The 72,089-nt window shown below is 39.8% G+C and overlaps 3 protein-coding genes across 7 annotated transcripts in view; 2 read left to right on the top strand and 1 right to left on the bottom strand.

The window, feature by feature from the left end:
- The window catches only part of LOC114561482 (NACHT, LRR and PYD domains-containing protein 12-like), a 96,409-nt gene extending 95,216 nt beyond the window's left edge, over window positions 1-1,193 (top strand). For both annotated transcript variants that reach the window (XM_028587526.1, XM_028587525.1), the window contains exon 17: window positions 105-1,193. In XM_028587526.1, coding sequence (XP_028443327.1) covers window positions 105-436 — 332 coding nt within the window. In that variant the 3' untranslated portion in view covers window positions 437-1,193. The remainder of the gene's footprint in view (window positions 1-104) is intronic.
- Window positions 1,194-19,439: 18,246 nt separating this feature from the next.
- On the bottom strand, window positions 19,440-47,981 carry LOC114561483 (NACHT, LRR and PYD domains-containing protein 14). 4 transcript variants are annotated; one of them, XM_028587530.1, is made up of 17 exons: window positions 47,878-47,981; window positions 41,456-41,572; window positions 40,777-40,874; window positions 38,294-40,178; window positions 29,336-29,509; window positions 28,200-28,373; window positions 26,025-26,198; window positions 24,837-25,010; window positions 24,084-24,130; window positions 23,687-23,811; window positions 23,147-23,202; window positions 22,294-22,511; window positions 21,401-21,666; window positions 20,956-21,072; window positions 20,695-20,836; window positions 19,905-19,945; window positions 19,440-19,850 (listed from the first exon to the last, which is right to left on the bottom strand). In XM_028587530.1, the coding sequence occupies exons 2-17, from the start codon at window positions 41,551-41,553 to the stop codon at window positions 19,560-19,562; spliced, it is 4,080 nt and encodes a 1,359-aa protein (XP_028443331.1). In that variant the 5' UTR covers window positions 41,554-41,572; window positions 47,878-47,981; the 3' UTR covers window positions 19,440-19,559. The 4 variants fall into 4 exon arrangements, with proteins under 4 accessions (XP_028443331.1, XP_028443328.1, XP_028443330.1 ...); XM_028587527.1 differs by having other exon boundaries at window positions 19,440-19,945; XM_028587529.1 differs by having other exon boundaries at window positions 19,440-19,945; window positions 41,456-41,597; window positions 47,878-47,946.
- A 16,270-nt stretch (window positions 47,982-64,251) lies between these two features.
- LOC114561487 (protein NLRC3-like) overlaps window positions 64,252-72,089 on the top strand; it is a 17,401-nt gene continuing 9,563 nt past the window's right edge. The window contains exons 1-3 of the mRNA XM_028587539.1: window positions 64,252-64,394; window positions 66,886-66,983; window positions 67,191-68,967. Of these exons, the coding sequence (XP_028443340.1) occupies window positions 64,267-64,394; window positions 66,886-66,983; window positions 67,191-68,967 (2,003 nt within the window). The 5' untranslated portion in view covers window positions 64,252-64,266. The remainder of the gene's footprint in view (window positions 64,395-66,885; window positions 66,984-67,190; window positions 68,968-72,089) is intronic.

Raw genomic sequence — 72,089 nt, 5'->3', positions numbered from 1 at the left:
CCATCACAAAACCGTCAAATATGAACTATAAATGTCTTTTGGTTTCTGGTTACTTCTTAAAGAACAACAAAAACTAACCGTATTTTCCCCTGGTTATCTTCCAGGTCCAACTGGGCCAAATCCACAGAGAAATGACCCAGCAGAGGACAGCTTCCCAGCAGAGGACAGTGATCCCCCAGAAGACAGGCTGTTGCTAGTTCGGAGACAGTTTGTAGAGCGAGTGTCTGATCCAGTTCTGAACCAGCTTCTGGATCAACTCCTTGAGCGTGGTGTTATAACTGATGGTGAAATGCAGTCAGTCAGAACAGGCCGAGCAGACAAAGCCCGAGACGTGATGGACACGGTGAGAAGAAAAGGAAGTTGGGCCAGCTCAGTTCTGATCTCTGCTCTCTGTGAGGTGGATCCAGTCCTTTCCAGAGAGCTGAGATTAATGTGAAGAACCAAACTGTGGAGAGTTGGGATGGATCTCTACAATCACTGACTGGTACACATTGTCTCTTTGAAATGAAAAGCTGTTAAAGTCTGTTTTTAATAAGTGGACTTTGACTCTGAAAGTGATTGAGTCCAGTAAAGAGCAGAGTGCTGTTCTTAGTTTCAGCCACTAGATGGAGACAGAACTTCACTGATGGACAAACAAGATGCAGAATCAGAACATCAGAAAACCAACTGAGAAAGATTTCTGAGTCAACATTGAGCTGTTGTTTAAAGAAATCCTGCTTGGTCATTGGTCACATCCTTTAAATCTCTTTGACCTTTGTACAGCCTCATGTCATCGTTACTTTAGAACAATAATCAAAAGAGAAAATAATTCTGCTGAATGCAGCGTGGCTTTTTTTAAGGCTGGAGGACTTTTGGCTCTGGACCAAAGTTTTCTCTTGGTGACAGAAATCTTCAGGGGGATTCAGAGAAGAGTGGCTGCTGGCACTCCTAAAAATTATGTTTTATAGTCGTAATATGAAATGTTTTTCTAAGCTTGGGCTGCTGTTGTTAACTTGCAATTTTAAAATGTAACCTCCTCCATTTGAAGCAGAGTGGAGAGTTAATATGTCGGCCTATTGACATATATTTGTAGAGGTGGACATTAACCTGACAATAAATATGGCACAGACAGTTTTTCTAAATCACACCCAGAGTCTCTTCTCTGCCTACACTACTGGTGTGAAGAATAATAAAGGTTGATATAATAAATAAGTTGTGAATTAATCTTTATTTGGCTTTAAATGGAGACACTGGCCCTCATTTATCAACCTAACGTAGAAACCAGCGCAGATATGAACGCAGAAATCATCTTACGACAGGCTTCACGTGGGATTCATGAAAAGTTCGTATCACACCAATCCGAGCGTAAGAATAGTCGTACATTGATAAATGCGGCGGCTGGAAACAATCGTCATTTAAATATCACGCCCCGATATATTCTGGGTTTTGAGGCATCGCCCCTACAATTTACGACATGGCGAGACGTAATCCGGCTGAGAAGCGGAACTTTTCCGAGGTGGAGATTGAAACCCTGATATCTCCGGTTCATTTGCACTAACGTGTGGACTATTTGGCAGCCTGAAAACTGGTATTAAAGGCTGTAGAAAGAATGCGGAATGAAAAGAGATCACTGATGTGGTCAACAGTGTTGCCGTAGTAAATCGGACTCCAGCTGAAGTTTATTTAATTTATACATCCTTGACACATTTTCTATAGTCCTAATAGTAATATACAGGCTTCTATTGCAATCTCTTAGGCCTACATGTAGGTGTACCTATAATTAAATAAACACACGGTAGCGGAGTTTATGCAGTGTCTTTTATTTTACTCGTGTTCGTCGGAACGAGGCAACAGCTGAGGGAGAGCGCGTGTCCTCCGCCCCCACCCCGTGCTGGAAAAACAAGCCAAAATAACTTGGTCAATGGCAGAAATAAATCATTCACTTGAAAGAGAAACAAAAACCTGAAGAATAAATAAAAATGTTGTGCATCGTCATGTTTCCTGTATTGAATATCATTGCCAAACATAACACTATAGGCTACCTTTTAAAAGTGAGGAATAATATCCTGTCTCCTTCATATAGCCCTCAGTTGGGGCTGTTCTGGACACTGCTCTCTGGGCATCGGGTCATCTGGCTCCATCGCTACATTTATTTTTACCGTGTCTTCCTGTGTGATGTTGTGCAGAACCCCCCAGGCTAAAACAATGTTGCAGACCGGCGCATAGAGGTCTTCTAAAAGAGCCAGATCTGCCATTACTGATACGTGATCAACTGATGACTTCTCCTTCTCCTGTTAAACTGATTATATGCTGCACCGCAAGTCCACACTGACTCGAAAACTTGCGTACACGAGTTCAGACCAGACGTGAGATTTGAACGCAGCCTACGCTCACGTATAAATTGATAAATGCCGAGCTTTGCGTAGGAATCGGCGTACGCCCGTCCTACGACTGTTTTAGGTCGTACGCACGTTTCATAAATGAGGGCCACTGTTCCTATAATTCACGGCAGGTCGTGTAATAGTCACGTTATTTTGATAGATAAATTTGCGTACAGGTTATGATTTTGACTTTTTTTTCGTGTATATGCAACAACTTTTGAACGTGTACAGGTGACGCTTTTCGAACCTGCTCTGGGGGACGCGACAACGGGGAAATGAAGCCACACGCCGGCCAAAACAACGGGACGGGCCGCCACTTGCGGGCTGCCACACGCGGGACGCGATCCCCGGTCTCCAGTATCCGGGGAGAAAGTCCTGTGTTTTGTGACCCATCCACCACCCCGGCCAACCTCGTTACGCGGACTTTCGCGTTATCAATATTACTCGCTACCATCAGCGTTCTGGGATCACGAAATATGCTTCCCATTAAAATGCATTGCTTTCAATTTCGTAATCGGCACACGAAAAAAAAGGCTTTTACGTAACCTGTCCACAACTTAATAGATTAAAATAACGTAACTTTATAACGACCTGCCGTGAGACCTGGTTGATAACTCATACCAAAAGTTTCACCGAATGTCTGATTTTAAACACTTTGTTGTTTGTCCAACAGGAAGGAAATGTTTAGCTATTTCATTTAAAAGAGTAAGAGTTGCATCCTCTGTGCCCCTGTGTGGCCTATAGGCAAATTGAAGGGGGTCAAGTTGATTCTCAGCAGAAGACATTAAATGGATGCTGACCACCCTCTCCATACACTTAGCTAAGAGTGGAGTGAGTGCCACTGGTCTAAAGTCTCCAAGGGCTGCAGCCTTCGAAACTTTAGGCACAGGTATTATTGTGGATTTCTTCCATGAATTTGGATAAACAAAAACTGTCACATTAAATCACTTCTTTTTTTTTTCTCATTTACAATATCTCTTACTAAAAGGCAGGTATATCCTGTCTCAAAACGATGCTGAAAAACTAGTCCATGCATTTGTTACTTCCAGGCTGGACTATTGTAATTCCCTACTGTCAGATTGCTCAAATAAGTCCCTTAAGACTCTCCAGCTGATCCAGAATGCTGCAGCACGTGTTCTCACAAGAACTAAGAGAAGAGATCATATTTCTCCTGTATTAGCTTCTCTGCACTGGCTTCCTGTTGAATCCAGGATTGAGTTTAAAATCCTTCTATTGACCTACAAAGCTCTAAATGGTCTAGCACCATCATATCTAGAAGAGCTCCTAATACCCTATTGTCCCACTAGAGCACTGCGCTCCCAGAATGCAGAGTTACTGGTGGTACCTAGAGTCTCTAAAAGTAGAATGGGAGCCAGAGTCTTCAGTTATCAGGCTCCTCTCCTATGGAACCAGCTCCCGATCTGGGTTCGGGGGGCAGAAACTTTAATCGCTTTCAAGAATGAACTTAAAACTCTTCTATTTGATAAAGCTTATAGTTAGGGAGTGAGGAGTTGCAGTGTTCACCTAACTGGCCCACCTGCTTCTCTTCATAATTGTTAGATTAATAATACATAACAAAGTAGAGGAAGACAGGCCAGCCAAGCCCGATCCGGTGGGGGTGAGCTCTAAGCCCGAAAAAGCTACCTCTCCTTATGACCTGTCTCTCTTAGTTACGCTGTTATAGTTCTAGACTGCCGGGGGACTTCCTTCCTTCCTCTGACACACTGAGCTGCTCTCTCCTCTCCCTTTCTATTACTTTTACTATTACTATTTGTGTGTATCCAGGCCCAGAAATGCTTGTTACTAATCCTAGCTTCTGGGGAGTTTACTCCCCGGAGTCCTTATGTTTTTTCCCCCAGCGTATTTCCTTGGAGAACGTTGGCACCAAGATCCTGGTTCCAGCTGTCGCCGTGGTCCTGCTGCACTCCCTGCTGAGCTCAGCGGTGCCCTGCAGTGTCATGCAGCTTCCTGCTGAACCCTGCAGCTTCCTGCTACATCCAGTCACTGTTCCATTATTAATGTGACTATTATCGCCACTGTTCATCACACCCCCAACCGGCCCGTCAGACACCTCCTACCAAGAGCCTGGGTCTGTCCCAGGTTTCTTCCCAAGAGGGAGTTTTTCCTCGCTACTGTCGCACTGCTTGCTCTTGAGGGAATTAATGTAATTGTTGGAATTGTTGGGGCTTTGTAAATTATAGAGTGTGGTCTAGACCTACTCTTTCTGTAAAGTGTCTCGAGGTAACTCTTGTTATGATTTGATACTATAAATAAAATTGAATTGAATTGAATTGAAAAACAATTCAGCAAAATTTGAAACAGCTGAGTAAGAACCCCTTTAAGCTGTTGAGAGCATACCTTTAACACCCTTCCTTGAAGGCCATCAGGCCGCGGAGTTTTATTTGGTCTAATTTTAGAGAGACACCTGGCTACTTCTTGTTCTGAAAGCTGTATATGTTCATAGCTACCAATCTGATCACAGGTAATACTACAGCCTATTTTTGGGTCTCTACAAATTTGTCACAATCTGTCACATTTCTACTTCCATTTCCATTTCTACAGTTCTACTTCCTGTCCTGTGTTTCCCCTGCTCTGTGATTGGCTGCCCCGCCCTGATGTGTTCCACCTGTTCATCATGTCACCTGTCTCTCATTACTACCCTCGTTACCTTGTGGATTTAGTCTCTGTGCTTTCTTTAGCTCTTGTCGGTTCATCGTCCTCCAGCTCTCGGTCCCTGAGTCTCTTCCTCCTTGTGCTTTTGTTTTCCCAGTCTTCAGTTTTTCAGGTTTTTGGATGTTGTGTTGGACTTTCCTTTTTCCTGCCTGCCTCGGGACACCTTTCGTTGTAAGCCTTTTTATTTGAATAAACCTTGTAAACCTGCTCCCTGCCTCCACACTCGGACCTTTTGGGTCGGAGACTGCTGGTCTTAGACCTGACAGACCCTGGTTTGGTTCCATGTGAGACTTTCACTGCACTTCTAATCTCTTTTAGAGACAACATCTCCCTAAATGTCTTATAAAGCTAACAACGGTGTCCGATTTCAAGTTAATGAATTTTTGTGAATTTCAGAGGAATTCTAAGAGGAGGCTAGCTAGCCCTCATTGATAGAGCTCCATCCAGCCGCAGGCTCTATCAATGAGACTCACGGACAAGCAGCGTTTATTTCCCCAATCGTTTGTTTAAATAACTCAACACATTATAATTACACACATTTTAAAATTAACTGGAACCTGTGGTAAGAGATTGCCGGCGTAACAAGCTCGCTGACCGCGCTCTCACTCACACACACCTGGCATTAGGAAGAGGGGAGCTGCAGGCCCTGGAGCTCTGTCAGAGCACCGGCGTTTAGTAGTCCATTATCCCAAAACGGTGACTTTGCGCGGGTATGGAGTGCTGTGGGCTGCCAGCCTTGACGGAGCTCCATCTACCTCACAGCAGGCGGGGGTCTGTGAAGGGAGGCAGGCCGTGCGGCGAGGCAGCAACACAGGCAGCACCGGCCTCTGAACTCCGACACACAGTCGGACAAAATTTGCAATTAGACATATATTTTTGTAAAACGGCCCATATTTGATCTCTACATTGTTGATTTCTCGCATAAGAAAGTCTCAGAAGTGAATTGATTGGTAAAATAGCAGATGAACAATGTATACAATTTCTGAGATCTGCCCGACCTAGAGTCTGAAGACTAACTGATCTCAGGTCAGTTGTGTAGCATATGCAAATGTTGGGGGGTGACAAACACAGACTAGAGCCAAATGAGGAGGAGCCCGGCTTGTTGAGATTCGCCCGTTTTCAGAGGCATTTTCAAATTGTGAGATTTGCAGAGAAAAGAGGTGTCAATGGGATTTAGAGGTTCTATGTATGTCCTAGTTACCCACTAAACTGTCATTATTCAACTATGACAAGGTAATCGGTTTTGCATTCTATCATCCCTTTAAGAGAGACTGATTATTTGTTAGGTCTTCCTGAAAGAATTTGCGCTGAGCTACATTTGTGAGAAGGAATCATTCACTCTAATGTACGGAAACATTTCTTGGAAACGAGTATCGGAGTAAAAATAAAAGTTAACAGAAATATAAATAAAGTACAGATACGTGAATACACCCACACAGTATTTCTATTTCTTACATTACAACACTGTAATGTTAGACAGCCAATCACAGATATTATTAGATCTTGGTAGAAGCATGCTGCGTGCTGACTGGCTTCCTCACTCTGATGAGATTTACTCCTTTAGGTTGTATAATTGGTATTGAATGATGAGGCATTTTTCGATACTTAAGGGGCGATTCGGTCGGTACATAAAAATGATTGAAATGGGTACAAAAGCTGCACGATATCAGAAAAATATCTAATTATGGTTATTTCTTTTAATACTTTTATTTTTAAATTTTTATATAACAGTTAACATGAATGAGAAGATACAACAAAGCTAAACTAATCATACGGATTGTGATTATTTTGACTGATGATGTGATTGTGATATGATCCACGATATCGGAGGGAATGATCATTTTTGTATCTTTAGTCTCATTTTCATTGAAAAATATTGATGTTAGGGTAATTTTTGGGAGGATCTGAACCAAACAAAATGTCTCTTCAGTCTGTAGGAGAGGATAGGACTCTGCAGCATCACAACACTTCATTCATAATGAAGTTCATGTGGATTTGTATTGTCCATATTATCATGATTTAAGATTGTAATTATTTAACAAAGTAGAAGTAAAAGAGACGAGGCAGGATATAGATCTGTTAGTTTGGTTATTGGAACAGAAAACGTTTTTATTTTCAGACTTTTTAGAACAAGCGTGGTCCAAAAGGAAGACTGCTTTGTATGGATGATTCTCTGTCTGGAAGTGACATTCCTCTGATTATATTATTATTTAGTGTGTCTGTGGTTGTGTTTTGTGTATGCAGTGTTTGGCTCTAGTTGGACAGTTTAGAGGTTGTACTGTTGTGGTACGTTTTATTTCTTCTTTGTTGTTTGCAAAGTGGAGAATGTTGTGTGTGTGGACATCGGACTGGAAGCTGTGGAATTCCCCTTTTTTTGGAGGTTTTTGCCACCTTGTCAAAATAATTCAGAATTACTGCTTTCTTTAATCCAATTTAATTGTATAATTTCATATAAATGAGGAGTTTTAAACATGATTTCCAAAAAGAAGTTAAAAACTAGAGGTGATAAGTTGGAATAAAGTTGGCTAAGAATGTGTGACACATGATTTAAACTTTGTAAACCGCAAAACCGGAAGAAAACAGGTGCATGGTCAATACGAGGGTTCACAAATATTCATTCATTGAATATGCAGAAAGTTAAAATGAAATGTGTGGATCCATGTGTTTAAAGCCTCAGTATTCAGGCTGTAGTTCAAAGTATGTAATGCAGATGTAATATAAATATGACTACAAGAGTCACCTGAAGTTCCAGACTGTAAATCATTTCAACATGACCTGGATTCTGTATTAGTGTTCTCATGTTGAGTCATGTGTGTAAAATTCACCCTGAAATCCATTTTAGGAGAGGAACAGATACTGACTACTATTAAATATAAAAAAAATAGCTGAAGACACTAATGAATGAAAAAATAAATACGTATATTAAAATAGAAAAAAAAATATTTGTTTTTAATAGAAAAACTTGATGACTAGACTCATTAAAGGAGAACCTCTGACCCTCAGACACAAAGTAAGACAACTGCTACTAACTCATTTTATGTATTTATTTATATGACTTCGGGTCCTATCTTGCACTCAGCGCAATTGCCTTTGTACACCGACGCATGTATCATTCCTATTTTACACCCGACGCACAGCGGACTTTTCCCTCCACAGACTCACGTCGGTAAATTAGGGAATGTATTTCTGCTCCCGGGGGCTGATCAGCGAAAAGAGGAGGCATGTTCCGGCGCAAACGTTATTGGTGCTATTTTGCAGTTTCAGAAAACAATTCCGCCACAGACCAGGAAAAACCTGGTCTAAAGTCAGTGGCGCTAGTCTAAAGTCAGTGGTGCTAGTCTAAAGTCAGTGGCGCTAGTCTAAAGTCAGTGGTGCTAGTCTAAAGTCAGTGGCGCTAGTCTAAAGTCAGTGGTGCTAGTCTAAAGTCAGTGGCGCTAGTCTAAAGTCAGTGGCGCTAGTCTAAAGTCAGTGGTGCTAGTCTAAAGTCAGTGGTCTAAAGTCAGTGGTACTAGTCTAAAGTCAGTGGCGCTAGTCTAAAGTCAGTGGCGCTAGTCTAAAGTCAGTGGCGCTAGTCTAAAGTCAGTGGTGCTAGTCTAAAGTCAGTGGCGCTAGTCTAAAGTCAGTGGCGCTAGTCTAAAGTCAGTGGCGCTAGTCTAAAGTCAGTGGCGCTAGTCTAAAGTCAGTGGCGCTAGTCTAAAGTCAGTGGTACTAGTCTAAAGTCAGTGGTACTAGTCTAAAGTCAGTGGTACTAGTCTAAAGTCAGTGGTGCTAGTCTAAAGTCAGTGGTACTAGTCTAAAGTCAGTGGTGCTAGTCTAAAGTCAGTGGTACTAGTCTAAAGTCAGTGGCGCTAGTCTAAAGTCAGTGGTCCTAGTCTAAAGTCAGTGGTCCTAGTCTAAAGTCAGTGGCGCTAGTCTAAAGTCAGTATAGCACGTTATTCAGATGCTATTTTAGGGGCGCATGCTTGGCCATAATGTAGCGTGTGCACAACGCGCATACACTTCTCTCATCTAAAGGGGAAGGGGTACAACAGGTGCAGGTGGTGTGTTTGGAGGCCCACGCTCCATGGCTGCAGTAATCCTCTCCAGACTTGAGGAGATGCGCCCGAGAGGAGCAGCAACATCGCCACCCGGCCAAGACGGCATTTATTACTTTGCCGAATCTCAGACAGCTCCCGCTGGCGTGCGCCAGGCTAATCCGCCGTTATAACAGCAATCCGCCATGGAACAGCCTGCTCTTAAAGGGGATGTGAGATGACGCTCTGATTGGTTATTTCCACGTTACGCCCAAACCACACCTAGCTACTTCAGACCAACCCATTTTAGATTTGCGTCGGGCGCAAGACTCATTTATCCCGCCGGTATCATAGCAACAGCGCCAGAGATCCGCCCACAAAGCTACTTGCGTTTTGCGTTTCATACTTGCGTTTTATATCGTTAAAATAGGGCCCTGAGACTCCATTTAGAGAGGACAGAAGAGAGCAGGAGGAGGAAACTGAAGGCTGAAGCAGGGTGAGTGTTAATCCAACATTTATTATTTGACTGTTAAAGTCTGAGTAAGTTTTCTCCCTGAGGACTGGAGAGGAAAGACATGTTAGAATGAACTCAACAGTTTGATGGTCGACACAAAGTCCTGATTGGCTGAATAATACACATTAAACCTGCTGTGTGTGCGTGCGTCTGTCTTGCCTGTGACCAGGGTTAAAAGATTAACTTTTTTGTCTGCCAACCAAAAGTAAATGATTACATTTTACCAGCCACTCAATAGATCACCTTTGTTTTTTTTTGGGCTGGCGAGTTAGTTTTTTCCAATTGCTAAACGACAGTGGGCACAACTGCAGCCATATGTGTAAAACTCAAACTCCAGTCTGCACTACCAAGAGTCACCTGAGCTAAACAGTTCACATCAGCTGCAAAACTCATTCAAAGCAACACAACTCTTAACACGTCTCAAAACAGGCTCAGTGCAGCCAAACACTATGAACAAGCCTCACTGAGATCACACACACACACACACAGTAAAAACACTAGCACCAAACACCAATACAGAAATTACAAACTTTAATTTAACTTTAATTTTTATTTAAGGAAAAGATATATTGTATAATATACCAATTTTTACATAAGGTAAACAAGAAGGAATGAACATCAGCAGTTTGCTTCAATATAGTGTTTTGTCTCTAGTAATTTATGGAATTACTGGGTAAAAAAACTAAAGGTCCATACGTAACAGTACCAGAGACTAGTGTGACTAATCCTGCCTCTCTCCAGCATCATGTGGCAAGTTTTCTTCATCACATTGGATGTCTTCATCATCTCAAAATACTAATGAATGTGGTGTTTCTATTGCTTTCACCGCCATTACTTTCTGAAAAACAGCGAGAACACAGTTTTACTATAGTAAAGATATAGTGTATAGCTGTGTACATAACCTCAGACATCTTACCTGGACATGTTGGTATCTCTGCTCTTTTACCGGTTTCTCTCAAACGGTACAGTGTAGAATTGTTTCATTCTTATTTGGTGTTTGTGTAAACAAAAAGTCTCTCTGAGCTTTCTCTGTATAAATACCGTATATGTTCACGTACTAGTCTAACATAAGACACCTGCTTAGGCTTTCAGCTAAAATTACAATCAGCAGTGTTTGATAGGCACCAGACTGGAATCTATTCTGTTTTGAATGTGTGGTTAACAGTTCTGACAGCAGTAAGTTAGCATTTGAACAAAGTGCTGTAAATCTACAGTGTTGTGGTTAAAGTCATGACATAAGTGTGTAGAGTTTAGTAAAATGTGTTCAAGCAATGAAAAACGAACTAGAGTCTGGTCTCCATGAACTGCTGCTGTAGACTGGAGTTAGAGTTTTGTACATGTGGCTTCAGTTGTGCCCACTGTCGTTTAGCAGTCAAAAAAAACTGTAAGCCCCCCTCATGTCTCAGTGTGAAGACACGTCACCCTCTGTGGTTTTAGACTCATGTAAAGTTTCCTTTTGATGATGAGTGTTGTCATGGTGATCTGAAGGCTACATCCTTCGTGGAGGTATCAGCCTATGCAGATGCTACTGAGAGGCTGTTGCTCTAATCTAGAAAAAAATAAAAAGTAGAAGCTAGTAAAAGTATTTTTCTCAAATGCTCTATGAACTGGAGCCTCATACATAAAATAGTAACTCCTTCACAATGAGTTTCACAGCACAAATGCTATATACTGGGCATTCATTATTGAAGGAAACATTAGTTTTAATAAGTTTTGAGTCTACACTAACACACACGCACAGACACACACACACAGACACAGACACACACAAACACAAACAAATACACACACATACACTCAAAGATATTGAGAGATGAAACTCTGGAAATGATAATGGAGATGCTCAAAGATGACTACTCAGATGATTTCAGATTATAGGCAGCTTTATTCAATATTGGACAAGATTCTCATGAGGGAGAGCGCCTAGCCATGCACCGCTGCACAGACCCAAGTGCTCTCTCCGAACTTTGGATCGACCTTACAGTCTTATAGATCCTGAAACTCACATCTGGAAATCCATGATATTATCCTAATACTGATAGGTCCCCCTACTCTAATAGACTCAAGCATCCTGTAGCCCCCTACAAAGGCCATTTGTTACTCAGTTACTCTAATTTGTTATTAACTTAAACATCTGAACCAGATACCACTATCGGACACATAGGGGCCTCTTTGCCTCCCTGTGACCTTCTCCCTCGATTGTAATAACACATTATAGAACATATGAAATATGAAAATACATTTGAGTACATGCAGGCTTGATTATTTCACCTATCAGATATACACACACACACACACACACACACACACACACATAAAACACACACACAGACACCCCCTTATCTCTGAATAAGGTGTATGTGAAGACACGTCAGCCTCTGTGGTTTTAGACTCCTGTGAAGTTTCCTCTGATGATGAGATAAAGAAGTCATGTTTGATAAAAGCAGAGAAAGAGAAGCTGTTGATGAGGGTTGTCATAGCAACCTGACGGCCACATCCTGGAAGTGGAAGTATCAGCCTACGCAGGGACGTCTACAGAGAGGCTGTTGCTCTAATCTGGAAACAAGGCAACAGAGTAGAATCTGAATGAAGTCATATCATCATATTTATGTTTATATGTGTATATATATGTATATGTGTGTGTATATATGTGTATGTATATATATATATATATATATATATATACACACACAGTATATATTAGTATAAGGTACAATATGACTACAGCTAATAAAAGTATTTTTTTCTCAAATGCTCTGTGAACTGGAGCCAATTACATAAAATATTAACTCATTCAGTGTCATCATAACGTGTGTAATGATCGGGAATGGTGTGCTATGACTTTTCTCAGAGATTTGCCGCGCAGTTTTCACAACATCTGCAAAAAACGGCGCAACAATTCCCATAGATTTTAATGGGAAATCTTTGGGAAATCGTAGCTCAAAATAACCCCTCTTTGTGGCGTTGCTGTATCGCCATACTTTAATGTAGAAAAATAAATAAAAGTTTAAACCGAAGACACGACTGGCCTTTATTGGGCTGAATTGCTCTCTCCCCTACAGTATACACTCTTCATACATCATGGTTGGTCAAAATGTAGGAAATGTTGTGCCGTTCTCAATACACTTGAGAGGTATAATTATCATTAAATGGACATGTTTGAGCCATTAAAGATACTGTCTCCCTCCTCTACTCCCTCACAGCGTAAATCACCATAGCAATAAGTTCTGACACACACATCTCCTATCAGGGAGACTCTTTACTGTAGGCCGTGTTGTCCTCTCTTTGCAAATATCTCTGATGATAATATTTTGAATTTTAAGTAAAGAACGAACTTCAAAGATATAATAATCATTAAATGGACAATTTGTACCTGTCAAACATACAATCTCCGTCTCCCTCCTCCACTCTTTCAGTGCGCAAATCACTTTAGCAATATGTACTGCCACAGGAGGAGGAGAAGAAAAGGAGAGGACAATAAGAGGTGAGGAAGAAAGGACGAGGAGAGGAGATGAAGAAAGGAGAAGTGTTATTTGTCAGCTAACATGATTTCATGATGGACTAACTGACCAACTGACTGACTCCTAACTGACTTCAGGCCTCAACACCAGCAGCTGCTTTCACAGAGACGAGGCTCTGATAGTCTAGACTAACTTCTATTGCTTAATATTTAATACTGTGAGAGATATCATGAAACCCTGCTGATCATCCAGTGCAAGAATGGTGTATGTTGTGCAAGAAATGTGAGGACAGTAGCTGTCCAATAAGGGCCGGTTTCTGTTCTCCTTCTGGTATTTCTTGCAGGATTTAATACAGGAGGCAGTGCGGAAGTTGGACACGGCTTCGCTTGGAAGCTCACTGTGACTTAAATAATGTTACTTTGAGTCTGAACATTTTATCCAAAACACACTAATCTAAAAATGGCAGAAGGGCTTTTTTTCAAAGCCTCAAAGAAGGTTGAATATTTAAAAAAATAATATTGTGATTTGAAAGTTGAATACTACCCTGAATGTATGAAAGCTGTGGAACATTTTAAAGTTTGAATAGTTTCTCAAAAATGTTGAATAACCAAACACAAACCCCTCCTCCTATAATGGAGACTCTTTACTGTAGAACATGTCAAACTGCAGATTTACTGTTAGCCAGTGTTACTGAGATGTGTACAAGTAGTAGGAACACTGTCTAGATTAAGATGTTAGGCCCCGTATGTACCTGATATCACACACACACACACACACACAGACAGACACACAGTCAGAAACACACTCAGACACACAGACACACAAACACACACACTCTCTCTCACACACACACACACAGACAGACACACAGTCAGAAACACACTCAGACACACACAGACACACAAACACACACACTCTCTCTCACACACACACACACAGACAGACACACAGTCAGAAACACACACAAACACACACACTCTCTCTCACACACACACACACAGACACACAAACACACACACTCTCTCTCACACACACACACAGACACACAAACACACACTCTCTCTCACACACACACACAGACACACAAACACACACACTCTCTCTCACACACACACACACAAAACACACACACAGAGACACACACACATCCAACTACACACACACACACACACACACACACACACACACTCACACACAAAATAAACACACACAGAGACACACACACACACCCAACTACACACAAAGAAATCCCCCCTCTCTCTTATCTCTGGATGTTTCCTCTCTAAATAATGTGTGTATGAAGTATCGTCAGCCTCTGATTTTAGAGCATGTAAAGGACACTGCTTACTGGATAGAGAGCTGATGCTGCAACGTTTCCTCTGATGATGAGATAAAGAAGTCATGTTTGTTAAAAAAATAAAAAGAGCAGCAGCTGATGAGTGTTGGTGTAGAGAGTATATGAGCTGAGTGGTGTCAGTGTTTGTCGACCTCGGAGCAGAATGGCTGCAGTCACAGAGCTCTCCTTCCTGCTGTTTGCTCTCATCAACTACATCCATGCTCAAGAACTGATCATCATCAGAGAGGAAGGAGACTCTCACACCTTCAAGCTCCCCGAGAACACCACCTCCTGCCTGATCTCCAGATGTGTTGGTGAGGAGAAGCTTGTCCTGTGGAACACCTCTGACCTCTGGTCCAACAGCTCCTCAGTACCTCAACACCTGAAACAACGACTTGTCAGCTCGGTGGAAACTTCTTCTTACACCATCCTCCACCTGACCCATTCAGACTCCGGCCGGTACCGAGAGGAGTGTTGGACTGAGGGCAACGTGACGCATGACAACAACTTCACTATTACTGTTTGTAGGTCAACAGATCGGAGAGTTATTGTAGCGAGACTTGGAGAAACAGTGGACCTGCCATGTAAGGGAGCAGCTGATAATCTGGATGTCCAGTGGCTCAAACAGGACTCTAGATATGAGCAAAAAACATGGAGCAGAGTTTTTGGGGACAATACGAGATCAGTGATGGACAATGTTAGAAGAAAATACCAAGTGGTGACAAACACATCAGCTCTTCGTATTTCCAACGTCACAGCAACAGACTTTACAGAGTACAGATGTCTGATGATAACACAGCAGTGGGTTAGAAGTCACACCGTAGAGTTGAGAGTACGACATGAGATGATCTACCACTCAGTGGGAGAGACTGCTGTGTTGCCGTGCACTATCGCTGACTCCACTGATGAACACCCCCCACGTTGGAGGAAGTATAATCTCAAAACAGACTCCTATACTGATCTAGAACTACAAAACCAGACGGTTCCTTTAGTAGACCAAAACTACTCGCTGGTGTTTTCATCTCTAATTTTAAATCACTCAGGTTGGTACTACTGTGAAGCCTCTATGAGAGAGCCAGAGTATCGGCTGGTTGTGTGCCCCAAATTTGGCCCCCCTGCTGTAGAGCTCTTCTCAGAGGGAGAAGAAGTCACTCTCAGATGCAGAGATTGGGAAGGGGTTAAGTGGCATGTTTGGTTTGTCAAGTCGCACCAAACAGAGGGAAAAATCTTTAATGTACAATCTGATCAGAGAATGAGCAGAGTGAGCTGGTACGATAATAATGGGAACCTGGTTATCTCTAATATCTCAGTGGGTGACGCAGGGGAGTACTGGTGTGTAGTTATTGACCGATATGATGATAATCGGTGTGAGTCAACCAGCAGAAGTGTGTTAGTGTACATGGAGCCCTTTGGGATTTACTCCACCTTCTTCAAAGTGCGATGCTCAGTGCTCAGTGTCCTGCTGCTGATGCTCTGTGCTGCTGTAGTCGCTGTGAACCTGAGGACACGGAGAGGAGCTCAGCTTTCACCTCACACACACACTTAATATGGATATATGATCATTTCATCATTGGCTTTAATACAGCCTGGTATACACTGGCTTTAATACAGCCTGGTATACACTGGCTTTAATACAGTCTGGTATACACTGGCTTTAATACAGCCTGGTATACACTGGCTTTAATACAGCCTGGTATACACTGGCTTTAATACAGCCTGGTATACACTGGCTTTAATACAGCCTGGTATACACTGGCTTTAATACAGTCTGGTATACACTGGCTTTAAAACAATGGATGGGACTCATTCATGTGGAGAAAACATTTAAACTAGAACACAAAAGACAGAGAGAAAGAAAAAAAAAAAAGACAGAAATTATGGGAAATAAGACATAAATACCCAATGATTATTATTATAATAATATAAAATAAGTTTGGAATGTTAAAAGTGAACCTTTGATCCTGACAGGGTGCAGATGTTCCCTTATCGTCTGTATTAGCATGTTATAATTATATATACATTATATATTAGATATTATACAGTATAGTATATACATTGAGTTAGTTGATCTTTTCTTGACTGTGTGTGTCTCTTTGTGTGTGTTTGTGTGTGTTTTATTTCATATCTAGATTTTGTGATGTTTTATATTATATGTGAAGGAATATGAATTGTCTTTAATGCAATTATAATAGTTGTATCTTGCAGTGTTGTCAGTGTTATAAACTTGTTATTATATCTTGGTCTATATCTATAATCTATCGTCTGTATAATAAACATTAATAAACAATAAAACTGTTTTGATTGTGATTTCTGATTATTATAAGCAACATATTTCTCGGTATGTAAAATGTTTCTTCTGTTAACTTTCAGTAAGTAAAGTTGATTTCTAGAGCACATTTAAACACACATTAATCTGACCAAAGTGGTGAATAAAAGAACATTAAAATGTAAATATCAAAACCCAAAAAGAAGATCCCAACACCAACAACAAACCCAGAATGATAGACATGATGAGACCAGATTGAGAGATTAGAGAGTTATAATGGGTCTTTATCCCAGATATAAAAACAGAAATGGAGGGAGCACATCTGATATGTGAAGGCAGCAGCTTCCACCGTCGTGGAGCAGCAGCTGAAAGGCTCTGTCCATATTTGGCAGTTTGCAGATGATCTGTATCTGTGTTTTATTATAAAGTTAATATAATAAAAGGTGTTCTACTTTGTCTCAGCTACAGCTCTGAGTCTCTCCCTCTGCTCCCGTTTACCTCACCACTGAGTCTCACTTCATGTCCCGCCCACAACACTATCTGGTTGGTAGATGTTAGACGATTAACAGCCAATCATCATTCACCATGACATGCAGCAGCCTCAAGCAGAAGCGTCTCCGGATTCAGTGGAGTTGGTCTCTCTCCGGGCCAGTCCCCCCAAATCTAGAGCGCTACTTTAATGAGTCACTTACAAAACTCTAAAGCAATTATTCCTAACCTAAACAGGCAGAAACAGACCATAATACGTTCAAGTTCAAGTGTACTGTCATGTGCATTTAAAAGTACAAAGTACAGAGAGAATGCAATGAAATGTGCTTTGCCCTGGCCATCTGTTCTCATAAAAACTATCAATATAATTTGAATAAAATATAATAAAATGACCTGAATATGTAGTACAATCTAATATGTGTAGCAAGATACACACTCTCTCACACACACACAATTACAAAATGTTATTGTCAGGTATCTTTGCCTCTGTGATGTTTTGCATAAAAACAGTAAGGAGACATGATATAAAATAGAAAATATATAAAAAATATGAAAATATACATCTGTTTTTAAAGTGTAGGAGCTATGTTTTGATTGCTTTCTGTCACCAAGAGAAAACTTTGGTCCAGAGCCAAAAGTACTCCAGCCTTAAAAAAAGTTTCTCTTTTGATTATTGTTCTAAAGTAACGATGACATGAGGCTGTACAAAGGTCAAAGAGATTTAAAGGATGTGACCAATGACCAAGCAGGATTTCTTTAAACAACAGCTCAATGTTGACTCAGAAATCTTTCTCAGTTGGTTTTCTGATGTTCTGATTCTGCATCTTGTTTGTCCATCAGTGAAGTTCTGTCTCCATCTAGTGGCTGAAACTAAGAACAGGACTCTGCTCTTTACTGGACTCAATCACTTAAAGGGCCCTATTTTAACGAACTGAAACGCAAGTATCAAACGTGAAACGCAAGTAGCTTTGTGGGCAGATCTCGGGCGCTGTTGCTATGATACCGGCGGGATAAATGACTCTTGCGCCCGACGCAAATCTAAAATGGGTTGGTCTGAAGTAGATAGGTGTGGTTTGGGCGTAACGTGAAACTAACCAATCAGAGCGTCATCTCACATTCACTTTAAGAGCAGGCGTTTGTTCCACGGCGGATTGCTGTTAGCCAGCAGGAGCTTTCCGGTATGCGGCAAAGAAATAAATGCCTGTCTTGACCGGGTGGCCCCGTATGTACAAGTACAAGTCTGGAGAGGATTGCTGCAGCCATGGAGCATGGGCCCTCCAATCCATCTCAATCGACCCGCTCCACCAGGAGTACATTGCGCATTGCCACTCCCGGACCAGATCCCACTGGAGTGTCCAATCCCGCCGTAGTTCAACATCACGTCTCCTTAAGTCCTCTAATATTTCCTCATTTATGTCATCAACACATCCATGATTCATGGAAATGTTGTGTAAAACACAACAAGCCACAAAGAATGCTGGGACTTTTTGAGGACTGTACTGTCAAGTTCCTCCTGACCTAATATTTTTCCTTGTATTCATGTATGGTTTGCAAAAATGGGAACTGCTGCGTGTGTAGATGAGAGAAGCAAAGTGTATTCGCGTTGTGCACACGCTACATTATGACCAAGCATGCGCCCCTAAAATAGCATCTGAATAACACGCTACTGACTTTAGACTAGCTCCACTGACTTTAGACTAGCTCCACTGACTTTAGACTAGTACCACTGACTTTAGACTAGTGCCACTGACTTTAGACTAGTACCACTGACTTTAGACTAGTACCACTGACTTTAGACTAGCACCACTGACTTTAGACTAGTACCACTGACTTTAGACTAGCTCCACTGACTTTAGACTAGCTCCACTGACTTTAGACTAGTACCACTGACTTTAGACTAGCACCACTGACTTTAGACTAGTACCACTGACTTTAGACTAGCTCCACTGACTTTAGACTAGCTCCACTGACTTTAGACTAGTACCACTGACTTTAGACTAGCTCCACTGACTTTAGACTAGCTCCACTGACTTTAGACTAGTACCACTGACTTTAGACTAGTACCACTGACTTTAGACTAGCTCCACTGACTTTAGACTAGTACCACTGACTTTAGACTAGTACCACTGACTTTAGACTAGTACCACTGACTTTAGACTAGCACCACTGACTTTAGACTAGTACCACTGACTTTAGACTAGCTCCACTGACTTTAGACTAGTACCACTGACTTTAGACTAGCGCCACTGACTTTAGACTAGCACCACTGACTTTAGACTAGTACCACTGACTTTAGACTAGTACCACTGACTTTAGACTAGCACCACTGACTTTAGACCAGGTTTTTATTATTAAAAACAGACTTTAACAGCTTTTCATTTCAAAGAGACAATGTGTACCAGTCAGTTATTGTAGAGATCCATCCCAACTCTCCACAGTTTGGTTCTTCACATTAATCTCAGCTCTCTGGAAAGGACTGGATCCACCTCACAGAGAGCAGAGATCAGAACTGAGCTGGCCCAACTTCCTTTTCTTCTCACCGTGTCCATCACGTCTCGGGCTTTGTCTGCTCGGCCTGTTCTGACTGACTGCATTTCACCATCAGTTATAACACCACGCTCAAGGAGTTGATCCAGAAGCTGGTTCAGAACAGGATCAGACACCCGGTCTACAAACTGTCTCCGAACTCGCTTCAGCCTGTCCTCTGCTGGGACGCTGTCCTCTGCTGGGACGCTGTCCTCTGCTGGGACGCTGTCCTCTGCTGGGACGCTGTCCTCTGCTGGGACGCTGTCCTCTGCTGGGACATTCCTCTGTGGATTTAGCCCAGTTGGACCTGGAAGATAACCAGGGAAAATACTTTGTCAGTTTGTGTTATCCTTTAAGACATAATTTGAATTCAAAAGACAGACATTTATATTTTATATTTCATATTTTTTTATGATGGCACCCCGTAGGTTTGTATCAATCTGTTGATATAGCGTTAGTTCAGATTAACTTAGTCTCGCATTGCCAGATCTTCCACCACAGCGCTGCGGAGGAAGGTCTGGCTAGTCCACACAGCAATCCTGGATGGGACAACAACGTGCTCTGGTTTATTGGCATTTCTTTAAACCAATCAGAATCGTTTTGGGCAGAGCTAAGGGACAGATGGAGCCACGGTGCCTCTACTAAATAGTCTCAGGAAGGAACTTGTTTTGGTGGAACATGTGTACGTTCAAAAGTAGTTTTAGTCATGCAACAGAAAACTCAGATTGGCCAGATAGTCTAGCTAGCTGTCTGGATTTACCCTGCAGAGATCTGAGGAGCAGTTAACCATAGTCCTCACAAATCAGCCGGAGTTTAAAATGCCAACACAGAGACAGAGGAAGGGGACGGACATCCGGCAGAATGTTTAATTTAAGATTAATTTATGTGATGCAAAACGTGATGTAGCTCCTATTGTTTCCTTTTATTTTATTATATGGGACATGAACCCCGGTCTCCTGGGTGAAAGTCCTGTTTTTTTGACTTTCTTACATCCAACCCCTCTTACCTGGGACAACCATCAGGTGGAGTGCTACTGCAGGAGGGTGAAGCCTTTACCTTTCAAAGACACATCACGTCTCCAGACTTCTGTCCTCTCTCGGTCCTGGACCATCAAAGTCACCTTCTTTGGGATCGTCTCCAGGAAAACTTCAAATGTTGGATGGTAATTTGGTCCATAGTCTGAGCTAAATGTTTCATGCTGAAACCCAGAAGCAACATGTCATGTTTCAACCTGTTACAGATATTTATCAGGCTGATTGTGAATATGTTTTCAACATGATAAGTCTGTGTATAACCAGTAGAAGTGATTCAACTCACCTCAGGCTGTATTTTAAAGCCATCAGGTTCACAGTGGACACTGTAACTTTGATCAATGCTGAGTTGACATTTGGAAGAGATCCTAATGTGTTTAGCACCGCTTTGTTTCTTTTCAACCTTCAATAACAGGACATTTTTATTAGTTTAGTTTCAGATAGTTATTATAGAGCATGTTTACAAAAAACTATATAGCTCATGTTTTTTCTTACATTTCTATTGGCATTGCAGTTGAAATTGAAAGAGGTCTTTCAAATTAAATACGTGACTTTCAATTTGCACCCATTTCACATCCTCCAACCAACTGAGTTTAGGCATATGATGAGCACAGATGACAGATAATGACAGATAGCTTTACCTCAACTTCAACTTTATTTGTGTCCCTGAAGCAAATATAAACACAATAACGACACATACATACATTAAAGGTATACACACAGTCATCTACCTCATCTAGAAGGACATTGCGGGGCAGCAGTAGAACATCTAGGACTCGAGGCTCCGTGTCTGGAGGTCGGAGGAACAGCAGAACTTGGGCCTCTATTGGCAGTAAGATGTTCACAAATCTTTTAACGAAATCCCAGATCAGGCCAAAGGCAGAGAGGTGAGGGACCTTCACCACCACATGAGTGTCTGTAATCTCCAGCGGCTCCAAGATGCTCATCCCATCATCAGTGATGTGGACGACAGACAACAGGCCATCAACAAGCAGCGCTGGGAAAGAAAAGACCTGTTAAACTTTTGTTTTATTGTTAAAAGGTTAATCAACCATTTATTTAGTTATAGTAGAGTTCAGAGACTTCAAATTAATCCATAGTCATTAACTCTGGAGCACCCCGAGGATTGGCAAGTTCGCCTCTATTCTATACAGCATGTCTTGGCAGCATGGTGGCCTAACGGATAGCACTGTGGCCTCACAGCAAGAAGGTTCTGGGTTCAAATGCAGGTCGTTCCGGGGCCTTTCTGTGTGGAATTTGCATGTTCTCTCCCATGTGGTTTCCTCCGGGTACTCCGGTTTCCCCCACCATCAAAAACATGTACTAGGTTCTCCAGTCAGTGTCTGGAGTTGGTCCCCGTGCGCTGTGATTGGTTGCCCACTACTCCCTTGAGGGATGGGTTAAATGCAGAGAATGAATTTCGCTACATGTATGTGTGTGTGACAATAAAGTACCTTACCTTATTATTTTTTATTTCCTGTTCCACATGTGATCTGTCTGGATGTGTGTGTTAAGTCTTGTGAAGGAACTCCACTACTCCTTTACTTTAAGTACTACACATGAATACACATCTTTGCAGTAGTATTAATTAATTATTTAACATTGAAAACAGTAATGTCTTTACCCTCCTTTGTTTCACAGTGTGGAAGGTGGAGCTGACAGACTGCTCCATCCTCTGAACACTTGATGTCAAACAGCGGCCCTGCAGCCTTCCTGCCACCTGATTGGAGGAGTCTCTCATCCCATTGGACAGTGTTGTACAGCAGCTCCGCCTCCTGAGTCGTAACAAACACCAGTCCAGTCAAAGCACACTGGAACACACCTGGACCAGGACACCTGAACCTGTTGAACACAGAAGGGCCAATCACAAACAAGCTTTCCCTCTGTGGGTCAAATTATGTTTTGAGTTAAACCGTACAGATGCTCTGCATTATTATTCATCTTGTACATCAAGTTTAACACGTATCAGTCTTCCTTCCTGTGCAGTCACAACCTGCGATCCACCTGACCGTCTGACAGACAGATCATTGATTCTTCAGCTGGTTGATCAGGTGTTGTGAACGTCTAACAAAAACCAGTGTGTCAGAATTCACCCAGGTTCTAAAATACGTTGGGAGCAACAGATTTGGGTCTAAAGTCAGGCTTAATCTGCCAGGCAACACAAACAAATAACAGATGTGATCACTGCATTGCTCAAAAAGTTGGGACCAAACTGACTTTCTGGACAAGAGAGTGAAGCAGCAGCTGAAGGAGTAAGAAGTGTATGAGCTTTAAAAGTAAAGTGAATGCACTGAAAGCAGTTGAAATGACAGGTGAAATGTGTGTGTGTGTGTGGTGAGGGGGGTTCTGGAGTACACTGATGCACTAAAAATAGATGAACTCAACTGAGAAGGCTGAACATTAGATTACAGTGTAACTGCTGAAAGGAGTTGACTCAGTTTAAGGTTGAAGTATTCTGCATTGTATGATTGGGTTACCTGTAGGAAGTCTTTCCAGACTCAGTCAGCAGCTCAGGTGTGAAATGTAACATTTCCTGAAATAATAAAAAGAAGAAAAAGAGTTTATTAGAAACTGCCCACCCAACTCTCACAGTTCTGTCTCGGTGACAGGATCCTCACTGCTTCACTTTCTACTCTATGTGCAATATTTACTCTGTATCCATCATGTCACGTTCTACTCTACATGCACTATTTACTCTGTATCCATCACTTCACTTTCTACTCTACGTGCATAATTTACTTTGTATCCATCACTTCACTTTCTCTCAGAATGACTGAATAATTATTAGTAAGTGAAATGATTCTGCACAAACTCTCACAGACTCTGTTTGACAGCAGCTAGTGGTTGCAGAGATGAGGAAAAAGAAATGAATTTGAATGAGTTCATGATGAAAAGGAAGAGAAGAGAGAGAGGAGAAGGTAGAAGTAAAGGAATATTAAACCCTGGAGGGGGTAAAACTGAGGAACCCCAGTCTGATCACTGACAAATTAATAAAAATGTTAAAGTGAAACACTGACCTTTGTATCAGGAGCCTCTCCACACACAAGCTGCTGCTGCTCCAACCTCTCTGGATCATCAGGAGACAGCTGGTCCTCTCTTCTGTCCTCAGACACATCAAGGTTTGTCTTTGACGGGGAAGGATCTGGGGGAGAGAAGAAGACACAGCAGATGTCAAACTCACTTTTGGAAATCCTAGTGACCCACATTAATAAACCTCTAACAGCAACGTCCTGTTCAAGGTGATCAGAGCCCTTTGTAGCCCTTTTTTAGTTTAAACAATACCATTTACACAGAAATGACAGATTCCAGACAGAGAAGAACAAAGCAACATATCTGCTGTGGTTACTGGGATAATCTTCCAGTTATGCTCCTGCTTTAACAGAGTTATTATGTTTCTTTGAGATATTTACTCACCTCCTTCATGTCTGTCAGGTGCAGCCCTGTATACTCTGTTATTCACCCTGAAAGGATCAACATGAATAAAGCAGTTATCTTATGAGGAGAGTTAAACTAAATCCTCATCAGATGAACCTTTAACACTCAATAAACTTCAACTGATTTTAACACTACAGTAGAAGTACTAATTTAGCAGAAAATTCTTTCTTTGCTTTTCTCTGCTCTGTGAAGTTAAGTTAGGTCGAAATCTGGCAGTTGTTAGCCATGATATGTGCCTTTGTAGCAGCCTGCAGTATTTCACTATTTTTAGACACCTTTACTAAAGACAGCATTACGTGACCTTGAATTTGGTCGGGGTACCTGTGCTTTTTCGGTAATTCCCACATACCTGACTTTGTAATTTTAGACGTGGGGGTAACGTTCTGGGATTTCATCTGCACATACACTGACTGATGGCTCGTAACAACAACAGGGGGGGGTGTGATTATCTACGCTGCACACTGGCTGGGACAGGGATTCCTGACCTGCACTTTCTGTCCATGATGACTCATAAAAACTACTCATACCACAGAAACGGTGTGATGAAAAATTGTAGTGGTTTTGAAACTGTGACTTTTTCATACATTGGTACACCTTAAAACTGGTAACTGGCCCTTATCTAGTCCAAAATTGTTAAAAACCGACAGGAAATACTGGATCTTTGCTTTCATAATAACTGTTTAGTTCAATACTGCTGATTCCAGCATGGACTGACTACAACCCTCTACTTACTCCAGAGTCTCCAGTCTACAGTGTGGACTCTTCACAAGATCATACAAAAGCTTCACGTCTGAAACCTGCAGCGTGTTGTATCTCAGGTCCAGCTGTTTCAGATGGGAGGGGTTGGACTTCAGAGCTGAGACCAGAGAAGCACAGCTGATTTCTGACAAACTGCAGAACTCCAATCTGAATAAAGAATAAATGATGAAAATGAAGATAAAAATGAAGATAAAAATCCATTTCTAATCCAATCAATAGAATATTGATCTTTTAAATAGCTGCATTTGGAAATATGCTTTGTTCTCACTGTGTTCATCTATATTATGGATTCTTTGTTTTCATTTCAATAATCTGATCAGAGATGAAGAAAGTTCAGAATGTAGAAGTTCATAAGATGGAGATTCCAGACACCTGAACCCAACAGGATGACATCTCTTTGTGACAGGACAACACATTCTCACTCCCATCACATTAGAAATCAACGCTTGGTCAGGTGCCTTTGGTGTTTGTTATTGATGCAAAAAGTCTCCTTTAGCGTCATATTTAGAGCTGCTTGACAGGGACCCTTGGCCTCACTATTTGAAGCTCTGGGTTGGGACATACGTTTAACTGACATGGGGCGCGAGAACGAGACAGGTTTAGCAAGAGATCATGGGTGACCAAGCGTCAATATTTTATGAGTTTGGAGTGACAACTGGTTGGACAGGAAGCCTCATACACATGTTGCTGTGTACAGTGTTGCTGGTCACAGATCAGACACGACTGAACATATTTTAAACACCTGCATTTGAAAATTTGCTTAACTATTTCTCTGTGGTCCTATATGGGAGTTTTAAAGTGTCTGTGACAGAGAGACTTCAGTTTATTAGGTATTTAGACCATGATTTTTTTAAAGCGTTAAAAACGTGACAAAAACTTTCAAAAGCAAAGGGAAAAGGTTGAAAAACATTGAGGAAAAGAGCACCAAATAAAAGGTTCAATTTGAATTTTGACCCCGAAGGACAACAAGTTCATGGCCGATGGGAAGACAAAACAAGGGTTAATAAACACAAGTCTTCTGGGACTGAAGACTAAATGTACTACAAGAAACATGAAAATATGAACAAAAGAACATTTACAACTTTATAGGTGTAAGTTATGTTTGTACAAAAATTAGTTTCAGTTGCTAATATATAATAGTAACAGAGCCAGTAAACTGACCTCAGAGTCTCCAGTCGACAATGTGGACTTTCCAGAAAACCACACAGCAGCTTCACTCCTGAATCCTGCAGCCCGTTGTCACTCAGGTCCAGCTCTCTCAGATGGGAGGGGTTGGACTTAAGAGCCGAGGCCAGAGAAGCACAGCTGATCTCTGACAAACTGCAGCGCACCAATCTGAATGAAGAATAAATGACGATGATAAAAATACATTTCTAATCCAATCAAAACTATATTGATCCTTTAAACAGCTGCATTTGGAAATATGCTTTGGTCTCTGTGTTCTCATCTTTATGTGTGAGTTTGTGTGTGCGTGTGTGTGTGTGTGTGTGTGTTTCTGTGTGTGTGTTTCTCTGTGTCTGTGTATGTCTGTGTGTGTGCTGTGAAGTATCAATATCAATGATCACACAATATTTGTGAAAACACTTTGAAATTAACAGAAACCAAAGAAATATTTCTACTTCAGCAAGTAAATTTTATCCAATTAAAACCAATATTAGTTCAGAGGATCTTATCTGTACAGATGTGACCATTTACCAACAATTCTAAACAGTCATTTACTTAAACAACTAACAGTGGACATTTGTTTACAGTTTGTTTAACAAACACAAGTCTTTTGTGACTGCAGACAAAATTCAATACAAGAAACATGAAAATATGAAGAAAAAACACATTTACAAATTCATGGATTAACTTGTCTTTGTACATAAATTAGGTTCAGTTGTTATTTAATCAGAGCTGAGACCAGAGAAGCACAGCTGATATCTGACAAACTGCAGTTCCACAATCTCAATAGAGCAAATGATGTAACCTTAGAAGACAATCCTCCTGTTTGAAATGATCCAAATCAATAATCTGAATAGATGAAGAAGGTTCAGAATGTAGAAGTTCAGACGATGGAGATTCCAAACACTTGAACCCAACAGGAAGACATCTCTTTGTGACAGGACAACACATTCTCACTCCCATCACGTCAGAAAGAATCGCTTGGTCCTGTGCCTTTGGCATTTGTTATTGATGCAAAAACTCTCCTTTAGCGTCATATTTAGACACGCTTGCCAGGAACCCTTGGTGTCACTATTTGAAGCTCTGGGTCGGGACGTACCTTTAACTGACATGCGGCACAAGAATGGGACAGTTAGGTTTAGGAAAAGATCATGGGTGACCAAACGTCAGTATTTTATGAATTGGGAGTGAGAACGGGTTGGACAGAAGCATCGTACACGTGTTAAAGTGACGCTGGTCACAGATCAGACACGACTAAACATACATTAAACACCTGCATTTGAAAATATGCTTCACTCTCTCTCTCTCTGTGGTCCTGCATGGGAATTTGTGTGTCTGTGACAGAGAGACTTCAGCTATTATACATCTATAAGTTCTGTCCAGTGTTTTAAAGGTTTTATATAAAAGACCTTCTTGAAAATACCTTGGACTTCTTGAAGATCTTTTAATTATTTATATATGAATGTCTCTCTCATGTCTCTCAGTTTGAGTTCAGACCAAATTTGTTCAAACTGTTCAGACTGACACACTTTAAAGTTGTGATTGGTGCAACAAATTGTCCAAAAATAACACCGATGCATGAATGTGCTTCACAGGTAAAATTAATAATTACTTTGATTTAACTTTGGGTGTTTTACTCAATTAAAGCATTTGATTTTTTTTATTTAAATGGTTATAAAACAGTATCCTGACTAAACTTTGACATAAACCATTTTGTGATCTGATCATCATCCTCTCATCTTAACTATTAGTCAAAATAATTCACAATTTCTGTTTTTTTCTAAACAAAGAAAATAATGTCACATAAATTAGGTATTTTAGAGCATGGCTTTTTTAAAAACCATTAAAAACGTGATAAAAACCTTCAAAAGCAAAGGAAAAAGGGCCAAAAACGTTGAGAAAAATAGCACAAAAAAAGGTTCATTTTGAATTTTGACCCCGAAGGACAAGTTCATGGTCGATGGGAAGACAACACAAGGGTTAATAAACACTAGTCTTCTTCTGGCACTGCAGACTAAATGTACTACAAGAAACATGAAAATATTAATAATATTTACAACTTCATAGATGTTATATTTATATAATTTATAAGTTATATTTGTGAATTAAAGTAGTTTTAGTTGTTAATTAAATATATTAGAACTTTAATAGTAACACAGTCAGTGAACTGACCTCAGAGTCTCCAGTCTACAGTGTGGACTCTCCAGAAAACCACACAGCAGCTTTACTCCCGAATCCTGCAGCTCGTTGTCACTCAGGTTCAGCTCTCTCAGATGGGAGGGGTTGACAATCAGAGCTGAGGCCAGAGAAGCACAGCTGGTCTCTGACAAACGGCAGCGCCCCAATCTGAATTAATTAATGAAAATGATAAAAATCCATTACTAATTCAATCAATACTATATTGAGCCTTTAAACAGCTGCATTTGGAAATATCCTTTGGTCTCACACACTTCATCTACATGAGTGTGTGTATGTTATGTATGTGTGTGTGTGTGTGTTCTGAGTGATATCAATGATCAGACATCTGAAATTAATAGAAAGCAAAGAAGTATTTCTACTTCAGCAAATACAATTTATCCATTTAAAACCAATATTAGTTCAGTGAGAGTAGAGTGTAGAGAGTAGAGTATCTTCTGTACACAGATGTGACCATTTACCAATAATTATAAGATCTTGTAATTAATTATATATAGATGTCTCTCTCATGTGTCTCAGTTTGACTGCAGACAAAATGTTTCAGACTGACACACAAACCCAGAAAAGAAGTGAACTGAAGAGAATTTAAAAGTTCTGTTATGGATTTAAATTTAGTAGATATTACAGCTGTCATTCTTCCCCTATAATAAAATTCAAATTTCATTTATTTTTATATTCAAATAATATTTGAATATTTAATGCTCAAACACAGCCTGTTATTAATATGTACTACACTACTCAGGCCTATGCATCGTCAATGCCACTATAAGCATGTGGTTGTTGTTACACATTCTGTCCAGTAGAGGGACTTCCAACATCAGCCTGGCCTTTAAGGAGACCTAAGTCATGGTGGAAACACAAGGATATAATTAGCTAGAGTTAGCGCTAACCTTGGTGAATACAAATTATAGAGAGAGGGGATAGCTAGCCTCCGTTTTGTTTGACAATACTTCAAACGTCAACAAGAACTGACATCACCCACACCTCACTTACAGCACCTTTAAGGCCTCACAATGCCTTGTGTTTCTCATTCCCACTACCCACTTAACATGTAAGTAGGTCAAGGCGAGAAGAGCGAGATAAGCACATGTGAGCACAATACATAAACTGACCTCAGAGTGTCTAGTCTACAGTTTGGGCTCTGCAGTCCAGCACACAGTTGCTCAATTCCTGAATCCAGCAGGTGTTTCCCCTTTAGGTCCAGCTCTCTCAGATGGGAGGGGTTGTTCTTCAGAGCTGAGACCACGACTTCACAGTCACTCTCAGTAAGGTAATAGCCAGAAAGTCTGTAATGACAGATAATAAAAACATTTAAAATATAATCAAATCTGACACTTTTATCCTAAAATGTGTGACATACACCAACAACACCATGACAAATTCTTTGTATGTGCAAAAACGTACTTGGCAATAAAGCCCTTTGTGATTCTGATTCTAAAAACAGGCTATCACATTTTGATCAAAAAGCACATTCACAGAGGTCTGATGTTTGATTCAGATATGTTGAGGTGAGAGGTCACAGGACCCCTTTAAAAATGCACATGCAATACAGACAGAGATCCATTCTAGATTTGTTTAATCGATACTGGATCGATCAAATGAAAAAAATACCTATTCCCTAACATTAATAATAACATTTAGAATGATATTTTTGTAAGTAGTGTTTCTCCTTTTTAAGCCACTTTTTATTTGCTCAAGCTTAACGGCCTCCTGTCATCCCGGGCCAAAGAAAAAAAAGGATTGGGGACAATGAAATTAAGACTTTGGCTTAATTTATAGCATAACTACAATATCATTTATTCTCTGAGCTTGAGGAAGATAAAATCCCACCACTCAAGTGAACCTGCTGAGCTCTCCTTCACTGGCAGAATGAACCTGGAGTTCGTCTCAGCAGCTGACTGTGTGATCAGCTGATGTCTCAGTAAATCAGTTTATAAATCAAACTTATCACTAATGCAGAAAAATCTTGTCAAAAGAAGCTTTTGTTGGAAACTACACAAGGTAAAGTTGTAGCTTTTATAAAAGGAGGATGGAGATGTTTTGTTGGCCTCCCCTCACATGCTCTCTCACATCAAACAATAATTATAGATATTAGGGCTGGGTATTACGGTAGCACTTTACATTACACCAAGGTAATGTAATGAGATGGTAATAGTGGGGTAACATTGTGATAATAAAGAGCTAATATATAGGTAATAACATGTACTTACCAAAGTAATAACTGGGTAATACATCACAGTAATAAGATGTAATACTTGGGTAATAAGGTGATTAGAAGACAGATGTAATAACATGTAATTACCAATGTAATAACTAGGAAAGGGTTGGATGATAACTATTTGACTGTGCCAGTTGCCCCCAGTGACCCGTGGAGCTGCGCCAAACCAGGACCTAAAGCATTACGTGGGGGGGCAAACATTGGTGAATATCGAGAGGTTTGATCCACGAGGTCTGCGGTACTCTGCCATTGCAAATGTATTGGTTAACAGTTCATCTCCATGCATATACAGACTGCCTTTAACAATTTTCTACAATAAACAAACTTCTTAACCCCCCTGACCACATGGGACAGCAGAAAGAAATGAGAGAGTGACTGAGAGGGTGGTGGGGGGGATGCAATTGTGGTGGTTGAGGAAGCAGGGGAGGTGGTCAGGTTGTAAATGGTGTCATAGGCACAAATTTATGTTTTCCTCCGTGGGTGCTCACAGGAAGAGAAGAGAAGAAGAAGTAGTCAAGAGTTGTTTGCATTTGAGAACCTTAGGAAATAGACAGCGGCTGACACGAACACACACACCTATTGACTCGATAATTGAGCCGTAAAGTAGGCTTTCAACTCAGGACAGCGCCACTTCTCACACATACAGATAGGATTGGAGATGAAAAGATTAACTGGCACGTAACCATAAACAGCTTCGTGGGAAATTAAGAATCAATGACACCAACATAACCAATCACACTATGACAGACTCTCCACTTTTAATTGCACGGTATCGGTGCCTATGAATGGTGTTGATTTTTGATTGAAAAAGTGGGAGAGAAGAGATACATTTGTCCACTCTGAAGGTTGTATAAACTTTCTCTGGTGGGTTAAAAAGATTGTTTATTGTAGAAAACCAGGGGAGAAATGCGCATACTTTAACATAGCAAAATTCTTTGCATAACTTTTGGTCAGGTCTATCAGGAGATGCTATCTACAAGGTTTTGTGCAGATCGGTCTCACGGCCTAGGACGAGTTCAAAAAAGTTGGTTTTGCACATTGCGTGATATTGCGAAATTAGCAGAAATGGGCATAGCCTATATCACATGATTCAGTTGGATCCAGAGAACACGTCCATGTAAGAATTTCTAATGTGCGTGTAACGTGGGAGTTAAAGACAAAAAAAACATAATAGCGCCACCTAGTGGTCCACATGTGTAAGTTTTGGTAGGTGTGGTCCATGGCCCATTGTCCATCTGCCCTGTAAGTTTAAAGTTGTTCACATTATTGTAAGTGGTAAATTTAGACATGGGTCCCATAGGCCACGCCCACTTTGACCCCTCAGTACCCCACTCTAGGGTTGGCCTCAGGATTGCCCCTAGATGGTACCCATCAAATTTTGTATAAATCGGAGGAGCCGTTCATGAGATATAAACTTTTTGTACTTGTAGCGCCCCTTAGTGACCAATTTTTGTAAGACACGTGGGGGACCTCCAGACAGTCATGGCAAAGAAGAATCTAAAGTTTGGCGTTGATCGCTTTCATTTTGGCAGATATATGGCAAAGTTGGTGTTTTCATAGATAGCTACACAAATGTTATATAGTTATATGCGAAATTTTTATTGTATAAAAAAAATCCTTTTACAAATTTTTGTCAGGTCAATCTGGAGATGGTACGGGCCAAGTTTTGTGCAGATCGGTCTCACCGTCTAGGAAGAGTTCGAAAAAGTATGTTTTTGATAAATCGCGATTTTTCACGCATAAAAGTCCACGTAATATAGCTCATATTAGACTGACAGTATGCTTCAGTAAGCTAGTTTGCCACTATTATCTTGGGTTGCGCTACATTTAAGTATATTTTAGTTTATTTAGATAAACAATGCTTAATCGTTTATTTAAGTTTAAACTTAAACTTAACCCTAAACATAACCATTGCCGTGCTGCCCAAAATGCGCAGTTGGGGGCAAAAAAACACCAAACTCCATAAACAATATAGGTTATACTAAGTACACTGTATAACAATACATTACGTTTTCCCTTTATTGCAGCTTACATGTTAGCTACTATATATACTACTGCATTACAGTGATGTCTAATTAGGGGTCCAAGCCCGAGTCTGCAAGAACCGGCGGTAGCAATAGCTACGCCGTTCGCACAGCAGGGCTGTGGAACCCTATTGTTTTTCTACTGATTATCTTCTTCTTCTTCTTCACCTAAAACTCCGACTACAGCCTAAACCGTACATAGTTGGGGGTTGCCATTTTCAGGACTGGTCTGAAACTCCACAAGGACCTCAGGCGCAAAAATTCACCCACTTCCACCACTAGGTGGCGCTATAGCAGAAAAAAACGCGTTTTGGCCTATAACTCCCACACCGTACTTCCGACAGTCAAAATCCATAAATCTACGCGTTCACTGGATCCAACTGAATCACGTGATATAGGCCCCGCCCATTTCCGCCTAGACTTTTATGCGTGAAAAATCGCAATTTATCAAAAACCTACTTTTTTGAACTCCTCCTAGACCGTGCTATTGGACAGTAGCATCTCCAACTGACCTGACAAGAAGTTATAAAAGGAATTTTTGTACGATAAGAATTGCGCATATAACGCACAAACTAATTTGTGTAGCTAACTATGAAAACACCAACTTTTCCATATCTCAGCCAAAATAAATGCTATCAACGCCAAACTTTAGATTATTCTTTGCTATGACCCTCTGGACGTCCCACATGCGTTTACGAAAATTGGTCACTAGGGGGCGCTACAAGTACAAAAAGTTTATATCTCATGAACAGCTCATCCGATTTATACAAAATTTGATGGGTACCCTCTCGGTCCAATCCTGAGGCCAAGCCTAGAATGGGGTACCGAAGGGTCAAAGTGGGCGTGGCCTATGGGACACATGTCTAAATTTACCACTTACAATAATGTGAACAGCTTTACATTTGCAGGGTAGGTGGTCAATGGGGCCTGGACTACACCTACCAAAAATTACACAGGTGGACCACTAGGTGGCGCTATAATGTTTTTTTGTCATTAACTCCCACATTACACATCGCACATTAGAAATTGTTACATCCATGTGTTCTTTGATTAAAGCTGAATTACCTGATATAGGCCACGCCCATTTCTGAGCAAACGTTTTTTTTGCAAAATCGCGCAATGTGCAAAACCAACTTTTTCGAACTCGTCCTAGGCTGTGCAACCGATCTGCACGAAACCTGGTAGTTAGCATCTCCAGATGGACCTGACGAAAAGTCATTAAAGGAATTTTGCTACGTTAAAGTATGCTAATTTGACAACCAAACAAATCTTCCTAGCTAGTTACCGTACACGTATCATATCATATCTCGGCCAAATTAAATGGTATCAGCAAATAACTTGGGCTCCTTTTTCATCATCCCACTATGATGCTCTGTACCAATTTTGGCTAAGATCGGCCTTTAGGTGGCGCTATAAGCAACGTTTATTTGTTTTGGCCAAGAACTCAATGCATTTAAATGGGAAATTTGCAATTGTAATATCTCTGCCACAGTAAAAGCAATCAACACAAAACTTGTTATTCTTGTTCGGCATGCCGTTCTGAGGCTCTGAACCAAATTTGGTGAAGATCGGCCATTAGGGGGCACTATAGTCAACATATACCAGTTTGGGCCTTTTTACCCCTCCTGAGGTCGAGCATGTTGTATACGACTCCAAACGGCACTTCTGATTCATAACTTTATAACTTCATAATTGTAAATAGTCAAAATGTAGGGTCTTTTGGAGCTAAAAGCTAACAGTTGCCCCTTTCTGCTGATGTTTTTTTTGTCCTAGCCCTTACAGAAGGTTTTGCATCCAGCCTAGAAGTCCAGAGTCTTTTGGGTCTTTGTGAAATTAATCCATACTGTTACAACCAAGATTGATACTCTGTGTGTAAGAAATGTTAATAGTTTGTCCTTTATGAGTTACAGTGTTCAATATGTTTATTTTTGCACTGGATGACTCCACTGTAGATGTGTTGCTCGTTCGGCATGCATGGAATATTTGCAATGGGAATGTATCACAGACCTTGCAGCTCACACATTTACTGATGTTTACCTCCTACCGTTACGTTTTGGTTTTCGCTTTCGCGTGCTCCACTGGTGTTCTACAATAAACAAACTTCTTAAACCATCTGACAAAGTTTCTACAACTTTCACAGTGGACAAATGTAACTGTTTTCTCCGATTTTTTCAATCCAAAATCAACACCATTCATAGGCGCTGATACCGTGCAATTAAACATTGCAGTTGGTGCTAAGTGGAGAGTCCATCATAGTGTGATTGGTTATGTCAGTGGCATTGATTCTTAATTTCCTACGAAGCTGATCGCGGTTACGTGTCAGTTAAACTTCTCATCTCCAATCCTATCTGTATTTGTGAGAAGTGGCGCTGTCCTGAGTTGAAAGTCTACTTTACGGCTTTATTATCGAGTTAATAGGCGCGTGTGTTTGTGGCGGCCGCTGTCCATTTCCCAAGGTTTTGAAATGCAAACAACTTTTGACTACTTTTTTTTTTTTTTAAACAACGTGCACCTGTGAGCATCCTCGGAGGAAAACATCAATCGGCACCTATGACACCATTTACAACAACCTGACCACCTCCCCTGCTCTTTCAAACACCACACCTGCCTCCCCCCCTCCACCCTCTCAGTCACTCTCTCATTTCTCTCTGCTGTCCCCTGTGGTCATGGGGGCTAAGAAGTTTGCTTATAGTAGAGAATTGTTAAAGGTAGTCTGTATATACAGTACAGGCCAAAAGTTTGGACACACCTTCTCATTCAATGTGTTTCTTTATTTTCATGACTATTTACATTGTAGATTCTCACTGAAGGCATCAAAACTATGAATGAACACATATGGAATTATGTACTTAACAAAAAAGTGTGAAATAACTGAAAACATGTCTTATATTTTAGATTCTTCAAAGTAGCCACCCTTTGCTTTTTATGATAACTCTGCAAACCCTTGGTGTTCTCTCAATGAGCTTCATGAGGTAGTCACCTGAAATGGTTTTACCTTCACAGGTGTGCTTTGTCAGGGTTAATTAGTGGAATTTTTTTCCCTTATTAATAAAAAAGCAAAGGGTGGCTACTTTGAAGAATCTAAAATATAAGACATGTTTTCAGTTATTTCACACTTTTTTGTTAAGTACATAATTCCATATGTGTTCATTCATAGTTTTGATGCCTTCAGTGAGAATCTACAATGTAAATAGTCATGAAAATAAAAAGGAAACGCATTGAATGAGAAGGTGTGTCCTGTACTGTACATGGAGATGAACTGTTAACCACTACATTTGCAACGGCAGAGTACAGCAGACCTTGTGCATCAAACCTCTCGATATTCACCAATGTTTGCCCCCCCTACGTAATGCTTCGGGTCCCGCATTGGCGCAATCTCCCGGGACATCGGGGGCGACTTGCGCGGCTCCCCGGGGCGTCGGGGACGACTGGCGTCGGAGGCGAATGGCATCGGAGGCTTGGGTCCCATCATAACTGCTTGCAGTTCTAGTATTATTTTTATAATGATAATTGTATAATGTTTGTGACTCATCGATATGTAAGTAACTGGTCATTGTGTTTCATTTCCCAGTTTCACCTTTTCTAAGTCAAATAAACTGAGTTATGACGATCCCAGTCTCCAGTGCTTGATGGTGGAAGGTGTTTAGCTGCTGGTCAGATTGCACAGGGTTACATGCACAAGAAATGCGTACACATTTCATGGTAATATTATAATAACAGAGATTCAGAGATTACCTGGAAACTACCAGCAGGTAATCTCTGCACCTCTATTATTCTATTATTACCATGTAATAAAACAGAAACAGGTAGTTTTGCATTTTGCAGCACTGATTCATGGTTGTTACACAGAAACTTCCAGAAGCATTTCCAGGTAATCTCTGCAGTTTTGGATGATTTGTTTAATCTAATATTACCATGTAATAAGATAGAAACAGTCAGTTTTGCATTTTGCACCACTGATTCATGGTTGTTACACAGAAACTAACAAACATGTTTCCAGGTAAGAAGTCACAAGATTAAAAATATAATTTGTTAAGTATTACCTTGAAACAAAAGGGAAACATTTGGAACAAAAAAGGGTGATGAATTTCAGCATTATAATATGGTAATTACCAATTATAAATTCAAGAAGTTTTATCTAATTTGGAAGGTATTACGCTGATAGTTGCCTATAATACTGAGAAAACATCAACATATATTACCCCATTATTATCATGTTATTACAATATTAATAGAACTATATTACCATTACCCAGATATACATATGGTTACCATTGAACCCTTTCCTAGTTACTACATTGGTAATTGCATGTTATTACATCTGTTACCTTCTTATCACCTTATTACCCCAGTATTACATCTTATTACTGTGATGTATTACCCAGTTATCATACTGTTAACCCATTATTACCAAATTACAAATTCAATGTTGATTTGTGATATTTCAGTTCCAAAACTTATTTAGTTGGATATGAAAGAGATTATGCAGTTGTACAAGGTTCCCTCTAACCTGCTGCATAGAGACAGAGTGCATCACGTCATACTCTGAAAGCCACGCCCACCGGAGGGGAAAACATCTCTCCGCTTTCCGTTGACTTGTATTGTGTGAAGGTTTCCTCCTCGTCATTTTTGTCTGCTAGCAAATCACTAAAAGCTGCAGTGTGGTTATGTGACCTACTAACAATGTACATAACCCAGAACTTTGTTACAAAGTTAAACATCCAAATGTCAGGCTAACTATGTGTCTGTAAGTTAAACTAACACACGTAAAGTCACACATGTTAGTTTAGTGTCTCCCCATTCTCCCTGATTATTACTCATGTCTGTATTCACTTTGTCTCAGTAAAAGTTAAATTTTTTGGCTCGGCAGCTTTTAAAAAAAAAAAGTTTTGGGATCATTACATTGTTGCTGGTTCATATCGGGTCACAGCAGCTTTTAGGAATGTTTCTGTTCTTTTCTAGTAGACAGAATAAAGAGGAGGAAACCTTCACATAATACAAGTCAACAGAGAGCAGAGAGAGGTTTTCCCCTCCGGTGGGGGCAGGACTTAAATACCTCTGTCTCTATTATTAAAGGCTCAATGTTTACATTAAAGCTGTTATGTACTTTTAATTCAACATAAACACAATGAAGTGCAGCTCTACAGACTCTATAGTCAGAGAGTTTAGAGACATTTCATTCAGTTTTTTGGAGCGTTCTCTAACCTTCCTGACAGCTAGCATAACATAGTTTATACCAATGGATTCCTTAGGTCTTCTAGTTTCATATGATACAGACAGAAACCCATTTTGGATTTTATCTATCAATGTTGGATCATTCAAATGAAAATCAATAAAATCGTAAAAATGATTTAAACCAGCCCTGATAGATATTGTATAAAATGTTAAAATGAACAGAAACATCCAAAAAATAAAATAGTTCAGAAACTGCGCATAAAATATTATATAATAACTAAATGAAAGTTATTATGAAAAAGCTTAAACATCATGTGATGTTAGTTCAGCAGATTTCTGTTTGTGAATATACACATTATAGAAACACACTGCTGATTCTGTATACCCTGTAAATAGGCTGTCTGTTGTGATTAAATGATGACAGAAGATACTTTAGCTACAAACACAAAGATCATCATCGTCTCATTCTCACAGCGTTTGAGACAACAAAGACATTTGCAGAGTAACATGTAGAATTATTTACAATAAACAGGTTTATCTTTTATAGTGTGTAAGTTTTATATTGTTCATGTGTGTAAAGTCTGTATGTTTACTATAATACTGATGGCCTCAGCTTCACACTGATTTAAAATGATAATCACATCTGAACTTACCGAGCCTTTCTGCAGTTCCTCACAGCTGGAATCAGTCTCTGTCGTCCCTCCCGTGATGTGTTGTACTTCTCCAGGTTCAACTCATCCAGAACCTCCTCTGACATCTGCATCATGTAGGCCAGAGCTGAACAGTGGATCTCAGAGAGTTCCTTCCCTGATCTTTTCTCTGACTTCAGGAACTCTTGGATCTCCTGATGGACTGAGTGGTCCTTCATCTCCGTCAGACAGTGAAAGATGTTGATGCTTCTGTCAGGATAGATCCCATACTTGTTCATCTCCTTCAGGTTGTTGATGGCTCTCTGGATGATTTCTGGACTGTTGTCTGTCTGACCCAGCAGGCCTCCTAAGAGTCTCTGGTTGGACTCCAGAGAGAGGCCATGAAGGAAGCGGACAAACAGGTCCAGGTGGCCATTTTTACTTTTAAGGGATTTCTCCATGGCTCTCTTCAGAAAGACATCCAGAGATGGGTAATGGTAATTGTCACTTTCATCATGGCTATCTTTATTTCCAAAAGACTTAAAAATCTTCTTGAGAAAAGATTTTGGGACGGTTTTTTTTGAGACGTTTGAGTCTCTATGCTTGAAGTCTGGTCCCAGGAAGTCCTCCAGTACCTTTGTGTTCCTGTTGGTGTAACAGTGGAACAGGTAGACTGCAGCCAGAAACTCCTGAACACTCAGATGAACGAAGCAGTAGACTGTTTTCTGGAAGATCACACTCTCTCTTTTGAAGATCTCTGAACAAACTCCTGAGTACACCGAGGCCTCTGTGACATCCAGACCACAGCGCTCCAGGTCTTCTTGGTAGAACATGATGTTTCCTTTCTCCAGCTGTTCAAACGCCAGCCTCCCCAGCTTCAGAAGAACTTCCCTGTCAGCCTCCGTCAGCTCCTGTGGACTCGTCTCATGTCCCTCAGCATACTTGAGCTTCTTCCTCTTTGTCTGAACCAGCAGGAAGTGTGAGTACATGTCAGTCAGGGTCTTGGGCAGCTCTCCTCTCTGGTCTGTAGTCAACATGTGGTCCAGAACTGTAGCAGTGATCCAGCAGAAGACTGGGATCAGACACATGATGTGGAGGCTCCTGGAGGTCTTGATGTGGGAGATGATTCTGCTGCACAGCTCTTCATCACCGACTCTCTTCCTGAAGTACTCCTCCTTCTGGTCATCAGTGAAGCCTTGTACTTCTGTTACCCTGTCAACACACGCAGGACGGATCTGATTGGCTGCTGCAGGTCGGGTAGTTATCCAGACGAGAGCCGAGGGAAGCAGCTTCCCCTGGATGAGGTTTGTCAACAGCACGTTGACTGATGACTTCTGTGTGACATCAGAAACAGCCTCATTGTTGTTGAAATCCAGGTAAAGTCTGCTTTCATCCAGGCCATCAAAGATGAAGAGAAGTTTAGAGCCAGCGAGCTGCTCTGCTGGGACCTCCTGTAATGTTGGATGGAAAACACGGAGCAGCTCCAGAAGACTGTACTGCTCATCTCTGATCAAGTTCAGCTCCCTGAAGGAAAGAGGAATCACCAGACTGATATCTTGGTTCTCCAAACCCTCGGCCCAGTCCAGACAGAACTTCTGCACTGAGAAGGTTTTTCCAACGCCAGCGACGCCGCTCGTCAGAACCACTCTGATGTGTTTCTGTTGGCCAGGTGAGGCTTTAAAGATGTCACAGCACTTGATTGGAGAGTCATGGAGGGTCTTCTTCTTGGAAGCTGTCTCGAGCTGCCTCACCTCATGTTGGGTATTAACCTCTTCACTCTGTCCCTCTATGAGGTAGAGGAGAGTGTAGATCCTGTTGAGGAGGGTTCTACTTCCTGTTTCAACTCCTTCAGTCACACGTTCAAATGTCTCCTTCAGCCTGATCTTATGTTTCTGATGACCAACATTCACTAAAAAAAAGGACAAAAGGTGAGAGACGAATTAAGAAAAATATAACAATCTGGTGATTATTTGTATTACCAATATGAAAACAATCCAGTTAAATTACAAATGGACTTAAACTGTAATATTTATGTTAAATGTCTGCGCTAGTGCAGCACGATATATAAGGAGAATACACAATATGCTATAACTTTGTTGAATATTGATATATACGATACATAATCACACAAAGATAAAGTGTTTGCAGTTCTGTTGCTTTCAGTATTCTGCTTAAATACAACACAACCGTGTTGAATTAAAAACAAATGAAAGGAAATGATTTCCAACTTTTTTTTATTAAACAAATTGAATTGAATATAAAAGACAAACAATTAATGACAGTTTCATTTTCAAGTTAGCTAAATATTTCCTTTCAACTGACACAACATCTCTGAGTGTCTTTCTTGATGAGCATATTGCGTTAGTTGATATCGCTAATCAATGATAATTAACAGTATGTTGTGCAACCCTAGTCTGTGCTGTCTGACTCAACAAATGTCTCAGTATTACAACAACCAGTGGTGTGTTCAGACATGAATACATCAGCAGACAGATGGACAGACTTACTTTGATCAGAGCTGCTCTGATTGGCTGTCTGCAGTCCAGTTCTGGTTCTGGATCTGGACGGCTGCTCCTCCTCAGAAACATCACTCCTCTTCCTCTCTCTGTGAAAAAATTTCTTCATCACTAAAATTATTTGTTGATTGTTGCTGAAACATATTAAAATTTGGCCAAAATGTCTAGAGTCAGTTAGGTTTCAACAGAGGTTAGAAGTGGTCTAAATATTGAGCAAGACATTCATGTAACAGTGGTCTCTCAGGTTCAATTCCAGTTTCCTTTTTTTAGGATAGGAAAGCTTTAGACATGAGAGGGAGAGAAAGATGGGGAATGACACGAAGCAAAGAGTAGCAGGACAGACTCGAACCCGTGCGGCTGCAGGACTCAGCCAACATGGGGCGAACGCACTTACTGGGTGAGCTAGAGGCCCCAGGCTGTTGCTGTTTTTACTAAATAATGCTTCTTTTCTATCAAATGAAGTCATGCATGTAAATCAAATATTCTAAAAAACAGAAATGATCCTGTTTCCTGCCCTCAGATAACTTTTACATCAGTGTGTCATCTATGTTTGTTTCTGGCCTTCAGGAGAAAATTCATAAAAACTTTAATATACCAACAAAAATGAAAACAAACATGGCAGAGAAACCTGAAAATTAATCATTAAATGAGATACTAGCAGTTTTCTTACTTTATGTCTGAAGGTCCAGGTCCGTGTTCATTCGTCATAGACAGACAGTCAGATACTACAGACTCTGCTCCGTCCTCCTCTTTCTCCAAATCACTCATCTTCTGATCTGAAGTCAGTCTGAGAGGTAAAACAGGAACACTGACTGCGAGGTCACAACATTTAGAGGAAACAAGTTTGTTCAGGGGTCAAAAACAGGGCGCAACGATCAGGAACTAACACATACACATAGACCTGGGAAGTAGGGGTGCTGGAGGTGCTGCAGCATCCCCTGTTGGTACGGCAGCACCCTCTGTTGGCAAACTGCGATCAAGCCCGGATTACCCAATGGGCATCCATTCATCATTATCCAATCAGAATAAAATAAAAGTTGTTTACAAAAAATGAAGTCTTGTGATTGTGTGTTTTATAAGTCAGTATGATGACTGGACAGGTAATGATTGGGAGAAGGCCGCATGCACTGTGTAGATTGGCTAATGGTAAAGGTGGGTGGGCATAGAGCAGGTTGTTTACATCGTGCTGATTCAAGATCAGTTTTCTAAGAACAAGTTGAGATTGAAAGAGTGGAATTAATTTGTAACTGATCCCCAATCAGATTGGGTTGTATAAGCGAGTGAAAGTGTGGAAAAGGGAGAGAAAGAAGCGGCTGCTATAAAAAATGTCCGGCGAATAAATAGCTTTTTTAAAAGAGCTGTGAATGATGAAGAGGAGGATGTCGAGGAGCTAGCCAACGTTAGCTTGGAAGAATCGCCCTCTTACACCTATTGGCACCATGACGAGTGCCAGGGGGAGATTACTCGCCAGGGAAGTGAAAAAGAGAATTAAAACGACACCGCGACAGGCAAAACAACAAGACTCAGATCTCTGCAGGGTAAATGATGGTATGACAAGCTGAGCTGTGACATTGTGAATATTGTTTGTAATCATGTTTACATATGTTTTAATTATTATTGTTTCTGGGATATTATGTTTTCAGTGGGTTTTTACTTCTTCTTTTTGGCTAATTAGTTTGCTTTTTATAATGTTTACCAAAACCATCTGGGATCTCAAGGAGCAGCACTTTTAAACTTGACAGTCATCCACAACCACCATCATTGTAAACTGCCTAAACAGAGACTGTTTGAAATGTTCACCCAAATCCAGACCCAGAGCAAAATATGTCATATGACACCCATGAAAGCTTTAAATGCAGAAAGGGCCTGGGATTTTGTCATTTCGGATGTTATTTGACATTTTGTCATTCGTAGTCTGGTTGGCAAAATAGATATGGTTCGTATCTGGGCACTTTCAACCAATGCCGATGTTTTTGTTTTAAGTGAAACTTGGCTCAACAAATCTATTTCTGATAAGGATGTGACTATAGGCGGGTACAACTTATTTAGAACAGACCGACCCAAAAAAGGTGGAGTTGTCGCGATATATGTGAAAAAGTAATTTCTTGTGAATGTAATTGTTTCAAAGTCAATAAGCAGACAATTTGAATTGTCGGCCCTTGACTTAGAAGTTTCTAAGAGTCTTCACATCATGGTTGTTGGTTATTATAGACCTCCCTCAGCTGACAGTAGCACTCTTTCCTCTCTGAGGGAGTTTTTAATAAGTTTGAATTATAATGAAATTATCTTTTTAGGAGATCTTAATTGGAACTGGCTTCTGCCAATGTCTGACCATTTTAAATCATTTTGTAATTATTTTAATCTTTTTCAGATTATGAATAGTCCCACCAGACCAAACTTAAAACATCCAGAAAAATCATTGTCTTATAGCATCTGTAAGGAACACAAAAATTCCTAAAAAAAAAGGTCGTGCATAATTTTTAAGAGGGCAATGAAGCAGTTTTCAATGCAGGGATTTTTACATGACCTATATGATTTTGATTGGGGAAGAATTAGTCTTATTGATGATGTTGAAAATGCTTGGACATTTTTTTATGATGGTTTCACAGATCTGGTAAATAAGCATGCCCCACTCAAAAGACAGAGTGAAAGGGCGAAATAATGTTTGGTTTAGAAATGAATTTTCTGACCTTCTTCTAGAGCGAAATCAAGCCTGGGCTCAAGCTAGAAAGTCAAAGCTCGAGTCTGATTGGTTGAAATTTGTGCGTTTACGTAATTGATGTACTGTAAAAATCCGTAATGCCAAATCTGCCTATTTCCTTTCTGAAACATCGAAAAATTTAAATAACCCTATCAAGTTCTGGAAAACAATCAAATTATTAACGGAGGCAAAAACAGATACAGAAGTACCATCTTGTATTGTTGCTGATGACAAAAAAAATATTGACAAACATGAAATTTTCAATAGTATTAATAATCATTTCTTTGCTGCCGGTTCCCTTTATGAAACACTAAATAATCCAGTTTCCAGTTCTCCAACTGCATGTTCTGCTGATTAGTTACTGTCAGCTCAACAATTTCATTTCAAGACAGTAACCGTACTAGAAGTAAGAAAGGCCTTGAAAGAGCTAGATCCAAAAAAATCATCAGGTCCAGACAGATTGGAACCATATTTTCTAAAAATAACTGCAAATCTGATAGCAAATTTACATATTTAATTAACCTTTCTTTAACCACAAATCAAGTACCAGCAATCTGCAAATCTGCCAATGTTCTCCCCCTTTATAAAGGTGGTGATCCTGCAAACATGAATAACTATAGGCCTATTTCTAAACTGTCAGTATTAGCTAAATTAATGGAATCAGTCATCAGCCTGCAATTAAAAGACTATTTTAATTAATAATAATATTCTGAATGATTTTCAATCTGGTTTTAGAAAGCAACATAGTACAATAACAGCTGTTTCAAAAGTTGTAAATGATCTGGTCAAAATCTTAGACAATAAACAGCACTGTGCAGCATTGTTTACTGATTTGTCAAAAGCTTTTGACACAGTGGACCATAAAGTACTTCTTCAAAGACTCACTTCTATTGGACTATCAGAACAAGTGTGAATGTGTGCAAGTAGATGGCCTCACTTCTGCATTCTTAAATATTTCAAAAGGGGTGCCTCAAGGCTCAATCCTTGGGCCACTTCTTTTTAGCATTTATATAAATAACCTTTGCAATAATATAAATAAAACAAACTATCATTACTATGCCGATGATACTGTTCTCTACTGTTCTCGGTCCACTTTATGTCAGGCAATCACAAATTTACAATCCGCTTTTAACATCTTGCAACATAATCTGGCTACTTTAAAATTGGTTCTAAACTCTAACAAAACTAAAGTCATGACTTTCACTAAGGGAAAATCATCAAAAAACAATGTCCCAACCATTTGTACACTTTCAGGTACAGAAATTAAGTATCACATTATAAATACTTTGGCATTATCATTGATCAATCACTGTCTTTTACACTGCATGTCCAAGGTTTGGTTAAAAAACTGAAGTTGAAGTTAGTAAGTTTTTTCTTTAGAATCAAGTCTTGTTTATCCTTTAAAGCAAAAAAACAACTTGTAAATGCCAGATTCTTGTCTGTTTTGGACTATGGTGACATTTTATATATGTATTCGACCTCCCAGTGTCTTCACGCTTTGGACATGTTGTTTCATGGAGCCTTAAGATTCATCACAAACTTAAAATCTCATACTCGTCACTGTTTGCTTACTCTCGAATCGAGTGGTTCTCCCTCTCAATTAGGCGTTGAATGCACTGGCATCTTTTTATTTATAAAGCAGTACTAGGATTACTTCCTCCTTATCTGAATGCTTACATCCTCCCAAGGTCTGCAGGGACATATCACTTGCATTCACAGGATCTGTTTTTATTGTCAGTCCCTAAAGCCTGCACCGACTTTGGCAAAAAGGCTTTTAATTTTGCAGCACCATCTGCATGGAATCAGCTTCAGAATGAGCTACAGTTGAAGGAGTTGGTCTCACTTTATTCTTTTAATGGCTTTCTAAAAGACCTTGCAGAAAGGCAGTCTGTCTGTCATTGTTTTTAAATTGATTTAGGACCCAGATTTTCTTTATGATGACATTGGTGTTCGAATATGATGAGTGAAAGTGTGTCTATGTTTTTATTTTGTAATTGTCTTTGTATTTATTGAAACCTAGCTGCTGCCACTTGCCAGGACCCTCTTGTAAAAGAGATTTGTAATCTCAAGGAGTTTTTTCCGGGTTAAATAAAGGTTTGAATGAATGAATGAAGCGCTGCCTTCTACCAGCTACACTCAGCCACAGCTTACGGTGGCTAACGTTAACTTTAGCGAAGTTGTTGTGGAAAAAGACAGAGATGAGACCGGTCATCATTACAGAACAAGGTAACGGCCCCTCAGGTACCATCATCTCTGAAGACCCTGCACTACGGGGACCGATTACAGAGACCGTCCGGGAGGAAGTTATACCCAGAGGGATATTAGCCTTTCAGAATCGGCGGCTAAATGTCCAGCATCTCGGAGGGGGGACGAGGCTTGCGGCAGAAAGACACGCTCTCTCGAGGCACTGGCCCAACACATTCACAACGGTGAAACTGTACCACGGGAGTGGATTCTATATTCACTGTCCACCGGAGACATTTGTTGCGTTGCCTGTAAAGTTCTCCCAACACACAGCAGCGCATGTGTAGTAGGGTTTAGCGAGCTGCTGAGGGAGATGGACTTTGAGGATTTGATCTGTGACTTTGCAAATAAAAAGACAAGAAATTAGAACTTCTAAAGGTAAGAGCTATTATGCTATCTATAAATTGACTAGGCTAATATAATCTGTTGTGACCGTGGGACCAGATAATGTACATATTTAGTTTAGTTTATTGAAATGCCATGCATATCAGACGTGTATTGCATCATAATTTTGTGATACTGCTATAGGCCTGTATGAGACAGTGGTCAAGTGCAGTAGCCTATATGTTGGCTTTTGCAGTTTGTGAAGTTGCAGCTGACTAAGTGACTGTTATTTTGCAACCTGCGCTCAACTGTGTTGTGTGATGACATTGTTGTATCTTCAGTCAATCACGTTTCAGAATTACTATTGTGCTTTCTGCTTGGGTGATTTTTAGTGAATACTATATTGCCATAGTCTTGAGCCATACAATGCTTTGGTATGATTTAATTCATTGTAACATTGTCTTGTGAGGTATGAGTCAAATGGCAGTACTTGGTTTATTGAACTGGAAAGGCATACTTGATGCCTGCTCAGTGTGACAGTGACAGTGGATAGACAGGAAAAGGGGAGAGAAAGAAAGGGAATGACACGCAGCAAAGTGCCGCAGGTCAGATTCAAACCCAGGCCGCTGCAAAGGACTTAGCCTACATAGGGCGCAAGCGCTTACTGGGGGAGTTAGAGGCCACCCCAAGTCATTCGTCATTTGGCCAATAGTGATTTGGCATGTGATTTATGTATGCCTATTATAAAGAAACAAATAGGCTAGTCTGTAACTTTAGAATTTGTCACATACTTTGCGGTTCGATGTTCTGAGTTTAATGTGCAGTACACACCGTACCATGTAGCCTACTTCATGGAGGGGGGGAGAGGCAGAGGTAGAGTGGTCTGTGGTAAACTGAACTCTTTCTGTTTCAGGGTTTCCTCCCTTTTCTCATGAGCCTGGGGCTGCGTTACGTGGTTCAACACCTCTTTCACTTCCTCTCAGCATTTCCCCTCAGCACACACCTGCAGCCATCTTAAGTGTCCTTCCAATTGTCTGAAAAACTGAGTGAACTCGGTGAGATCAACCCTTGGAGGGATATTAAACCCGTCTAAACCGGGACACTTTGCGCGTGACCGTAGTGCTCGTGCACGCGCACGCTTTTTAATGTGAACATGTGCCAGCCCAGGTCAGACATAGACACAGACAGATTAGACACATTTTTCCCAACAGCACACATAGGCCTACTGCGCACAACATAATGGGGTGTCTCAGTTAATATTCATGAATTTTCTTGGTATGTAGCCTACATATCTAAGAAATAATATTAAAAGACATTGCGTGAGTTTCGTGGGGGACCAACTTTTGGAAAATTTACCCACTGAACTTGTGAAAAGGTATTTTTCATTGCATGGCACTAAACGAATTATTTGGAACTGCTGCCACAGGCTTAAACTAAAGTTATGGTAACACTTTACGGGAAGGGTACATGAATTATGAATTAATGCATGAATTAATTCATGATTTGTGCATTACTTCATTCCTTTATATCTTATGAATCATCAGGAATTGACATGAATTCAATAACCCGGTTTGCCTTACATCACTTTGATTATTTGGAATGGTTTTGTAAAGAAAACAATTTTGTTCAGGGGTCAAAAACAGGAAGCAACGATCAGGAACTAACACATACACAGAGTATACAGTACGATAAAACCAGCCATCACTCAGTCAGTTGTCATGGAGGGAATCATGAAATTTAGAATTTAAAAAGCTATAAGACAGATTCCATAAGGCCCTAAATTAAGTTAACAGTAAAATAATACATTTTGGATTAACACTCACCCTGCCTCAGCCTCCAGTTTCCTCCTCTTGCTCTAAATGAACTCTGAACAGACTGAACTCTTTCACTTTCTGAATTTCCTGCCTGTTCTCATGAGCCTGTGTTACATTAATGGTTCAACACCTCTTTCACTTCCCCTCAGAACTTCCCCTCGGCACATACCCGCAGCCATCTTAAGCGCTGTTCCAATTGTCTGAAAAACTGAGTGAACTTAGTGAGATCAACCACTGGAGGGGTATATGCTAGACCGGATCCGCTAGATATTGTCAACGTCAAAGGACATGCCTCAGGGCCAGCCTTATTCTTCCTCTGATTGGCTTACCCTGGTATTCTTACCCGTAACCCTAACCAATCATCACTCCCTATGCCTAAACCTAACTATGTCTACAATTTTATGTAGATTTAGCATCTACCCCTTGGAGGGATGAGGGACAGAGTATACAACGATGTTCACTCCAGAGGTTGATATCACCCACAACGCATTGCAGTTATGCATTTGGTGCAAGAAAATCCCTCCATGGTTAGGTGGCAGTGATGTACAACCGGTAAATCTCCTGTTGCTGAAATAGGAGCTGTAAGTAAGAAGGGACAATGCTTCATACCTACCTGAAGAATGTACTTCCAATGTTAAACCTGTCTAAACCTATACTTACATTTCCATTGTATATAGTACCGGTTAAACTAAAATTGTTTTGAAATAGCTGTCATAGTTTGATACTGTTTACCACAACCACCGCTAGGTGTCAGTACAGTTCACAACCACTGCTGTAGTAGGAGCAGAGGTGGGTAGTAACGAGTTACATTTACTCCATTACATGTACTTGAGTACGTTTTTGAAAAAATTATACTTCCAGGAGTAGTTTTAAATCTCTATACTTTTTACTTTTACTTGAGTAGATTTGTGAAGAAGAAACTGTACTCTTACTCCGCTACATTAGGCTACAATGAGCTCCTTACTTTTCTTTTTACCTCTTTGGTATTCTACGCGTCATTGTTTGTATTACCCCCCGCATACGCCTCATTTTAATGTTTTATTTTGACAGAGAGAGAGACTTCCGCTAAAGGCTCTACCACGTGGCTGTGTTTCACCAATCACACGTAGTTGTGCAATGTCGTCACGTGACCATACTCAATCTCAGCGGCGGGACCTTATATAGGCTACTGTCTATGGGCGGGAGGCTTTACAGTCGCAGCAAAACAAAAATTACAATATCAGAATCAACCATCGGCAATGCAGACCCAGATGAGGAGGAACAGCCCAGAGGCCAGACCAACATCTCCTGGATTTATTATTTATTACCCGGCTTCACCTAACCTAACAACCGTGGTCCCGCAAGCTGTGTCATAACCACTGACATATATAACGCTGGTTAACAACTAGTTCAATCAACCATCAGGGTTTCCCAACCTAGCGGCGCGTGTTCACATAAAAGAGGCGATGTTTGCACAACATGACCAATAATAGCCACATATTTTACATAAGATCAAACTATAATTCTACATAAATATGAAGAACACAGACACGGTTTTACAGGTAAAGACGCAATACAGTTGCTGCTTCTTAAAACAGGAGGACAGCTGGCAAAAAAAAATTTAAATAGGCGACGCTGTAGATGCGTAGGCTAGCCTACATCACATGGCTTATCAATATCACTTATCCCCATCAGTCAGGCACAACATCTGACCATAATTACACTTGTGCTTTCCATAAACTGCCGTTGCTTTAGCCTATTATTTCAGTTGCAACCCTGGCAGTGGAAGCGATTGTGAGAGCAAATAAAAAATCTAAAAACATAATTCAAACTGCTGTGCGCATTGGCAACACACGGCTCAAGAAGCTGACAAATAGCCGATATGTAATTCCCTCGCATTAAAATCTATATATTTCATAAATATACCCATCAGGGAATGTTAACGGGGTTGTCGGTCTCTAAATGTTTTTGTATGAGCGCACCCTTCTCTTTCTCTCTCTCTCTTTCTCTCTCTCTCTCTCCGCGCACCGAGCTCCACCTGATCTTCTAAGAATGGTGACGCTGTTATCAATCGAGTATTGATTGGTCAGTAGGCGGTGCTTTTACACCGGTTGATCTCTGATCTCCAACATAACCTGATCCCGACTAGGTTAGGCGTCCAGCATGAGTTACCATGGCAATTGAACCATAACAAGTGATCCACCTTCGTGATACAGAAAACCAAATCTTGCTTCGTAGTCCAGGCCTCTGGCCTCATAATGAACATGTTTACTTTAGTAAAAGTGCCAAACAGCAGCTCCATTACCTTGTTCTAGTTCTGCCTGCAGAGCCTGGTAAAAAAAAGTATAAAGGTTTGGAAATTGGTGTTACTTGTGCTTATTTATTTTTTATGTATTATTATTTTATTGATTTTATTTTTTAAGTATTTGAATTTACCTGGATTATTTTAATTTAAGCTATTTTTTAATTAATTAATTTAAATTTATTTTATTGATTGGATGAACTAGGCTATAATTTGCCTAAAGATGATTATTTTGTATTTTTGTCTGTCTGATTGAATGTTTGTGTTAAAAAAAATAAACCAGACATTACTCAACAGTTACTCAATACTTGAGTAGTTTTTTCACCAAATACTTTTTTACTCTTACTCAAGTAATTATTTGGATGACTACTTTTTACTTTTACTTGAGTCATATTATTCTCAAGTAACAGTACTTTTACTTGAGTAAAATGTTTGGCTACTCTACCCACCTCTGAGTAGGAGGCATTAGAAAGAGAACACAGGCATTGTGGTTGGTAATGATGGTAACACAGGTGAGAACAAGAAAAACAAAAAGGTACGCTGCTGTGGGTCTAAAAAAAGTGATGAAATAACAAACCGAGTGCACAAGAACCGTGTCAGGTGTATGTACATGTGTAATACTGACACCAAGGAGAAGATGAATTAATGATACATTTTGACTTTTTAGCTTCCTCATTGTTTGCTTGATATTCTACTGAAACATGTAATATATCTAATGTCAGTTAATATGTATTTTTAGAAAATAAGATGCATCAAACACACAGCAGTAACATTTTAAGAACATGCATGCACTACCTTACAGGGAAGCCGATGTAAACTAACTGGAATCATGGTACAAAAACTTGCTGAGAGAATATGCACTAGCAGTTTTTATTATTAGTACATTTTATATTCACAAATGTCGTTTTTTTTTAAGATGACTCCAAGATTTGTTGTCTTTAAAAATTATTTTAAAGTGCCCATATTATGAAAAAATCAGTTTTTCTGGGATTTGGGGTGTTAATTTGTGTCTCTGGTGCTTCCACACGCAGACAAACTTGGAAAAAAAACATCCATGGTGTTTTGAGTGAGATACGGTTTCTTCACCAAACCTAACAACCGCGGTCCCGCATAAACTGTGAAATAACGGTGTTTTTTTGGTTTGGTTTATTTATGGATATAGAAAGACAACAAGGGGATCCAAGGGATAACATGTAAAAGTGAAAAACACTTTTTTCCAACATGGTCCCTGATGTAAGAGAACAGGACATACAACACATGCAAACACATACATTCCTAAGATTAAAACAATAAAAAAATAAAACTACACATCAAAAAACCAGCTAAATCACCATGACCTACCAAACACTAAATTTCTCTGTCCCCAATCTAGATTTTATTTCCCCTAATTATCTATTTTATTCCATAAGTAGGCCCTAAGTTTATGTCTAAAATCCCTTTTCGTTACTGCCATTTTGATATGAAGTGGAAGACTATTCCATAAAATAATTCCTGTATAAAAAAAGGATTTTCTGGCTTCGCTATTCACACATGGCATCTTACATGAACGGACACTGGCCCTAGTGTCATGGGCATGTTGAGTATGTACCATTAAAATCTGAAATCCCAAATACTTTGGGGCTACACCATTAATAATACTGTACAAATGATTAAGTTTAAGTTGTTCAACTCTAAGCAAAGGTTATCAACTTTTCCATTAAAGAGGCGGTGTTTGCTCCATATGACCAATCAAAAACATGGACAGGTCTACCAAAGCCCCATATTTTACACAATAAGAGCAAATGATAATCCTATTGAAATAAGAAGAGCACAGACACAGTTTTACAGACAAAAAGCAATACAGTTGCTGCTTCCTAAAACAGGAAGGAAAGCTGGCAAAAAAAACTGCTACTATACTTAAATTACAAGACTCATCAATATCACTTCCCCATCAGTCAGGACCAAGATCTGACCATAATACACTCGTTGTGTTCCATAAACTGTTGTTGCTTTAGCCTATTATTTCAGTTGCAACCCTGGCAGTGGGAAGCCATCGTGAGAGCAAATAAAAAATATAAAAACATAATTCAAACCGATGTGTCTCATTGGCGACACACGGCTCAAGAAGCTGACAAAGATACGTAATTCCCACCACTGAAAATCTATATCATTCATAAAAATACCCATCAGGGAATGTTAACGGGGTCTCTAAATTCTTTATCTTATCTGAGTGCACCTCTCTCTTTCTGCGCACCGAGCTCCACCTGATCTTCTAAGAACGGTGACGCTGTTATCAATCGAGTATTGATTGGTCAGTAGGCGGTGCTTTTACACCGGTTGATCTCTGATCTCCAACATAACCTGAACCCGAGATTTTGAGGTTTAAATTTAAACCTTTAAAAATATTTTAAACAATATGATTAATTACGTTTTTTATAGCGTAACCTTTTACATAGACATTTAATTAATTGTATTCAGTGTAGGATTTTTTTTTTTTTTTTAATCTTGATTTTCTTGTTTTTTCATGTGTTTTTCTATCTATATTTTGTATTAATGTCTACAGCAACTTTAATTATGTTTTTATATATAATATAGTCAGTATCTGTTCCTCTCCTAAAACGTGTTTCAGGGTGAATTCTCCACACATGACTCAACATGAGAACACTAATACACGTGAAGAATCCAGGTCATGTAGAAGTGATTTACAGTCTGGAACTTCAGGTGACTGATGGGATTTTAAAGTTGATCTATGCCGCCTTCTTGTGGTCACAATTTATATTACATCTTTATTACATACTAGGAACTGCAGCCTCAATACTGAGGGTTTAAACACATGGATCCTCACATTTCATTCATACATCATATAAAACTTTTGACATATTCAATGAATGAATATTTGTTAACCCTCTTATTGTCTTCTTGTCGACTGTGCACCTGCTTTCTTCTGTTCTGCTGTTTACAAAGTTTAAAGTTTAAATCATCACGTGGCACACATTCTTAGCCAACTTTATTCTAACTTATCACCTCTAGTTTTACACTTCTTTTTGGAATTCATGGTCAATAATCCTCATTTTTATGAAGTTACACATAATGTAGAAAGAAAGCAGTAATTCTGAATTATTTTGACAATGTGAAAAAAACGTCCGATGTCCACACACACAACATTCTCCACTTTGCACAAAACAAAGAAGAAATAAAACATACCACAACAGTACAACCTATAAACTGTCCAACTAGAGGAAGACACCTCGTACACAAAACACAACCACAGACACACTAAATAATAAATCAAATCAGATGAATGTCACTTCCAGACAGAGAATCATCCATACAAAGCAGTCTTCCTTTTGGACCACACTTGTTCTAAAAAGTCTGAAAATCAAAACGTTTTCTGTTGCAATAACCAAACTAACAGATCTATATCCTGCCTCATCTCTTTTACTTCTACTTTGTTAAATGACAATCATAAATGGTGATAATATGGACAATCCACATGAACTTCATTATGAATGAAGTGTTGTGATGCTGCAGAGTCAAATCCTCTCCTACAAACTAAAGAAACATCTGTTTGGTTCAGATCCTCCCAAAAATTACACTATCATTTTAATTTTAATGTTTTTCACTGAAAATGAGAATTAAGATAGAGAAATGCTCATTCCCTCTGATATCATGGATCATAAATAAAAAAGTTGTAATATTTTAACAAAAACTCATATTTGTAAAGAAAAAAACATTTACAGGAAAGAAAGTGGTAATATTTCAAGAAGTTAGGTAATTGCTGAAGATTAAACTACCCAGCAGTAGATAAAAGGAGTAAAAATGAGCACAACCTTAAACATACAGCTATAGTTATTACTCTGTTTAGCCAGCCCCCTTTAGCATTAGCTTGTAGAATATTCTACAAGCTCAGGATAAGTAGGCCTATAAGCTAAGCATGACCATCTTAGTAATGCTAACACCTGCCGGCTAACATTAGCCATCTTATCACACGAATCGTGATAAATACAAGCTGATAGTAAGCAGACTGTTAGCTGTGGGGAAAGATAAGGGACATTGTTAACCTCTGCTGCGAGGTCAATCCGGACTGCAACTAAACCAAGTTAGCAGATTGCTTTTAGCTTAACTTGCCTGCTAACTTGCCAAGAGAAATACAAAACCACAGGCTTAATGTTAGTTTAGTAAAATAAAGTTCATGCGAATCCTCTATGGAAATTCTGACAGTTTAAAAGTTTTGTATATATTGGCGAAAGAAAGTACGTGAAGGAATGAAATTAAGTAGAACTAATGGAAGCCGATATGTTTCAGGTAAATTCGGCATACAATTTATTCATTGGGCAGCAAATCATCTCAACACAGTGTCACTTAAAAGTCTCATTTACGCTACTTAACTAACATTAGCCTACTGCCTGTTATTGTACTTTGTTAAAGTTCCCAACGCTAAGAATGAGTCAGGAATATGGACCAAAAAAGTTGCTAACACAATAGCTTGAGTAGCAAAACGTGAAGGTGCTTTTATTTACCAAAAAAGTGGTTAAACAAAAGGAGGACGTCCACAGCAAAAACATAAGCAAAAAAAAAAAACTTCTTACACAAGGCAAAGGTTTCACTTTCACTAGCAGAGTTTCTCAAAGTTATACATCACCTGTCTGGATTTTCTTTTTTTTGAGGAGATTCCTCCTCATAAATAAAATGATAATTTCGTTAGGTCTTTGTTGATGTTGACTTGTTTTGATGTTTAAAAAAAAGGTTTAAAAACCCTGAATTATTTAAGAATAAAAATGACCAGTGTCTGTTTGCACTTAGATTACGGAAAGAGTACTATTTTGATTATGGTTTGCACTTAAACACTAAAGTTGTTCATTTAGAAGGTGTGGCAAAACCTTTCACAGTGTAATCATAAAAAACACTATGGCACTCAGATGATCTCTTTTATAGTGATAGTGATTTCCTGTAAACAGAGAGGGGAGGAGCAACAGTGAGCAGGTGATCCAGGTACATGAGAACAGGGAGGAGACCCTGAACCTGAAATAGTTGAGTCAGCTGAGACTCCATTTAGAGATGACAGAACAGAGCAGGAGGAGGAAACTGAAGGCTGAGGCAGGGTGAGTGTTAATCCAACATCTATTATTTTACTCTTAAAGTCCGTTTTCTCTCTGTGGACTGTAGAGGAAAGAAATATCAAGCCGCCAACACATGATGAACGGCAAAACCACGAGGTAGGGCGTATAGTAGTGAGTCAAAGTGCAGCGCAGGGTAGCACCTAGTTGGGCGGCACCGCTCTCCCCATGGTTAACAGGCCAGAGCAGTTTAACAGCTGTAGGCAAATGTTAGAATGAACTCAACAGATTGATTGTTGACACAAAGTCCTGATTGGTGGAATAATACATATTAAACCTGCTATAACATAATAAAACACAGATTTAAAGACAACTGACCATGTGTGTGTGTGTGTGTGTGTGTGTGTGTGTGTGTGTGTGTGTGTGTGTGTGTGTGTGTGTGTGTGTGTGTGTGTGTGTGTGTGTTCTTCCAGTCTTACCTGTGACTTGTAGAAACTTGTTTCCTCTAAATGTTGTGATCTCCCAGTCAGTGTTCCTGTTTTCCCTCTCAGACAGACTTCAGATCAGAAGATGAGTGATTTGGAGGAAGAGGAGGACGGAGCAGAGTCTGGAGTATCTGGCTGTCTGTCTATGAAGAGTGACCAAAGATGAATCTCCATTCTTCAGTAATGAACCTGGACCCTCAGACACAAAGTAAGACAACTGATACTAACTCATTTAATGACTCAGTTTTAGTTTCCTCTGCTGATGCCATGTATTTGTATACTGACTAACATCAACTAGAGCCATACATTTACAAGTATATGACTTGAAGAAAAATGCTTGCGATGACCTACATTATAAACCATCCTTATTACTTTTTTTGAAGTGTGCATCTTGTTTGTAGAGTGCTTCTGTAGGTGTTTCCCCACACCTCCACACAAATATAATATGTAAGAGAGCAGTACAACATAACATGATTTATATTGGGTTTCCAGTAGAAATTCTGGTCAAGTATCACTCCCAAAAACATATTTTCATAAACTCTTTCTGACATACAGTATTATTGTTAATCATCACAACAACCAACAACAACCTTTGTATTCAAATGTATTTTTCTGTATTTATCTAATTATTTTGAGTTATAATCCCCGATTTGTACAAATTGTTTTCTGTTTTCAATATAGCTTTTTAACCAGTTAAGCTCTACCTCTCTAACACCATGGGTCCTATCTTTCACCCGGTGCAGCGCAAAGCCCAACGCAAGTGGCTTTGCTAGTTGAAGACCGTCCGCACCCACGTCGTTTAAATAGCAAATGCAACTGCGTCTATCTTTGCAGGAGGTGTGTTCAGGTGCATTCTGGGTGTATTGTTATCTTGTGGCAGCGGGAAGTGATCGTGCCATTGACCAACAAAAACCTGGTCTAAAGTCAGTAACGCAGCATTTCATTGTTATTTTAACAGCTAATTAGTATGCGCACACACTATGCGTGTTACACACAGGGACAAATAAATATTTTCCAATATGAAACAGTATTATGATATGATCTGCTTGTGCGCTTCACTTCACACACGAGCAGATGAGTTTCTTCTCCGGAAAATCTCTCCTTCCTGCTCAGCAAATCCTCCATCATAACAGCAATGCTCCAAGGCCAAACGCGCCTGGCTTTTAAAGGGAATGGGAGATGATCTCTGATTGGTTGATTGCATGTTATGACCAAAACACACCTATGAATTAAAGGTCCCATGGCATGAAAATTTAATTTCATGAGGTTTTTTAACATTAATATGAGTTCCCCCAGCCTGCCTATGGTCCCCCAGTGGCTAGAAAATGGTGATGGGTGTAAACTGAGCCCTGGGTTTCCTGCTCTGCCTTTGAGAAAATGAAAGCTCAGATGGACCAATCAGGAATCTTCTCCTTATGAGGTCATAAGGAGCAAGGTTACCGCCCCTTTTTCTGCTTTGCCTGGCCAGAGAATTTGGCCCACCCATGAGAGAGAGAGAGAGACATCATGGCTTTCAAACAAGCAGTTTGTGGCAGTTGGTCAAGACCACACATTAGGGGATCACTAAGGTCTATATAAAAGAGACTTCAGATACAGTATTAGGGGACCACTAAGGCCTATATAAAAGAGACTTCAGATACAGTATTAGGGGACCACTAAGGTCTATATAAAAGAGACTTCAGATACAGTATTAGAGGACCACTAAGGCCTATATAAAAGAGACTTCAGATACAGTATTACACTGAAAAAACTGATTCTGACCCCTTGTAAATGTTACATGTTTTAGTCTGGTTTATTTCATAGATTTTAATGTGTTATTAAATCCTACATATTTCTGTTAATTAATTTTCAAAAGCACTGCCCTTGTTTAAAACAAGTTAATTTCAGTCAATTAAAAGTAATTAGAAAAAAATATGTAAAATTAAATTTCCACATACTATGTGGTCTGCGCATGTGCAGCCACATGCCGCCACTTTGTTCTAAAGGCTGGATTGAACGTTATCCCCTCGTTAGTAGCTCCTTGAATGCTGTATCCATAGCTCTGCATTTTCGGTAAGTAAGCAATTTATAATCATTGGTGTGTTATAATTTTATTTGAACAGGTTTCTGTTAACACTAGCCAATGCTATCAGTTTGTGTTTTGATAAATTAACATTTGCTAACGTTAGAGCGACTAGTTTAGCTAGCTAGTTGTGTAGCTAGTAAGTTAACTTGAGTGTAACAGATGTATCTTAACATTTTAAGCTAACTTTATAGCTCTCAAGTTAAATGCATGGTGATTTCAGTGTTTGTCTTGTTAGACTTATTTGTTAGTTTGTGGACATTGAATAAACAGGTTTACTAATGTTAATTGACAGTTTAATTGTAGGTAGTTTCACATTCCCTGCTGTATGGGCTTGTAGACTAGCTAGACTACTTTATTCCTAACTTGCTGTAAGCATGTTTTCTAATATTGTCAGTGTGTTAACATAAAGACAAAATACACCTGTGAAATCATGTTGGTAAAAGTTGCTTAATGTGCCCAAACAGCAATCATTTATGCTTCTACATAATGGCAGCCCTAGGTAGGTGCATGCCTGAAATACCGTTAGCCTAATTCAAAACACAACACGGAGTGGCAGACACAGCAACAGCCATTTCAGGCTAAGAGCAGATTTTATAAAACCGAAAATAATCAACACATTGTGCCTCTTGAGGAAACAATAAATAAAAGTCGTGGGTTTGTGTAAGCAGACCTTGATATTGTGTGTGTTTAATATTAACATTTAATGTATACTCCGGTCCTTCCCTTTACCGTTTCTTTGAAGGTATCTATTTTTTGACACCCGTATTCCGCGAAGACCCGTCCCTACTCTGCCTCTGATTGGCTCCGACTGTGACATCTAAACCTAACCAACCAAAACAACGAAGGCAACGAACACTAGCCAATCAGAGGCAGGTCTTCACGGAATACGGGTAAGGGGGAAAAAAAAAAAAAAAGAAGCTCCTCTTCACTGCGTGGTAGCAGCTAGTCTTGGACTGTTTCTGACTCGCTTAAAACGTAAAGGTGAGGTTGAAAGTATATCCTTCAAAGTAGAGACATGCAAATGCTTCATAACTAACTACATACAGTTATACAGTATTTTTTTGGGAGGGGTAAATGGTAAAGGGGTAAATGCTACTTAAATGGTGGTGGTGGTGTCACCTTTTTCAGACCTTTTGAGTTTGCAGGTATGGAGCTAACTAGCAACAGATTTGCAGATGACACAAGAGGTCTAGCAGAGCACGACCACAGCCCATAGTCCAGTTAAGGTTCTGAAGTGTTAGGCAGAAGACAACAGGGATAAGAATGTTGGTTTAGCTAGCAGGTTAATTTTGTTTAACTTTGTTTCTGCTCTAAACACTAAGACTTATTAAGTTGCTTACACTAATAATTTTAATATAGAAGTGGAACATGAAAAATACTGGAACCAAACCTGTTTTCTACTTAATTCACACAATTTCCATAAACTTCATTCTCCCCCTGTCTGTACATGACATGTCCTGTCTGTCTCCTTGTAGCATCTACTAAAGGATGTCATTTCTGAAATGCTCCAAAGTAATTTATAATAGCTCATCAGAGAAATAACACAATTGCAAGAAAATAATCCAGGAGTAAATAAATAAATACATTTATAAATAAAATGAAAATGAATTACATGTCTGTCTGTCCACTTAATCTGCCATTTTTGCATATTGTTTTTTATAGTAATAATAAGGTACTATTAAAATGTGGACTTGGACACAAATTAGTTTGCAGTTATCTGACTTGATACATGGGCAAGTTTTTAATTATTGGACAATTACTTTTTTTTTCCTCAACCAACTTACGATTTATCTTTTTAATTCCTGTTCATTTTTATTTCTATTGCAGGTCTTTCTCATATTTGATATATCTGATCTTGGTGTGATGTGGAACAGAACCTAACTCTTTGGGGAGCTCATATTGTTTTTGGTAAGTGCATTTAACAACAATCCCACTTGAAACAACCTTCATGGCGCAGTTGGACAGCCATTTACCCCAGCTGACATCGGTTTTCCAGAAGAAGGGAGGTGTTTCTGGCCAGAAACTAGCTAGCTAGTTGTGTAAAATGTGATTTAAAGGGACACTCACCAAAAACGAAAACAAACCTGATGCATAACAAAATAAGTCTGTTGACACCACAACAATGGCAACTGTAGTCCTGTCAATGTCTACACGCTTTCGTGTTTTGGGGTCTAGAGCTATGATAGTGTGGAAGCCTGCTGTTTATTTAAATCAACTACTGCAAAACTTGAAAAATGCTCTAGCCACTAAAATGTGTCACTACAGAGGATCATAAGGATCATACTGGTGTTTTTTTTATGTTTTAAGCCGTTGGTGACAAAGGCATTAACATTACCGCTGACTATTTGCCCAAGTATCAATTTTAGAAAATACATTTTTACCTTTTATAAGTAGCCATAAGGTTGAGAATATTTGTATAAAAATTAACAACTTGCCGCACAGTGTTGCAAGCAGGTACCATTTTCTAAACACCCTGGTGTGTTCAAGAATTTTTATTATTGTTCAATTAAAAGACCAAAACCAACCATGTGTTACGCCGGTTACACACTGCACGCTGCGTCGCGAGCGTGTCAGCCGCGTAGCGTGTCTGTTTATATTTCAGCTCCCATGTTAACAGGTTAGAGCTTACACACTGCCGGCCTGAGATGCGTGCCTGCTTGAAATAGAACCAACGCCTATTTTTCACGCGAGATGCGAGCGTGTTGGAAGCGTTTCCAGGCAAAATAGGAATAGAATAGGAAAATATGTTTATATGTCATTTAGACACAAATGCATATTAATAAATGACATCTTGATGTTTGAAAGTCTAGGTTTTGACATCAATGTAGATATAAATGTAATGTAATATTTTCAAATGTTGCACTGGTCATACAGAACGAAATATTCTGTAACATATTTTGCAGTCAATACTGCCGATGTTGTCTTGCTTTAATCAAATCAGTAGGCTATATATATATATATATATATATATAAATATATATATAAATAAAAATAAATAAATAAATAAAGGGTAGTAGGATATGCTACGATAACAACGTGAGTGACGGTCCAACATCAGATAGGCTGTATAGGCTCTTTACAGCTACACAGACAGCCCACTTACCCATTTTTCAGAGTTAGAATCTGTTGGCGCTATGTCCCGAGATCAGCCCTCCCTGTACCTTGCAGCAGGAGCAGCGCCGCGTCAGACATGCTTCTGGTGTGTAGGACACAGAAAAATCTACGCACACAACAGAACAGAACGCCACGCCTTTCGCGAGACGCGTGCAGTGTGTAACCGGCCTTAGTCCATCTCTCAAGCCGTTCTGACTTCTGGGTCTCAGCTCCAAGCCCATTGGTTCCTATTGAATATTAAATATTTTCCACAATACAATAAAAACTAAAATCTGTGATTTGGTCATTCTCATGAACCTTTATTTAACTTACAAAAGTACAAAAAGGTTTTTAATAGTTTTACTGAACAGCATAAATGTATTTTGTAAATATAAAGAAATCTAGAATTTTATGTCTTTAAAATCTATCACATAAATAAGTTTTTTTTTTTTCCCTATTTTCATCAAATATACAGGACATTGAAGGAGATGACATCCAGAGAGACCTGCAGAAATCCACCATGGGCATATATGTCATCAACAAGGAGGGTGGAGAAATTGGAGCTCATGATGACATTGGCATTTATGTTGAAGGAGTAATCATTCTGGACAACATTGGATCTGTAGCCCAAGCATGTGCAATGATGCTGGGAGTCATGTATGTACTGAACATGGCTTACCCCAAAGAGCTGAAATACTCCTATGAATTCATTCAGAAAGTGCTCTTGCAAATGGATGGTGAAAGGCTTTCCCCCAAAGTCCTTGGACTAAAGAACAAAATCATTGCTGGACTGGAGGATTTCTTCAGCCGCTCTTGTGAATCAAGGCGTTACGGTGTTTCGAACTGAAAAACAGAGTGAATGGTGGACTGTAATATTCACACAGCCACTGGTGTGAACATTTAAAACTGTACAATGGATTTTGTGGAATATTCACCTGAAATAAAAATTGCAATCCTGGAAATAAGAGCACAAAATTCATCCATCCACTACCGCCATATGAATATTAGAAGTTAAAAGCGCCTTGAGAGGAACAGTTGGTGGTGGCTGTGCCATTAAACCATTGCATAAGAAGAGGACACAACAAGATGTTAAAAGAGCTCTGGTCAAAGTTCAAACAATGGAGAACCATGTGGAAAACATGGTGAAATTATTATTGAATGTATTAATGTGAGGAAGGTTACAGCCTCCTTTGTTTTCATTTGCCACTATTTTTATTATTCTTGGAGGAACTTAAGCTTCAGTGGACGTTTACGTCACATGTTTCATGTACATCATGATGTATTCAGTAAGTCTGTTTCCATATTGATACACCAACTTTTGCACCTCAGCTAAGCATAAAATCTATTTTGCGATATTGTGGTCTTTTCTTCTATTACGGTATTCTTTGAATCTAAGTGTTTGCTGTTTTTGGTAATCTCAGCATCAGGTCCTCAGTGTGTGATGTGTTCCAGCTGTGGATGGTTCTGGTACTATAGTATTTTTTGTTATGTATAGTACTGGTGTATTTTGTCATTTGTAGATTTTGTGCTCTTGCAAATGGGTGGAAAAGGGTTTCCTCCAAGTCCTTTTGACTAAAGAACAAAATCAGTGCTGGACTGTAGGCTTTCTTCAGCTGCTATTGTGAACCCTTTTAAGCTGCATTGGTATTGTGTGTTTAGGGGGTGATAAAGCACATTTCATATAATGTGAAATGCAGCTCTAGAATATGTTGCAAAGTAAAGAACAAAGTGAGTGGTGAAATAGGTGCTTGTTTTGTGGAAAATTGGGTATTATATTGACTCAATGTACGTGTTTGCAGTTTATTGTAATCTCAAATCGGGTCTTCCAGCTATTCTGGAACATTTGTTGTTTTTTGTTATGAATGGTACATAGTTTTTTTATGATAATGGTTGATGGTACATTTTGTTATAAGATAGCAATGTAAGAAATTGTTACCACTGAGTTACATTACTGGCACTCTTGTTTGGGAGAGAGTAAATCTGTTGGATCTCTTGGTCTTGGATCAAGAAAATAAAGTAAGAGTTGACAATATTTGGTTTGCTTTATTTGTCTGAATATTAATGAAAGTTAAGATAGTATAATAGATAAAATAAATTGAACTTAATTTTAGTATGTAGAAATTAAACAACAAATTGATCTGAATGCACATAATTAATTTTAGTATACTGAACCCCAAAAACATTTGTAATTTCTACTCAAAATAGTTTAGCTAAAATATATAAATATAATTAATCTAAAATTACTACAAGAAAATTAGTAAACTCACCTTAAAAAATATAAGTACACTCAACTTATAAAATATATCTGGATTTAGATAAATTTATTTCGTGCAACCACTTACCATAATAAAATTAAGTAAATTCAACATAACATTTTTTTCAGTGTAGGGGACCACTAAGGTCTATATAAAAGAGACTTCAGATACAGTATTAGGGGACCACTAAGGTCTATATAAAAGAGACTTCAGATACAGTATTAGGGGACCACTAAGGTCTATATAAAAGAGACTTCAGATACAGTATTAGGGGACCACTAAGGCCTATATAAAAGAGACTTCAGATACAGTATTAGGGGACCACTAAGGTCTCTATAAAAGAGACTTCAGATACAGTATTAGGGGACCACTAAGGTCTATATAAAAGCATCCAAAGAGCACCATGTCATGGGACCTTCATTGAAGATGCAAAGTACAACCCTTTTTGACTCTTTTTTTCCTCCGTCAAACTAGCAAAAGTGGATTCGAACACAGCCTAAACACACCTGCACCAGGCGCTTCACACCGTTCGCTAAAATAGGGCCCCATACCTTTCCACCTTTTGTAGCAAAATATCATGATCAATTGTGACAAATGCTTTATTCAAATCTAAAGAAAAGCCACTGCATACTCCTTGTTGAAATTATTTAACCCCTCAACCACCTCATTCATATTAAATGATCGATGAAGCTAATGTTAGTTTTTCTATTTCTAATAACTTTATTTAAAATATTCCATGTACCCTACATGTTGTTTTTGTTCATTTACAATATTTCTAATATCAGTTAATCTATTTTTATATATTTTATATTTAGTTTTTTTATCTTTATTTCTATATTTTATAAATGCTATGTGTAGAGCAGTTTTACAGCTGTAAGCAAATTTAGAATGAACTCAACAGTTTGATTGTCGACACAAAGTCCTGATTGGCTGAATAATACATATTAAACCTGCTGTAACTGATTTAAAGACAAATGACTGTGTGTGTGTGTGTGTGTGTGTGTGTGTGTGTGTGTGTGTGTGTGTGTGTGTGTGTGTGTGTGTGTGTGTGTGTGTGTGTGTGTGTGTGTGTTCCTGTTCTTCCAGTCTTAACTGTGACTTGTAGAAACTTGTTTCCTCTAAATGTTGTGAGCTAACAGTCAGTGTTCCTGTTTCACCTCTCAGACTGACTTCAGATCAGAAGATGAGTGATTTGGAGGAAGAGGAGGATGGAGCAGAGTCTGGAGTATCTGGCTGTCTGTCAATGAAGAGTGACTGGTCCATAAATCAGCCTCTGACCTTCAGTAATGAACCTGGACCCTCAGACACAAAGTAAGACAACTGATACTAACTCATTTTATGACTTAGCTTTAGTTTCCTCTGCTGATGCCATGTATTTGTATACTGACTAACATCAACTAGAGCCATAAATTTCAGAGTATATGACTTGAAGAATAAATATTTTATAAATGCTATGTGTAGTGTATTCTTTTTCTTGCAGGCATTTAGCAATCCTTTTGTGATCCAGGGCCTTTCTCCAGAATAAGATTTCTTCCTGTATTGTTTCATTGGGCAGTTTTTATCCTACAAGGTCATGAATATATCTAAAAAAGAATCATAGGCTAAGTCAACATCCTCTGTTTCAGAGATAGCTCACATTAAAATGGTGTGGTGAACTGACTTAAATGTTTGTGTTTCACTTCTCAGATCGATTTTAGATCACTACATAGGTTGTACTTGGGCGTCCCGCACAGGTAGATGAAAATCAGATTTACATTTCTTTATAGTGGACACAGATCACCAGCCTCCAGCTCCTCCCCCTTGTGAAGTCCCACTGTCAACAATTCAAATCAGGCTCAGAGGCTAACGTTAGCGTTGGCATGCTGCTGGTGGTCTTGCTGTGGGATTAACTGTGCTACAATAAATCGTGGAAGAGTCTGGTTGTTCACCCTCTCTGTGGCAGTCTGCTCCACTACATATCTTCATAGTGGAGTTAACTGGAGCAGACTAGAGCTAACTGTTAACCCTTGCTGACCCCTAACTGAGCATTTTCTCTTTGGCCTGTACCCATTAACTGTATTTACGCACTTCAGTTGAGCCCACATGAAACCTTTATTGAAATTTTATAACGTAGGCTGGAAAAGTTGTAAACTACAATTCAGAATAGTTTAAATGACAGAAATCTATTCAGATGATATCTTAATGAGTCTAACAGCGTTTTAATAGCTGAAAGTCCGAACCAAGGTCCGGACGAAGGTAAACTAAGTCATCACATACACTACTCACAAAAAGTCAGGAATATTCGGCTTTCGGGTGAAATTTCAGTATGAAACTAAAATCCACCATAACCTTTATAGGTGAACTTAATGCGACCTTCTCTAAACGTTTGAATGTGCATGTCCAACAGTTCAGTGTTTTCCGGACTTGCTCTAACAAGGAGCTTAATGGCAAAATTCACAACAGGTGTTTCATCCATGAATCAACCATTACATTTCCTGGTTCAATTATAATTGGTATTGATTGCTATGAATTAAACAGTCCTCCTCATCATGCTGTTCACATTTTGACATCATGAGACCAAGATGACACTTAACAATGGATCAACAGTACCTCGCCATTGCGAGGCTTCAAACAGGATGTTCTCAGACGGAAGTGGCCACTGAACTTAGAGTATCACAGAGTGTCATCAGCAGGTTGCAACAGAAATACAGAGAGACTGGAAGAGTCACAGAAAGGCAAAAAAGTGGACGCCCATTGGCCACATCCCACACTGATGACGCTTCACTGTGGACAGTGCCTTGCGGAACCGTTTGATGAACGCCTCTCAACTCTGGGCACATTTAAGCGAGGAGAGAGGCACCCAAGTGTCATGTCAGACCATTCTTAACTGTTTACATCAGCGTGGTCTGCATGCTAAATGACCTGCAAGAGTACCTGACCACACCACCAGGCACAGGCCTCCTCGTCTTGCTGGACGAGGGACCTGTGGGCCTCAGTACTGCTGAGCGCATTCACCGTCACTCTCTTCTCTAATGTAGCCTACACACTAAGCCCCAAGCTATTCCTTAAAGGAGCTTCACCGGTCTAGTAACACAAGGAGAGCCAGCCAGAGCTCCATCCACAAAATGCTTTCACACCATAAACGAACAGAACCATGGTTCAGTTTGATCCTGACCGAGACCACCTCTTTTTATTGGACCAAAATTTGGTCTTTTGATCCGGATTCTCTGTGTGACCTAAATACATTTCGGTGAGATTGTTTTTCCCTTTAGTCTTTTGTCTTTATAGTCCTATAACAATGTATACATTCATGTGACATCCCTGCCGGATGCATAGCCTGAAAGAAATGAATGAAAGAAATGATGTCTATAACTTGATTGTGCTGAACAGGGTTGAGGTTATACAAGCATTATTACACAAGGAGACCAAGCGGACAAAAAGATGGGAAAAAATGGTTAAGACCTACTAAGGTTGTTAGGATCCCCAAAACAAAGATTAAAATAATTGATGAAAAATGAACAGTGGCCCTTAACAAACAAAATGAACGAGATAGTTTAATATGATTTAACAGGAGTTAGAAGGAGACAGTCTTGTAATTTATACAAGAATGTAACTGTATGGATCCTAGTATAGTTTTAAGGTTACGTTTTTAATACATTTAAAATATCCTGAGAGACCACTGTTACATGCTGGTCTTCCTCAATATGCAGACCACTTCTAATCTCTGTTGAAACCTAACTGACTCTAGACAGTTTGGGCAAATCTTGATACGTTTCAACAACAATCGAAAAATAATTTTAGTGATGAAGAAATGTCTTCACAGAAAGAGGAAGAGGAGTGATGTTTCTGAGGAGGAGCAGCCGTCCAGATCCAGGACCAGAGCTGGAGTGCAGACAGCCAATCAGAGCAGCTTTGAACAAAGTAAGTCTGTCTGCTGATGTCTTCATGTCTGAACACATCACTTGTTGTTGTAATACTGAGACATACAGCACAGACATTTAACATTATTATTACTACAGTTACAGTTTAAGTCCATCTGAAATATAACTCCATGTTTTCATATTGGTAATGAAAATTATCACCACATATTCTCTTTCTTGTTCTGTCTCTCACCTTTGTTCTTTTTAGTGAATGTTGGTCGTCAGAAACATAAGATCAGGCTGAAGGGGACATTTGAACGTGTGACTGAAGGAGCTGAAACAGGAAGTAGAACCCTCCTCAACAGGATCTACACTCTCCTCTACCTCATAGAGGGACAGAGTGAAGAGGTTAATACCCAACATGAGGTGAGGCAGCTCGAGACAGCTTCCAAGAAGAAGACCCTCCATGACTCTCCAATCAAGTGCTGTGACATCTTTAAAGCCTCACCTGACCAACAGAAACACATCAGAGTGGTTCTGATGAGTGGCGTCGCTGGCGTTGGAAAAACCTTCTCAGTGCAGAAGTTCTGTCTGGACTGGGCCGAGGGTTTGGAGAACCAAGATATCAGTCTGGTGATTCCTCTTTCCTTCAGGGAGCTGAACTTGATCAGAGATGAGCAGTACAGTCTTCTGGAGCTGCTCCGTGTTTTCCATCCAACATTACAGGAGGTCCCAGCAGAGCAGCTCGCTGGCTCTAAACTTCTCTTCATCTTTGATGGCCTGGATGAAAGCAGACTTTACCTGGATTTCAACAACAATGAGGCTGTTTCTGATGTCACACAGAAGTCATCCGTCAACGTGCTGTTGACAAACCTCATCCAGGGGAAGCTGCTTCCCTCGGCTCTCGTCTGGATAACTTCCCGACCTGCAGCAGCCAATCAGATCCCTCCTGTGTGTGTTGACATGGTAACAGAAGTACGAGGCTTCACTGATGACCAGAAGGAGGAGTACTTCAGGAAGAGAGTCAGTGATGAAGAGCTGTCCAGCAGAATCATCTCCCACATCAAGACCTCCAGCAGCCTCCACATCATGTGTCTGATCCCAGTCTTCTGCTGGATCACTGCTACAGTTCTGGACCACATGTTGACTACAGACCAGAGAGGAGAGCTGCCCAAGACCCTGACTGACATGTACTCACACTTCCTGCTGGTTCAGACAAAGAGGAAGAAGCTCAAGTATGCTGAGGGACATGAGACGAGTCCACAGGAGCTGACGGAGGCTGACAGGGAAGTTCTTCTGAAGCTGGGGAGGCTGGCGTTTGAACAGCTGGAGAAAGGAAACATCATGTTCTACCAAGAAGACCTGGAGCGCTGTGGTCTGGATGTCACAGAGGTCTCGCTGTACTCAGGAGTTTGTTCAGAGATCTTCAAAAGAGAGAGTGTGATCTTCCAGAAAACAGTCTACTGCTTCGTTCATCTGAGTGTTCAGGAGTTTCTGGCTGCAGTCTACCTGTTCCACTGTTACACCAACAGGAACACACAGGTACTGGAGGACCTCCTGGGAGAAGACTACGTTAGTTCATCTCTGGATGTCTTCCTGGAGACAGCCATGGAAAAATCCCTTGAAAGTGAAAATGGCCACCTCGACCTGTTTATCCGCTTCCTTTATGGCCTCTCTCTGGAGTCCAACCAGAGACTCTTAGGAGGCCTGCTCGGTCAGACAGACAACAGTCCAGAAATCATCCAGAGAGCCATCAACAACCTGAAGGAGATGAACAGTTATGGGATCTATCCTGACAGAAGTATCAACATCTTCCACTGTCTGACGGAGATGAAGGACCACACAGTCCATCAGGAGATCCAAGAGTTCCTAAAGTCAGAGAACAGATCAAAGAAGGAACTCTCTGAGATCCACTGCTCAGCTCTGGCCTACATGCTGCAGATGTCAGAGGAGGTTCTGGATCAGTTAGACCTGGACAAGTACAACACATCACTGGAGGGACGACGGAGACTGATTCCAGCTGTGAGGAACTGCAGAAAGGCTCGGTAAGTCCATATGTGATTATCATTTTAAATCAGTGTGAAGCTGAGACCATCAGTATTATAGTAAACATACAGACTTTACACACATGAACAATATAAAACTTACACACTATAAAAGATAAACCTGATTATTGTAAATAATTCTACATGTTACACTGCAAATTTTCTTCTTTGTTGTCTCAAACGCTGTGAGAATGAGAAGATGATTTTTGTCTTTGTAACTAAAGTATCTTCTGTAATCATTTTGCAGGAGTCAGCAGTGTGTTTCTAAAATTTGTCTATTTTATATACTAACAGACATTTATTATTTGTGATCTCCTGAACTAATATCACATGAAGCTTAAGCTTTTTCATAATAACTTTCATTCAGTTATTTATTATGGCTGGTTTAAATAATAGATTTTTCAGATGATATTGATTTTTATTTTAATAATTCAATATCGATCGATAACATCCAGAATGGATTTCTGTGTGTATCATATGAAACTAGAAGACCTGAGGAATCCATTTTTATCAACTATGTCATCCTAGCTATCGGGAAGGTTAGATAACGCTACAAAGTAACATTACAAGTTACAGGATACATTTTGGAGAGGGAAAAACTGCCATGGCCATTTTAAAATGAAATCTGAATGAAATGTCTCTAAACTCTCTGACTGTAGAGTCTGTAGAGCTGCACTTGATTTTGTTCATGTTAAATGAAAAGCAAATTAAAGTAACTGCTTTAATGTAAACATTGAGACTTCAATAATGGAGACAGAGATATTTAAGTCCCGCCCCCACCGGAGGGGAAATCATCTCTCTGCTCTCCGTTCACTTGTATTGTGTGAAGGTTTCCTCCTCTTTATTCTATCTGCTACTAAACAACAGAAACAATATCTGCTATTTGGTGATATGAACCAGCAACAATGTAATGAACCCAAAACAAGCTGCCGAGCCGAAAAATATAGCTTTTACCGAGACAGAGTGAATACCGACGTTATAAGGAATTATGTCTAAAATAAGGCCCTAAGGCCTGTCAAATCTGACTCCAATTTACTTAAACCCGCGCTTTTTTTCATTGGATTTAGGCCTAAGTTTACCAGAACAAAAGGATCAATCTGAGACGAAGAGTTCAGCGAAGCAAGTTTACCGAAAGTCCGGCATTTAGTTTACAAAACAAAATATTTGTTTCACAAAATGACAAAGTTTCAAAGTCTCTATCAAATTAGGAACCCCATTTCGCCCAAATGCTCGTCTCTTATCCTCTTTGCTTGAAGGTGAAAAAAGAAAAGCCAGAAAATGTATTTTTTGGCTCATGTGGATAGAACACAACAACTCCCAGAATGCACTTGCTTTACTTCCCTACGAGGCCACTCCCAAGCCACGCCTATCGGTTACAGAGTGCAGTCAAGTCAAGTGTGTTTTATTGTCAACCAGATACACTGCATATAGTGAAACGAAACAACTTTACCATGGCTTAAGTGGTGTTACACATTTAAAATAAAAAAATCATTTTACAAAAACCACATAAAAACGACATACGAGACATTTAGTGCACACATTATAGACTATACATAAAGTGCAATTACTATTCACCGTGAGGTGAAGGTGGAACTTTCTTGAGATTGGCGTGGTTAAAATCACCTGCAACAATAAATAGTCCATCCGGATGTGTGCTTTGGAGCTCAGTGATAGCTCCGTAAAGTTCAGCTAATGCATTGGTAGAATTAACACTTGGTGGGATGTAAACACTGAGTACAAACACAGCCGTGTTTTTGCGTGAAATGTAGAATGATTGGCATTTAACAGTCACAAACTCCACCAGCAGTGAGCAGTAGTTGGATACAAGCATTTCTGCACCATGCAGTCCGTGTTAACACAGCCCACCTCCACGAGCCGCATCTCTATCTCCTCGGAAGGCTAGCAGGCCTGGTATCTGGATAGCGGAGTCCGGTACACTGTTGTTCAGCCATGTTTCCACAACAACAAAAACAACAGTCTCTGAACTTGCGTTGGGAGTTTTGTTGAAGTTGGCTTTAGTCCAGTTTGTTGTCTAATGAGCAGACATTTGCAAGCAGGATGGATGGGACAGGTGTCCGGCTAGCGTTAGCTTTCCACCCAGCTTGAACTCCTGCCCTCGTTCCGCGTTTCCGCTTTCTCGTACATCGCTTTCGAGGTCCCCTTCCCCGGCTAGCGGCATTGAGCAACACCACAGGCTGAGGGGCTGGTCCCGTAGCAGGCGAAGCTTGTGTAGTATGTAGAGTATTCCGTCTAAATAAAGTTTCCTGCATATTCTCGGATCTGTACCAATGTATCCCTGTTGTACACATGTGCGGTAGTTTGAAAGAACATGTTAGCTTAGCTTCAAGATGGCTGACACATACCTGTCAAGTTTTGGATATGAAAATAAGGGAAATTTTCCGGCGCCCACCGCGAGCAGTCCCACCACACCTAATGATTATTATAATTAGATGTGCAAGATTAGAGACCAATTCTAGCACTTTTTCAGATAGATGTCTAAAAGGAAATTTCACAAAACTGGGTGTCATTACACTGTTATGACAGTGTAACAAATAATTATTTTGACCTCAAGTAGTGGTACCAATTGTATTTGTCATTAAGATATCATTGATAGGACTTGCTGTCATGACAACATTATGACAGTGTAACTAATAAATATTTTGACCTCAAGTAAAAGTGGTACCAATTGTATTTGTCATTAAGATATCATGGATCAGACTTGCTGTCAGGACAACATTATGACAGTGTAACAAATACATTATTTTACCTCAAGTAAAGTGGTACCACTTTGATTTGTCATTAAGATATCATAGATAAGACTTCCTGTCATTACCACATTATGACAGTGTAACAAATACATTCTTTTACCTCAAGTAAAGTGATATTAATTATTAATTAATTATTAATGATTGGTATTAAGTGAGCTACAGGATCGAGACTCTGAACTTAGACAGATTTCCTTTGATTCATTCTTCATGGTGTAAGGACAAACGGAAACCAAACTCATATGGGCCCCAATGTTGAACATCTCTGAACTCTTGTCATCAAAGAACAATTGAGCTAATAGAACTGAAAAGGGTTTCTTTTGTGTGCACACTTTATTTTTTCAGTTAGTTTATCTG

Source organism: Perca flavescens, chromosome 9, assembly GCF_004354835.1.
Source record: "Perca flavescens isolate YP-PL-M2 chromosome 9, PFLA_1.0, whole genome shotgun sequence".
In the NCBI taxonomy this organism is placed as follows: Eukaryota; Metazoa; Chordata; class Actinopteri; order Perciformes; family Percidae; genus Perca; species Perca flavescens.
Note: the sequence above shows the minus strand (reverse complement) of the source record. Positions and strands in the feature narration are given on the sequence as shown.

What these genes read in the sequence shown, in the direction of transcription:
- LOC114561483 (XM_028587527.1), bottom strand. Translation starts at nt 41,553, where the DNA reads ATGAGTGATTTGGAGAAAGAGGAGGACGGAGCAGAGTCTGTAGTATCT. An exon ending in CCTGGACCTTCAGACATAAA is followed by an intron (nt 40,875 to 41,455) that starts GTAAGAAAACTG and finishes ATTTTTTCACAG; the next exon opens with AGAGAGGAAGAGGAGTGATG. An exon ending in ACACTGTGAAACAAAGGAGG is followed by an intron (nt 21,667 to 22,293) that starts GTAAAGACATTA and finishes TTTCTTTCCCAG; the next exon opens with CGCTGCTTGTTGATGGCCTG.